This window comes from Elgaria multicarinata, chromosome 10 (assembly GCF_023053635.1).
Source record: "Elgaria multicarinata webbii isolate HBS135686 ecotype San Diego chromosome 10, rElgMul1.1.pri, whole genome shotgun sequence".
Classification (NCBI taxonomy): domain Eukaryota; kingdom Metazoa; phylum Chordata; class Lepidosauria; order Squamata; family Anguidae; genus Elgaria; species Elgaria multicarinata.
Genome location: NC_086180.1, coordinates 35,407,523 through 35,479,611, shown reverse-complemented (window position 1 = coordinate 35,479,611; position 72,089 = coordinate 35,407,523). Strand labels below are relative to the sequence as shown.

The 72,089-nt window shown below is 40.8% G+C and overlaps 3 protein-coding genes across 4 annotated transcripts in view; 1 reads left to right on the top strand and 2 right to left on the bottom strand.

Moving 5' to 3' along the window:
- The window catches only part of REC114 (REC114 meiotic recombination protein), an 8,069-nt gene extending 1,600 nt beyond the window's left edge, over positions 1–6,469 (bottom strand). The window contains exons 1-4 of the mRNA XM_063135711.1: positions 6,246–6,469; positions 4,090–4,179; positions 2,226–2,309; positions 316–528 (exon numbers count right to left, since the gene is read on the bottom strand). Of these exons, the coding sequence (XP_062991781.1) occupies positions 316–528; positions 2,226–2,309; positions 4,090–4,179; positions 6,246–6,452 (594 nt within the window). The 5' untranslated portion in view covers positions 6,453–6,469. The remainder of the gene's footprint in view (positions 1–315; positions 529–2,225; positions 2,310–4,089; positions 4,180–6,245) is intronic.
- Positions 6,470–30,161: 23,692 nt separating this feature from the next.
- Positions 30,162–39,470, top strand: MAD2L1 (mitotic arrest deficient 2 like 1). The gene is made up of 5 exons (XM_063135363.1): positions 30,162–30,238; positions 31,850–31,996; positions 33,898–34,018; positions 38,069–38,172; positions 38,715–39,470. The coding sequence occupies exons 1-5, from the start codon at positions 30,166–30,168 to the stop codon at positions 38,885–38,887; spliced, it is 618 nt and encodes a 205-aa protein (XP_062991433.1). The 5' UTR covers positions 30,162–30,165; the 3' UTR covers positions 38,888–39,470.
- A 2,251-nt stretch (positions 39,471–41,721) lies between these two features.
- Positions 41,722–49,198, bottom strand: RPL7L1 (ribosomal protein L7 like 1). Of its 2 annotated transcripts, none has more exons than XM_063135708.1 (7): positions 49,135–49,198; positions 48,521–48,629; positions 46,889–47,052; positions 46,267–46,404; positions 44,188–44,297; positions 43,811–44,029; positions 41,722–42,451 (listed from the first exon to the last, which is right to left on the bottom strand). In XM_063135708.1, the coding sequence occupies exons 1-6, from the start codon at positions 49,146–49,148 to the stop codon at positions 43,821–43,823; spliced, it is 744 nt and encodes a 247-aa protein (XP_062991778.1). In that variant the 5' UTR covers positions 49,149–49,198; the 3' UTR covers positions 41,722–42,451; positions 43,811–43,820. The 2 variants fall into 2 exon arrangements, with proteins under 2 accessions (XP_062991778.1, XP_062991779.1); XM_063135709.1 differs by having other exon boundaries at positions 43,815–44,029.
- Between the last annotated feature and the right edge of the window lie 22,891 nt (positions 49,199–72,089).

The window sequence follows — 72,089 nt, the reverse complement described above, 5'->3', positions numbered from 1 at the left end:
ATTGCTGTTTTTATGCTTTTACATTTTTGTATATTTGTTTTTAACGTTCACTGTTTTTAACTTTTGTAAACCGCCCAGAGAGCTTCGGCTATAGGGCGGTATATAAATGTAATAAATAAATAAAGCAACACCTGTTGCTCCATAGCCTAGAGGGTGTGTGTGTGTGTGTGTGTGTGTGTGTGTGTGTGTGACACAGCACCTTTGGAATTCCCACCCTTTTTGCCTTTTTCTCCTGCCTCTCACTGGAATGAGGTCCCTCAGAGCTTCTCTAAAACTGAATTCATCCCTTGCGCTACAGACACTCCTTCAGCTTACAGCGGGTTGCATTGGAACATTTTGCTCAGCATCTTTCAGCTGAGTTTCTTCACCAAGCAGCAGGCTGTGATCTTGTTGCAGCTCCTGTCTTGCTCCATCCATTACTTGGACTGGAACATAGTCAGCAAGCTTCTGCACACAGTTACAGCAGTGCTCCTCGGCCTCTGTTTTGGAATCTCCCATAAATTGAACACGAAACATACGGTGTTTATTCTATTTGAAAACCGTAAAGAGAAAATTACAGTTAACATTCATATTAGATATTCAATTGTACATTCCAGTTGTTTGCAGGTGCATTTTTAAAACCAGTGTCCCATTCCTATTTCAACAGCTGTGCTATTACACAACCAGCTTTTTCTAACAGATTTTAAAGGGAAGCTAGCAATAGCTAGCGTATCTAATACTTGTTTTCTTTTTCTTCTAATCAATGGTTCACTTTTTTGTGAAGTTATCCTTTTAATTTTTTATTTGGTATCCTGACAAACTTTCCTATAATGCAAGATTTTTACTAAATTTTATCTAAACTTTGACTGTTCTAGGAGCTTTCACCAAAGTCCCAAATTTCATTGTTTATCAGTTCCAGTTTCATGAGATGTTCTCAACTTATTCATAGATAATGTCACTTTATATTGTCCATTCCGAGTCATGGTGATGGGGTACAGATCAGAGATCATAATAAAGAATGCTGGATTGGATTCAGAGCAATTTAACTGCCTGTAGGTTTCACTGAATTCAGCGATAGCCTTAAGCGATAGCCTTTCACAAGGGATTTATTATAAGCTCCTGAGTCTTCATTCATGTTAGTTTGCATCTTCCAGGGCTTTTCCCATTCTTTGCAACCATTATAGCATTTTTTCCGCTAATGAGGGAACTCTTTTGTATTTCTTTGGAAGGTGACATGAAAACCAGTGTATTGGCACAATTCCACTATATCAACAGTGCCACCTAGTGGTTATGTAAGGGAACATATAGAAAGGCCATTTTGGGCTATACCATTTTGGCTACTTAAGGACTAGCAGAGAACTGAGATCACTATTAGTATAGAGGGAGTTGTCATTAACTTTTCACATGGGTTTCAGTGGGACTTCCTTCCTTCAATTCCAACCTAGATCATCATCATATAAGAGGAAATCTTGTTTTCTTACTGTCACTTCTCCGCCCCCACTTTTGTCCCTTTGTTTACTTCGTCTTTCCCCTCTTTCTGCCCAGAGGGAAAAGAGGAAGTAAACAAAGACCACATGACCCATTCAGACACCATTTTCATCTCACCACTTTTCCTGCACACAGCATTATTTTTTAAAAAAATTGTATTAAAAAGAGTCCTGCCACGTATATAACTATACAAACAAAAATATCATGTGAACTAGTTATTGTTGCAGAAGTCTTTAAAGCTGACACAATTGCTTATTGAGGTCTTCAAATCTGTAGAAATGAGGGTCTGAGAAATGAGGGTCATTTAAAAAAAATACTCTAAAATGAAAAATAAAGGTGTGGTTCTATTCTAAAATAGTCACTTGAATAAATCAAAAAAATACTAAATTGATTTTCACAAATTCAACTAGTCATGCACACACACAGAGAGAGTTTGGCAGATTGAGAAACAGTATTTCATGTGTCATCAGTATCTTTCATGAAATACAATATAAAATGTTCAAAAATCTTTTTATAAATCTTTTCTCAAGCACCTAATCATGATTATTCCCATGTTTCTTTGAATTCATTATTTCAGCAAGGTAGATTTGTAGAATAAGTAGAAGTAAGCAAATGAAAAGAGCCGAAAACCAGTGAAATGATGAGATAAATAAGAAGTTTTGAAAATGAGGAAAGAAAACAAAGTTCAAGAGGCTTCCAATGAGAAATAAAAACAAAAACAGTCTTGGAGAAAAATGTTAGTGTCTGAAACAGGATACCTTTGACTTTGAACCAAACAACATGCAATCTGCACTTCTTACTATCTTCAGCCATTGAGAAGCATCAATTAATGAAAAACCTTCCTGAAATAAAGCCAAAACACTTGTCAGCTTATCCAGAGAAAAATCTCTGAAGCAGGAATACAATTTATGGGGACGACTGAAATAATGGATGCAAAACATAAGATCTTTGAAACTCTCATTTAAATTATAAGAACAGTTTTAGAAAATTCAATGAGGAGCATCTGAAAAACCAATGAGAAATGCATGATCAAATACATTTAACAGCAATCCTATACATGTTTAGACAGAAAAATATGCTTTTCTGTCTAAACATGCATTCTGGGAGTTGCAGGCCTTTTTCTGTCTAAACATGCATAGGATTGAACCCTACGTGTATTATATTACGTACTTATTTTCTTTTTTCAGATGTTCCTTACTGAATTTCCTATACATTTAAAGGAATGTTTTCTATGATCTGACATCCACAAGACAGCATAGGAAATCTGATTGTGGACATGAGAGCTACAGACAAATAATCACATATTTGATAAAGTATATGTAGGCCAAGTGACAGCATCACTGTGGGAAAAGTACACAGGAGTCAATAATAAAAGCCCTACGATCAGAGTGCACCGATGATATATGACAGTAACACTACATACATGGTTATTAATCATGGAACCCTGAATTTTAGGCTGGCTGCTGACAGGTTGTAGAATGCTGCAGAAGTCCTTTGCTGGTGGAATGGCTTTTATGTCCCCAGGGTAGCCCCCAATATGCTGGTAGTAGGGATCGAAGGGCATGTAGGAGGCATTTCAAGGAAGGTGTTGGAACCACAGCAAAGGCCCCTCATTCCCCCAACATAAGGGGAAACTGTAACAGCCCTGGAGCTGACATAGTAACTTTCCCATTCATAAATGTCAACTGAAGGTGCAGAAAAGGTCAACTAAAATGATCAAGAGGCTGGAGCAACCCCACTATGAAGAAAGGTCACAACAGTGGGGACCGTATAGCTTAAGAAAAAAAGACAAGTACGGGGAGATATGATAGAGGTGAACAACATTATGGATGGTGTGGATAAAGTGGATAGAGAGATATTTTTCTCCCTCTCTCATCATACTAGAACCCGAGTTCATTCTGTGAAGCTAACTGGTGGGAGATTCAGGGCAGATAAAAGAAAGTTCTTCTTCATACCATGCATAGTTAAACCATGGAATTTGCTACCAGAAGACGTAGTGATGGCCATCAATTAGGCCTTAAAGTGGATTAGACAAATTCCTAGAGAAGTCTGTTAATGGCTACTAGTCACGATAGTTATATTCTACCTCCACTACCAGAGGCAATATGCCTCTGTATGCTAGATGTTGTGGATCCAAGGCATCCCCTGATCAGTCCCCAAAATATCCCTTTCTATCCCTACTGCTGGCAAAATGCCACTGGGGTGGTACATTTACACTAGCAGAGGTTTCTACGGGCTTACCACTGTCACCTCTGGGAGAGTGTCACCCTGCCAGGTGAGTGGCACTTTCACAACTTCTTACGGCCTGTCAATCCTTACAGCCGGTCCCAGCTGTTGTGACCTTTCTTCATAGTGCGGTTGCTCCAGCCTCTTGATCATTTTAGTTGACCTTTTCTGCACCTTCAGCTGACATGTATGCTTTTTTAAATAAATTGTCAGCTGACAGGCTGTAGGATTACAGCCTAACTGTATAAACTTGGAAGTGTTAGCATAGTGCTTGTGAACACTGTTAATTTAAACAGTGCCTAGAAGACTGCTTTAACATGCCTTTAATGAAGAATATCAAACAGATACAGAGGACATTTTCAAGAGACACAAATACCTATGAAAGCAAATACTTACCATTACTTCCTTTCCTCTGGAAATGAAGAAATGGCCTGAAATAACTATGGTGAGAACAAGACGTCCAGATTCTTTGTTGGACTCCAAAACCTTTTTTTTTTTTTGGTAATTAAAGAACAAGAAAAACTGTAATAATAATAATAATAATAATAATAATAATAATTTATTTCTTACCCGCCTCTCCCTCTGGATCAAGGCGGGGAACAAGATAGAATACAAAAATATTATATAATACATAAAACCGATTTAAACATATAAAACGAATACATTAAAATAACAGCCAGACATTTTAAAATTCAACTGGGTAGGCTAGCCGAAAGAGATCAGTCTTTATTGCATTTTTATATTCAGAAAGACTGTTGAGTTGGTTGGATCTCTCTCGGCAGGCGTTTCCACAGTCTGGGAGCAGCAAAAGAGAAGGTCCTCTGGGTAATAGATGTCAGCCTTGTTTTTGTTGACTGGAGTAAATTCTTCCCAGAGGACCTGAGTGTGTGGGGCAGATTGTACGGGAGAGGGCAATCCACAGGTAGTCTGGACCCAAACCATGTAGGGCTTTAAAGGTGATAACCAACACTTTATACTTTGCTCGGAAACTAACTGGTGCACACAACCCTCAAGGCTAATAGCCTTTGATAGCCTTCTCCTCCAGGAATGTATCCAACCCCCTTTTAAAGCCATCCAAATTGGTGGCCATCACTACATCCTGTGGTAGTGAGTTCCATAATTTAACTATGTGCTGTGTGAAGAAGTATTTCTTTTTATTTGTCCTGAATCTCCCACCAATCAGCTTCATGGGATGACCCTGGGTTCTAGTATTTTGAGAGATGGAGAAAAATGTCTCCCTATCCACATTCTCCGCACCATGCATAATTTTGTACACTCCATCATGTCTCCCCTTAGCCTCCTTTTTTCCAAACTAAATAATCCCAGTTTTTGTAACCTTCCCTAATAGGGGTGATGCTCCAGCCCCTTAATCATTTTAGTTGCCCTTTTCTGCACTTTTTCCAGCTCTATGATATCCTTTTTAAAGTGTGGTGACCAGAACTGGACACAGTATTCTAAGTGTGGCCGCACCATAGATTTGTATAAAGGCAGTATGATACTAGCAGTTTTATTCTCAGTTCCTTTTCTTATAATGCCTAACATGGAGTTTGCCTTCTTTACAGCAGTCACACACTGGGTGGACATTTTCATTGAGCTGCCCACCACAACCCCAAGATCTCTTTCTTGTTCAGTTTGCCCAAAACTCATGCTAGAAGCCTGTAGACAAAGAAGCTCCCCAATGCAGTGCCCATAAGGCCAGGCCAAGGCGCCCACCAAGCTATTTCCCCGGTGCAAGTGAATGGAGCAATTCCTCCATTCACATGTACGATGCGGGCAGGGGGGAGTCCTCCTTGCTGAGAAATAGCTGGAAGCAGGGCAGAGAGAGAGAGAGATTGAAAGAGAGAGAGAGAGAGAGAGAGAGAAACAGAAAAAGGAGCATGAGAGAAATAAGAAGATCCAGAGAGAGAGAGAGAGAGGAGCAAGGGAGAAAAAAGGAAGGAAGGGAAACAAGAGAAGAGAAAGAGAGAAAGAAAGAAAGAGTCAGAAAGAGAAAGGGGAAAGAGAGAAAAGAGCTGAAAATGGCCTAGATGCTTTTGAAAGCCCTGTAGTTGCTGCGCAGTGGCACGGTGTCAATTATATGGCACAGCCATCACCTCGCAGCCATTGCGGGGCTTTCCCGCAAAGCTGTGATCTTAAAAAGTTGGGGTCTTTTTTACTGAAGTGAGGTGAGTATGGCGCATCCAGCGTCTAACCTCGCTCCGGTGTCGTGGCAGAGGCATTCCTGGGCGGATGGCAACCCCTCAATGGTCACTGTCTGCCCAGGCAGAGTGTGTGTCCCCAGTGGGCTGAATGGCTGCCGGAAAGCCCGCCCTCTGCATCAGGATTAGCCACGGCTATCCTGCAGCAGAGAAAACGTGGGGGCTTCCCTAAACACAGCAGCAACCCTGGAGATCAAGAGTGAGAAGTCAGAGTGGGGGGCACACACACCGTGTGCCCATGCGTGCATCCATACACACAGATAAAGGGGCACGCATAACTATTTTGTAACTGCCTCCCACCCCGCCTACAGTTAATTTGTGGTGGTGCCCAGGGTACTGGCTCAAAATGCTTACCTCCCAGGAGCCTGAGCCAGTGCCCAAGGCCCCCGGCATGAATCGGCCATAACGTCTCAGCGACCATTCTGCAGCACTGAGGCAGGAGGAAGAATCCCGTGATGGTTCTGTCGCTGGAACTTGGCTTGGCAGTGGCTGCTCCTCTTCAGAACATGAAGCTGGATTGCAAGTGATCCACAAACGGCTATTATCACCGCCTGTTGCCATTTCCTAGGTAATTTTTACTTGAAAGAAAAGCACATAGGATGGTGGAAGGGTGATGGGTAGGCAGTTCCTACAAAAATCAACAAGACACTGAGATTTAGACAATGGCCCGATTCACACATAAGCCACTGTGGATTAATTTCTTCGTATGGCACGAGAGATGCACATCCACACTTCTTGTTACTCATGATCTCAGTGAGAGTTGATTGTTGGGGTCTTTGACAATCCACCCGCAACCTTAAAACAGACCATGGGTTCTGGGTGGCTTGTCAACCACCCCATGTACCCATCTTCACCAGGTTGGCAGGTAACAAGAAGCTCCAGTGGCGGGGGCTTGGATTGCCGACATGGCATTCCTGGGAGCCACAACCATAAGCCATGGTGGGCTACGATGATCATGCAGACCAGGTCACTGGTTCATTGAAGTCTATTCCTACCAACTCAAAGTGCTACAAGCTCATTCTCAAGTGACAAGGTCACTTGAGGTTCATTCACAGTTCTTGCAATGAAGTCCAGCTGAGGACTTGGACTAACTAGTGATTTACATCTCACACTAAATTTACTTAAAAGCTATGCAAATCTCTTTGGCTACCTTCCTTGTTTCCTATGCAAAGCATTCTAAGGTTCCTCACTTGGCCTCATTCATTCCAGTCCTACCCCATAAACACACATTAACCCTTCTTGCATATGTTTTTGCTCAGTTTACCTAGCAGTTACACCAAAACATCACAAGGAAATTATTTCCCCCCCTCAGAACTAGAGAACGAGAAAATCCAGTACTACCTTGCTCAGGTCTTTCAGAACAGCTTCTCATGTTATAACTATAGACAAATGCCTGTATTTCCACTGTGACAGCACTTCCAGATGAGGCTTTTATGGCATCATAGCCCTAATTCATGGAATGTTACTGGGGGAGGTGTTCCAGGTGACATTTATTTATTATTATTATTATTTATTTATATAGCACCATCAATGTACATGGTGCTGTACAGATAACACAGTAAATAGCAAGACCCTGCCGCATAGGCTTACAATCTAATAAGTTGTAGTAAACAATAAAGAGGGAAGGAGAATGCAAACAGGCACAGGGAAGTGTAAACAGGCACAGGGTAGGGCAAAACCAACAGTGTAAAGTCAGAACAAACTCAATATTTGAAGGCTATAGGGAAAAGAAAAGTTTTGAGCTGAGTCTTAAAAGCAGTGATTGAGTTTGTAGTTCTCAAGTGTTCTGGAAGAGCGTTCCAGGCGTAAGGGGCAGCAGAAGAAAAAGGACGAAGCCGAGTAAGGGAAGTGGAGGTGCTTGGGCAGGCGAGAAGCATGGCATCAGAGGAGCGGAGAGCCCGAGCGGGGCGATAGTGTGAGATGAGAGAGGAGAGATAGGCAGGAGCTAGGCAGTGAAGAGCTTTGAAGGTCAGTAGGAGAAGTTTATATTGGATTCTGAAGTGAATTGGAAGCCAATGAAGAGATTTCAGAAGTGGAGTGACACGGTCAGAGCGGCGGGCCAGTTACCCTCCCATGTTTTCCACCACTTTTTCTGCAGTTCCTCTTACCACAGAAAATTCATTAAGACACATGTTAATATCCAGCTTGTCTCGAGGATACCTCGCCTCAAAACTTAAAAAATATTTTAATTGTAAACCAAGGACCAAATTCAGTTTGGACATATAAACCCAACTCTTGGATTTCATTAGTCCTGACCCAGGCTTCCATTAGTTAACCTTCAGTTTAGCTGTATACTGAAATGATTTTCTACACCTTCAGAAAATGACTAGTGTTTGGGGATCATTTATGCACTATAATTTAAAAAAACAAACACCACCATAATTATATTACTTCATTATTAACAGTAATTGTTGTATGCTGCCATTTTAGTAGCATTCCCAAAGCAGCTTAGAAAACATTACAGTAAAATAGAAAACATTTAAAATGCAAAACAGCATCAGAGTAAGAGAATTTTAACAGAAGCTGATGCAATACCTATTTTCCCCAAAGGTAAAAGGAGCAGGATATGAACTTAGCAGGCCTTCTGATACAACTCTGGGGGGAAAGCAGGGGGAGGGAGGCATCCAAAGCAAATCCACACTCCAACAGTTTGGAGATTTTTTTCCCCTCAGGGCAGTTTCCCCAAGTTTCCCAAGCCTGGATATACATGTAATTTCCTCAGTTGAGGAGGCCCATGAGAAAATGGCCTGCAGTCAGTCAAAACGATTGCTATGTATATGACCCTGAAGATTGCTAGACTTGGAGCCAAGTCCAGAGAGGAGTTGCCTTCTAAAAAGAAACCCCTTCATCCTGTCAGAGGTATTCTGTGAGAACAACTAGAGAATCACCATTGAATATTTTGTTTTTGACATCTGCCTTAAGGCTGAGGCCATTATGACTATACTAGCCTGAGAAATCACCCTAATGAGGCCTAGACTGAACGAGTGAGGCCCAGACACCATGTTCCCTCCAGGGTGGAGTTCCAGTTGTCTTATTGCCTCCACCACCACTCCATTGCCCCCTTTCCTTTAAACTATAAATATCCTTTTAAAATTTACCGCCAGATAGAGCACAGCTGGGCTGGAACTGCTGCTGCTGCTCTCTAGTGTGTCTCTGGCACTTCTCTGTTATCCAATTTGCTGCCTCTGACTGGATTGCAGTTTCAGGCCTTAATGCATGTTTCTGCCTGTTTTCATTTCTCCTCTTTAAAAGGTTCAGGTCCCTTTAAAATATGGCATCCAGTGGGGCTATGGAATGGTCAAACATGCTGGCTGCCATATTTAGGTTGAAATTAAATCCCTTACTTCAACACACACAAGAAGAAATAGCAGGGCAGACTGGAGTCTGGGTGACTGATCAGACAGCTCTGGATCCAATCAATGTTAGAAATTAGTGTTTAAACTAGAGCTGTGCGCAAGTGGCCTCTCAAAATTCTCCACCTTATTTGTGGGTAAAGAAATTTGGGGGACAATATATTATTTCGTTAGTAAGCGTGTAGCATTTGGTGGTAAATATTATAAATGGATTGTTTGTATTCTGCTGGATTACTTACACATTGAAGGTATGTGAGGAAGGTGGCTACTAGGAGGAGGGCTTTCTCTGCTGTGGCACCCCGGCTGTGGAACGAGCTCCCCAGAGAGGTTCGCTTGGCGCCTACATTGTTTTCCTTTCATCGCCAGCTGAAGACTTTATTTTATCAGTATTTTAACACCTAATTTAACTTAAATTTAAACTCTGCTGTTTTAATTTCATATTTTAACCTATATCAATTTTTGCTGTGTAGTTTTATCCTGGTCGTGCTTTTTATATAGTATTTTGTATTTGTGTTTTTTAAATTGTTGGTTGTTTTATTATGCTCTTCATGGTTTTAATTTTTGTGAACCACCCAGAGAGCTTCGGCTATTGGGCGGTATAGAAATGAAATAAATAAAATAAATAAATGTTCTGCATGTATGTCTACATGAACTTTGCTTTCTTGAAGTTGAGAAATTTTGTTGATACTTTTTCTTTTCTGCTGCTAAACTGTATATTGCTCAAAACATCTGGATATATCACTCATTGCTTATCTTTCTTTGTGGGCTTTCTTCACTTTGTCCTCACTCATGTCTTAGACATGTCCACATCTTTGCGCACGTACAGTATGTTGTTACTTTGTTTTTGCTATACCTAGAGCTATTTCAGTAGGTGTATAGTAGGAGACATAGCTTGTATGGCTGGCTGGCTTTTCTCCTTTGGGTCCTGTTGATTAGAAGCCACTTATCAAAGCTTCAAGCCAAAGAGCTAGCAACTCTCTAACAGCTATCAGGTGAAAGCCAATATGGGGCCACTGACAAAACCACCAGGTTTCTACATATCTATGAGAATCCCTGAGATATATAGAAGGATATAGTGTTTCGAATCATAGTAGAATTGGAAGGGGCCAATAAGTTCATCGACTCCAAGCATCCAACCCCAGGTGAAATCTCTCAAATCTGAGATGTGGACTGCACAGGGGACATCACATCTCACTGTTCTCTGTGACACTTTGCCATTTTTCGAATCATGAAGAGGAGTGTGGAATCAGTTTGTTGTTTCTGCCCTCAAACAACTAGATGACATGGACACCCTCCCAATGAAGGAAGGGGTCATTGCCCCCCACCCAAACTCTTTGGGTTTGGAAAGCAATATATATCCGCCATGTCTGCTCAAATTTCCTATCAGCAAACACTGGGAACGGTTTGTTGTGTAGTGAGGATGCATAAGTACTTAGAGCACTTACTACTGTATTTCTTCGATTCTAAGACGCCATCGATTGTAAGATGCACACTAATTTCAGTACCACCTACAGAAAAAAAGCTTTGATTCTAAGAAATAATAAACGCACCCGCGATTCTAAGATGCGCCCCATTTTTAGAGATGTTTATATGGGAAAAAAGTGTGTCTTAGAATCGAAGAAATATGGTAATTGCCATTGGATCCTGCACACATTCTGTAAGAGGCACCTGTCATACAGACTGTATGTGTGCAGTACAATGGAAGTAACATCCTTTCAAATATACTAAAAGTCAGAATATGCCTTTTGTGTAAACCCTGATTGCACCCTATAGGTCTTCAGATGTGATGTCCCAGAGATAAAAGACAGGGCCAGAAGGAAGAGGAGGTGGCGGAAGAGGAATTAATGGCGGAGGTGCTGCTACAGCTCTGGCCTTGAATCTATTTCCCTGAGCCCTGGATATTCCACAGAGCTCTTTGTATCTGTTAGGGCCAATGGAAGGTTTTCCCTTCAGCTTAATGTCATGCAGAGATAATTTTAATGGGATTGCAGCTGGGGATGGAAGGGTTAACTCTCCCCTTCCCACATGTCCCCCCCCCCCACACACACACCAATCTTCCCTTGCATGGCAATTAAGTTTAGACAAAAACTTTTCTGATTGGTTTGGGATGATCTGAGTCCAGGAACAAGTTATGTGAATTTAGTTGAGATTATTTGGATGAGAAATTAACTGGCTAGTCTTGCCTCCTGTGAAATTTAAATAAATCTGAGCAATTCTTTCTAAATTAGATATAGAAATAAATTAGCATATACAGATTTGAGTCCCATGCCCTTGACCTATATTGCTGAAATGAAAGCAGGGAGGGGAAAGAGTACACAGAGGGGTTTTGTGTGTGGAAATACTGTTAGGTCAGTTCAGTTCTAGTGCTCAAAACATTACTTAAGCTTAAAATGTCTTAATTCGAAGTGTATAACTTTTGCACCTGACTCTGGTTGGTAGATCTCAAGATTCTAGTAAAAAGTAAAGTAAATGCCTCAAACCTTGTGCCTGCCCACCTCGGTATAGAGATCCACCTGCCCCCTTCTCTTCTTCAAAAGTCTCTGTTATTCACAAATCAAGTTATTCTGAGCACTCACTGTTGTAAATGATGGCAGTAACAAAGGAGCATGGAACATGCCTAAAATGTTTTAGGTAGTTTTTACTATTATGATGATAATGATTATTATAACTACAAGATATATTTGTTTTATACAGGAAAGGCTACCTTGTATGCCATTTGTAATAGCAAAGTGTATTTGAGGAACCAATAACCAAAACTACTTAAATGGGCATGGAGGACAGAGCACCTATTTTGCATGTAAAAAATTCCAGGCTCAATCAATGGCATCTCCAGGTAAGAACAGGGATTGGTTTCATCTCAAACTGGAGAGCCACTGCTAATCAGATGATACTCCATACTTAGGTAGATGGACTAAACAGTCTAAGGTAACTTCCTATCCTAAAGACTAACACTTCAAACTTTACTTCCTTTCAACAGTCATTATTACTAAAACAAAGCTGATGAGGAAAAATACAGAGAGATCACTGGGAATAATTATAAGTAGATGGAGATGAGCCAGAAGCATTGAATGGAAACGGTTCTGTGCCAATCACTGAACAGATGTCTTTTTGCTAATCATTCTAAATACCCTTGTGATGAGAAACTCCTCAGTCTGGATGAGGTAAATAAGTGAAAAAGAAGCATAAGACTCTAGACACGCTCCCCTCCATTAGGGAAAACAAGATTCTTCAGCCAAAATCTAGTAAAGAACATTTAAGTAAGATTAAAGGACACAGAAAAAAGGGAAAGTTTACTCTTGGGAATGGGAAGGTTGAATCTCCATAAATCAAAAGGGAAGGACTGGCAAAGGTCAACATTACACTAATTTATTAGTAAAGTACAATATTGGAAGCAAACACATGAAAGGAATCCAAGAATAAGTATTTTATGAGAAAACAGACTTGGAGGCCTAAGCCACTGGAGGTTACGTTATTAAAAAAAAAAAAAAGCAACTGGAAGCTAGATGTGACAGAAAGACATAAATTATAATGTGCAACTGCAAAAAGAAATGGCACCTCTACTGAATACCAGGAAGCAAGTACACAATCAGAACAACACACCTGATAGAAGAGGCTATGTGGAATAGAGGGGATGCTTGAAAATCTCTCACTGAATGAGGTAATCTTCAAATTAGTGGTCTCTGCATGAATAAAAGGCAGTATGGGACACAATCTAGAATTCATACAGGCATGATACATATAAACCCTGATCAAGATTCCCAACTCTGCACAAGGAACAGGGGAATAAATACTTCCACCGTACAGTTCCTTTGCCAATTCTCAGGTCTGAGAGAGCCTCTTCAGGATGATCTCAACCAACATGACACTTCCTCTTGGCTTTTTAATATCATCCCATTAAATAGGGCAATTATTTCAGTGAACACCTGTAAGTCTCACAGTGACATGACATCACCTACTGATGATCAACGGTATCTTATAGCCTAAAATGAGTAGTCTAGTATGATATACAGTGCCTTTACCTGCCAATTTCCAAGAAAAGATCATTGCCCAGGACTATGAATAAAGTCTCAATCTCATGCACTGGTTGAAAATTCAACTGGCATTGGCCAAGGAATCCAATGTTGCCCAGGTGTATTCTGAAAGACTCAAAATACGGAACTATACACCATAAGAGTAGATTGGGCAGCTAGCTGATGAATCTTTATCACATTTTTTTTTAAATCAAGAAGTAGGTAAGTAAAATCCAGCTAGCCCTCATTATACAAACTTTTAAAGTTGAAAAATATGCTTCACCCTAACATGTATATCATACTAGACTACTCATTTTAGGCTATAAGATACCGTTGATCATCAGTAGGTGATGGTGCTATATAAATAAATAAATAATAATAATAATAATAATAATAATAACATGTCTCACAAACTCTACCAAATCTTTCTTAAAATTCCTGCTACTGGGAGAACTAGCAAAAGAGCACTGAACACTAGATCAGGTCTGTGATATATTACTTCAACATCCCTCTCAAAAAGTACTGAGTTTGGAGATCCATGATAAAACTATACACTGTGATCAGAGGCTAGAGCTTGTCACAAACCTACAAACCCTACTCTAACTTCCCCCTCCTTAGCATTCTCCATACATGGATAGCTACAGGAGAAGTATCAATATCTGAAGATATACTGTCCGTTTTTCTACGTGTCTCCAAACCCCAAATCTTCACAAGTGTTCAGATTCTATTTCGTTCCACTCCAGAGTAGCTCACTTCAATTCAGACATTTCCCAAATCTGCCTGAATCAGCACGATTCAGTTTAGTATTTTGGATTCATCTGAATTCGAAGCACATCCCTACTATTTATCTATCGATATATACGATTTAGAGTTTTTCTACACAATGCTGTAATCTGCTTTATCTTTTCAATTTTGTCGCAGAGTTGAAATCCAAGCACTACACAAAGAGCATTTCCTTTCCTGCCTTTCCAGTACATAATCTCTAGGTGGCACTGTGATATAGTTGAATAGCACAAATACACAAGTAAATAACATGTTTTCTTTCACCGCACTTTTCCTGCTCTAAAAAATTCACCAAAAGTGCTACTTAGACACAGAAGAGGGTCACAACGTCATCTAAAGAGCCCAAAAACAATCATGAGTCCAGAATGACGATCACACAACAAATGCCTCATGTAGAAAAGCCCTTACAGGCATGTAGAATACTATGTGATAAGGATCCCTTCACAACTGGGAATCCTGATTGCATAGAGGCCTACACACAAGCAACTGTTTGACATAGGCTTTCTCCACCAATATGCAGATACCCCGCGGACACATAGCTCCACTCCTGTCATCATGTGAAGCCCTCTTCACACAATTAACACAGGAAAGAGGGTATTTTAACATGTGGTTTTAATACGTTTTCCCCATGTATGTATATAATCTATGAGCCCAGAAGCTTTAGCGGATTGGGTGGCTTTTTAGAAATGATAATAATGTTGTTAATCATAAAAACAATTTGTTCCATTCACAAGAGTCTGCAAAGCATGACCATGATGTCTAAGGGGAGTTTGGCATGTTAGTGCAGCTGCAAGTAAAAGAAAATTTTGCTCAAGTAGTTTTAATAGTATTCCTCCCAACATTCACATTCATATTTATTTTTAGTTCTTAAAAATAGCATCCTTCTTCCTGTACCCTATTTCCACCAAAATCAATCATTTTCTGCTTACAAATTCTGTTTGTTTAATATTGGCCAACGTTTGCATCTATACCCCCTCTGCATCAAATCATTGAAATGCAATAATTCTGGCACAACCTTTCTCCAATATGGTCTGAAAACAATAAGGGACTTTTGCCAAGATTTCACTCTCACTCTCAGTGTTACTGACTATCAAGAAGTGCATAAACGGTTCATAAACTGTAAGGATTCACTTGTTAGGTTGCTGTAAGAGCAGAGTTGTCTGTTTATTTTCCTTAAAAGGTTCTCTTTCCTTAATGCAATATGCACCTTTGATCACAGACCATCAAGAAACAGCATGGAACAAAAAATCCTTTTGAAAGCCCACTTTAAGTAAACAAACAGATTGTATCTGAAGAAGATGTGGGTGCTAGATTACCTAAGAGGTCCCTTCCATCTATATAATTCTTAGGTAGTCTAAGATTTATTGCGGTTCCAATTCTAATTAATTAAAAAAATAGGCTGCTTTTCAGGGCAGAAACCCTCCCAAGATGGTATACAATAAAATGAAAATAACAAAATTCTTAATTTAAAAATGCTGTGATAATAAAAGAAGCCAAAGTTCCACAAACATCAGCATAAAATGGAACCTACAAATTGCAACTATAACCCAAACTGATAAAATATAATCAGGGCAAAACCTGAGTAAAGTAGTAAGTCTTCAGGACCTTCTTAAAAGCCTGCAATGATGGGGCCTGGTGGATCCCTGATGGCAATGGCAACTTGTTCCAGTGGTGTGAGGCCACTGCAGAAAAGGCCCTCTCTTCTGTACTTGCCCACCTGACTGTCCTCACAGGTGGGTAAGCGAGAAGGGCTTCTCTTGCTGCTCTTAAAATGCAGACAGGTTGATAAGAGTGAAGGTGTTCCTTCAAGAAATTTGGTCCTAAACTATTTAAGCCTTTAAAGGTCACCACCACCACTTTAAATTGGGCTTGGAAACACACTGGCAACCAGTATAGGTGTTATATGATCTGATTGCCTCACCCCACCAGCACTATCTTCAACTATTGTGGATAGTTGTACCCAAGGTGAGGAGCGAAGAGAGACATACACTATCATAGCTGGGATTAATAAAGGCCATATTTATTGCAATTGTGCAAGCAGCAGGAGGGCTTGAAATCACAATAGCGGTAAGAAATTGAGCCCAAGTGCTAATTAACTTGCATGGGAGAGAGATGATATCAGGAAGCGTCCCACATGTCTTAACTGTCTTTTGGGAGTATCACTTCAGCTCTCCTCCTGAGTGACTTGGAGGTGCTTTTAGCCTTTAAAGTCCCTTTCTGTGGATGATGGATGTCTTTTTTGTCCTTTTAAAATACAGATACATGCCTAATCCAAAGTATCACTCTAGAATTTCTTATGCCAGTAAATAGAAGCACCTCACAAAGCTTCCCCAATCCAACATCTTTTTAGATCACTTTGGGGAATGCAAAACCACCTACACTTACATGGGGTGAATCCAGAATTTCTTGACAATGTTATCTTCCATTCATTTAGGTTGTTAGACATATGTAATTTTGAACTGTTAAATAAATTAATGTTGGCAAATAAAACAATAATCATGTTAATTCCTGATGAATATTGGCAATTTTCATGAATTCTCATTCGATAAATGAAAGGAGGGACATTAGAATAATTCTATCAAATCATAATTGCATTCCAAAATCTTACACTTAAAAGCCTTATTTTTAATCAGTGTTAACAGCAACTGACAAATATTTCAAACAGACCCTTACATATTTTTGTTTTCCAAGTACCATCTCCCTGGTTCAGCTTCCTATATACGCAAAATATTATTTGCTTTCTCACTAACTTTTTGCCCACCTCATGACTTCGCATTTTGAACTTTACACCCCAATCTGCTTTCGATTTCAAAAGAGTGTGGCAATTATTAATCACAAAGCAAGGCTTCTGTGACTCAACCATTTTGCATCTAAAGATTCTGGATGCTGTCCAGAGCTAAAGTCTAAACCTTATTTAATTTGAGCAACACATAGTTGGTTAAAATACCATCAAACGAGTGACTGGAATCCCTCTGTCAGCTGGAAAAGTCACTTTGAAGAAGGTGTTTATTGGCAACATTCTCCATGGTCACAACAGGTGGCCCAAACAGGTCTGGTGAAATCAGCTGCTACTTATTATAGTCGAGATCAGGTATGCCCAACAGCGGAAAATGGCAATAAATAGTGGTGATGCCAAGATTAGGGGTTGATTTTAGAGGGAGCATGAATTAAACAAAATAAGCCGATTTCTTCTTGTAAAACGTTCTACAATTAGAAAGGTGACCCTTATGTCAGTCGTTATAAAAATATTTAGGTGTTACTGGTAGACTTCCCTGAACAAACGGACTACAAGGTGTAACACAGTTCAATACCCCAATTATTAAAGTGTGGAAATAAAAGTTCCAAATAGCCAGGTATTACCATATTCTAGTAGTTTAAAGAGGGGGAGATCTTGACTTTGAATATCTATCTTCCCTTCATTTTTAATTTGTAGGTTGCTCAGGAGCATGATAAAATAGATTGTAGTAAAATTAATTTGTGTGTGACTTACACATTTCTTACTTTTCCTACCAATGAAAAAACATTTTATTTCAATTTAATACATGATCTATAAGAGGAGTGCTAGTCATAATATAATTATTCTTATTTCGGGATGGTGGAGAAATTTGTCTGGGTTGTATTTTAATGGAAACTTACCTAGTTTTGCACTTTTTACCAATATGTGAAGCAGAACTTGAGTATCCCTTGAAACTTGCACTTCTCAGAATTTTGTAACAGAGTTCTCCAAATACAAAATGTATACAAAAGTGTATATATTAAGGGGAAATCCATGCAAAGCAGCACGTTAAAATATGTGAAAATACTCATTTTAATGTGATTTTTTTTAAAAAAAAAGAATTCTCAAAGTTCAAAACGAAATAAATTTAAGTTTAGGAAAATGAGAAAGTGAGAAAAAAACAAAACAGATTTGTCCCTACTTTCTCTCTCACGCATGTGCCACCCCTTGCCCTCTTCCTGGCTTCTGGCAACCAATCGCTGGTCACCTTCTGCCAGGGCTGCCCCTCCGGAACAACCAGAGTGAGGTCAGAAAGCAGAAGAGCTGGGGTGACCTTGCTCCCACTGAAAAAGTTGGGGTAAGTCCCCAACTTTTTTTTACTGCATAGCTTTGCAGAAAAGCCCCTCTGTGGCTGGAATCTGCAGGTGTGTCATATAACTGATACAGCGCAGATTTCACCGCATATAGACAGCCCCATGGTGCAGCTGTAACTTTGCCGCCAAGTGAATAGCAGGTTCATACTCCTTCTTGGTTTCTCTCTTAGATACTTGCAGTGATATGGGACTGTAGAGAGAAAGGAGCTACTGGAGGGAAAGGAAGACACCCTTTTCCTTCACTGTTTCCTCTCCATTCCTGAAGCCAACACACAGGAGGTCAATAGTAAGCAGTACAGCTGGAAATGCTCTTGACCTGCCATATGTTAATCACCTGGAGTAAGAATGACTATATATTCAATAAACAACAGATGGAATAAAAAGCCTCATATGTGCCCCAAAGAGAGCAAACTCCTGAGCCAGAGCCAATGCATTGTTTCCCTTGAGAACACAGTCCATAGGAAATAAGGAGTTAATTCCAAAGTAGGAGCCACTTGGCTCTGATGACAGATTCAGAGGCAGGATGGACAGATAAAAGAGAAATGGCTTCTCATTGCTACCCCTTAGGTGTCTCTCTCAGAAAAAAAAATCCTTTCATCAGGTAAGGGCCCCTGGAAATTTTCAGCCAGCTGAGACACTCCCTTCTTTGGAGGAATGCGATATTCTCCAAAGAAGTTGAAAAGAGCCTGGCCACTTCCTGATTCACTTCCAGGATAGCAATCCCAAGATGGCAAAAGAAAGCAGTTTAGTACTACTTCAAACATCCAATATACCTGTTTCTTTTCTTTTAACAATAGAAAATTGGGGCAGTGGGGTGAGTAGGATCAGAGGGACCAGGATAGCAGTAAGTGAGAATTAACCTGCCCCCTCCATAAATCCTCTCCACCAATTTTTCACGGGAGGGAAACTGCATTTGCACCCACAAAAACACCCTTATGGCAGAAACGGTTAAACCTCCCTTCCCCGCATGGTGCTTGATTCCTTTCATAGCTGCATTATTAAACGCACATTGTTAAAAGCACTATTTAATGTCTCATCTGTTTTTGGTCCATAAAATTGCTGCTTTTTGGTGCTTCTAGTACTCTTTGGAAAGACAGATAGGGGTAAAAGCTTCTACACTTGATCACACAGATCCAGCAAATCCAAAGAAGGGGTGTGTTTGGCTGGTGGGGGGGAAAGAAGACCGGAGACTGCTGGGGCTTGCCTCTGCAGTCTCTCCCCTCACCTGTTGGGCGTCAGCTGACCAAGTGCTCCACCTCTCCCTAACAGGTACATCTACAGCCTGCCAGAGGCAGCGCCTCGGCGACGCGCAGAGTGCAGCGCCGAGTGCACACAGAGGAGCTGCTGTACCTGATGAAGATCTCCAACCAGCCAACCAGCAGCAATTTGTAAAAAACGTTTTAATTACTTTTTAATATGTGCCTGGGGAGCTCTGGGGGATATGGGGATGCCCACATAACTGTGGTCACGGGTAGGGGTAGGTATGGTGCTAGGGGAGGAACAGGCCAGATAAGGAGAAGAGGGGATAGATTCCTTACAGCTATTCCCTCTTCTGGTTCCTACCCCAACCGGATAGTTCCTGGCGGCCTTATCAGCTTGCTCCTGGGTCTGGTGCTGCTGCTGCTGAACGCCAGGTCAGTCCAGAATAAAATCTCCCTCATGCATGATCTGATTGTGGATGAGGGGGCTGACCTGGTATGCATCACTGAGACCTGGGTGGGTGAACTGGGTGGGGTTGCTCTCACCCAGCTCTGCCCTCCTGGGTACTCGGTGCAGCACCAGCACAGACTCGAGGGCCGGGGAGGGGGGATTGCCGTGGTCTATAGGAATACAATCTCCCTCTCTAGGCTTCCTGTTCAGTCGAGTGCTGGTCTGGAGTGTTTGTACTGTGTGTTGGGTACTCGAAACAGATTAGGGATTCTGCTGGTGTACCGTCCACCCCGCTGCCCCACAGTCTCCCTGCCTGAGCTGACGGAGGTTGTCTCAGACCTGGTGTTGAGGACCCCCAGGATGGTGGTTCTGGGGGATCTCAACTTCCATGCCGAGGCTGCTGTATCTGGAGCGGCTCAGGACTTCATGGCTGCCATGACAACCATGGGGCTGTCTCAACATGTCATCGGCCCAACACATGCAAAGGGACACACGCTTGATCTGGTTTTCTTGACTGGACAGGAGGATGGTGATCTGGAAGTGGGGGAACTAACATCTACCCCCTTGTCATGGTCAGATCACTTCCTACTGAGGTTTAGACTCTCAGCGGCCTTTCCCCTCTGCAAGGGTGGGGGGCCTATTAAAATGGTCCGCCCCCGGAGGCTAATGGACTCCAATGGATTCCAGAGGGCTCTGGGGGATTTTCCTGCTGATATGGCCAGTGCTCCTGTCGAAGCCCAGGTCGCTCTGTGGAATGCAGAGATGACTCGGGCGGTTGACACGATCGCGCCCAAGCGTCCTCTCCCTCTGAGCAGAGCCTTGGTATACACCTGAGCTGAGGGCAATGAAGCAAGAGAGGAGATGGCTAGAACGCAGGTGGAGGAAGACTCGTGCTGGGTCTGATCGAACACGGGTTAGAGCTCACTATCGAGCCTACTCTGTGGCGGTGAGGGTGGCAAAGAGGCAGTTCTTTTCCACCAGCATTGCGTCTTCTCAGTGTCGTCCGGCGGAGCTTTTCTGAGTGGTTCGTGGCCTGTTACACTCTGGGCCAGGGCGAGAGATGGTGGAACCCTCGGTAGCATGCTGTGACGAGTTTGCACGGCACTTTGAAGATAAAGTCGCTCAGATTCGTCATGAATTGGACACCACACTTAATGCAGCACCATTAGTAGAGGCGTTGAGAGCGCCGTCCGGCTCAGTTTTATTGGATGAGTTTCAGTTATTGAGGCCCGAGGATGTGGACAAGGTGCTTGGCCAAGTCCGGTCGACCACCTGTGTGCTTGACCCTTGACCCTTGTGGCTCATTACATCAAATAAGGAGGGGATCGCCGGCTGCGTCCAGGAGGTTGTAAATGCCTCCATGAGAGAGGGAGTGGTGCCGGCCTCTTTAAAAGAGGCGGTAATTAGACCACTCCTGAAGAAGCCTAATCTGGACCCGGAGGATGTTAACTACAGGCCGGTGGCTAATATCCCTTTCCTGGGCAAGGTGCTTGAGCGGGTGGTTGCAGGACAACTCCAGGCACTCTTGAATGAAACGGATTATCTAGATCCATTTCAATCGGGCTTCAGGCCTGGTTTTGGAACGGAAACTGCCTTGGTCGCCCTGTGGGATGACCTCTGTCGGGAGAGTGCGACCCTGTTGGTTCTCCTATCGAACCAAGCGGCCTTCGATACCATCGACCATGGTATCCTTCTGGATAGGTTGTCTGAGCTGGGAGTTGGAGGTACTGCGTTGCAGTGGTCCCGCTCCTACTTGGATGGCCAATTCCAGAAGGTTGTGCTGGGGGATTATTGCTCTGTGCCGTGGCTCCTAAGCCATGGGGTTCCGCAGGGCTCTGTTTTATCCCCTATGCTGTTTAACATATACATGAAGCCGCTGGGGGAGGTTATGCGGAGATGTGGACTGAGGTGTCATCAATATGCGGATGATACCCAGCTCTACCTTTCCTTTTCATCAAACCCAGGTGAGGCAGTGGCTATTCTGAACCAGTGCCTGGGCATGGTAATGGACTTGATGAGGGCTAACAAACTGAGACTCAATCCAGACAAGACGGAGGTACTGTTAGCGGGTGGTTCATTTGTCCGGCGAGGTGATGTTTGCCCTGTCCTGGATGGGGTTGCACTCTCCCTAAAGGATCGGGTCCGTAGTTTGGGGGTGCTCTTCGATCCAGAACTGTCACTTGAGGCACAGGTGAAATCAGTGGCAAAGAGCACCTTTTATCAGCTTAGGCTGATATACCAGCTGCGCCCTTATCTAGACAGTGATAGCCTAGCTACAGTTATCCATGCTCTGATAACCTCTCGTTTGGATTACTGCAATGCGTTTTACGTGGGGCTGCCTTTGAAAACGGTTCGGAAGCTTCAGCTGGTACAAAACAGGGCAGCCCGTTTACTAACAGGGACTGGCTGGCGAGATCACATTATCCCAGTCCTTTTACAACTTCATTGGCTGCCAGTCCAGGTCCGGGCCCGATTCAAAGTGCTGGTATTGACATTTAAAGCCCTAAACGGTTTGGGGCGAGGTTATTTGAAGGAACGCCTCCTCCCATATGTACCTGCCCGGACCTTAAAATCATCTACAGGGGCCCTTCTCCGTGAGCCCCTGCCAAAGGAAGTGAAGCAGGTGGCTACTAGGAGGAGGGCTTTCTCTGCTGTGGCACCCCGGTTGTGGAATGAGCTCCCCAGAGAGGTCCGCCTGGCACCTACACTGTACTCCTTTCGTCGCCAGCTGAAGACCTTTTTATTCACTCAATATTTTAACACTTAATTTTAATTTAACTGTTTTAACTCTGTATTTTAATCTTATATCAATTTTGCTGTGTGGTTTTATCCTGGTTGTGCTTTTTATACTGTATTTTGTATTTGTGCTTTTAACCTGTTGTTGTTTTATTATGATTTTAATTTTTGTGAACCACCCAGAGAGCTTCAGCTATTGGGCAGTATAAAAATGTAATAAATAAATAAATGTCCTGGGAGACCACAGGAAGAGAGGGTGGTGGCTGAGTGGCTTGGGTAGATACGCGTTTGGACTGTGTCCGAGTAATTTTAAGACTGCCTGCCACGCGTTTGAGGCGCACCGTGGTATCCCCATGAAGAATATTATGTAATTTATCATAGTACGGGCACGTGGTGGCATTGTTGCCTGACCTCTCATTATGGTTTCTCACACGCCGGTACTCTGTCCACATGCCCTTGGATTTAGTGCGACACTCTTTTGCGGTTCGGTCATGGCCTCTCTTGCCAATCTCCCGTGCCACTTCTTGGAAGACATTAAAGTTGCGGTGGCTAGCCCTCAGCTGCTCTTGAATCCTCTGTTCTCCCCAAATGTCCAGCAGATCTAGAATCTCCTGGTGCCGCCAAGTTGTTCCCCTCCCTTTCGGACCCATGCCTGATACCTACACAGGGGCCAAGCAGAGAGAAGGGGGCTTGTCAGTTTCTGCACCACCAGAGGTGCGAAACTGGCGTCAGCAGCCTGCTCGTCACTCCCCCCCCCCAAGCAAATGCAGTTGGAAGGAGAGGGGACGTAAGGGGCATGGAGGAGAGCACACTGCAATTCTATTCATTTATTTTTGGGAATGAGCCCCATTGAAGTCAACAGGACTTGCTTTTGAAAGAGGCCACGCTTCCCAAACTTCCTGCCCCACTTTCTCAGCAGCCGGCTGCCAGGACACACAAGAAAAAGGGGATGGGGAGGGAAGAGGGAGAAAATAAAAAGAAATTAAGGAGACTGTTCAGGTTGGTGGGAAGGCCCTGCTCCGTCCTCTCACCTCCCAATGGAGGGGCAAACCAACAGCACCTTCTTCTTCCCCACAGAGTGAAGATGTTAGCCCTGGGGGTGCGGGGTCCAACTGAAGCAGGCTCCGATGGTCTCTGCGTGCTCCAGTCTCCCTCGCATCTTCTTCCCCACAGGGTGAAGATGGCAGTTCTGCTGCGGTGTCACCAATCAATGGAGATGATACTGAGAAAGAAAAAATGATTCCTGGATGTGGTATTGAACCAAGGGAGGCACCACCTTGTATTGTTAGTATTCTAGCGCCCACAGTAATTCAATCCACTGTTCCAGTGGTACTTGAACTCAAGAGTAACAGCCAGGCAAACAAATCAAAACTTGTTAAAAGTAACATATCTGAAAAGGCTGAAAATAAAAAAAAAATGCTAGGCAAAAATCCATTAATGCTAATAAACAAGTGTCTGGACCAGTCCCAGCATAAGATGCTCTCATGCACATTTCCGAAATAGCAAAAAGTGAGAAGTGGGGTGGTTTGTCTGAAGAAAAAGAAAAAGGGAAACATTCATCTTACCTAGAACCAAACTCAGAATGGCTTCACATTGACCTCAGCAAGGCCAAACATACAATCTCTATTGGTCTTTTAAAAAATGTCAGTAGGGATCATATGAAACCAATTAAAGTGAATGATAAATTGATATTTGCGAACACATGTGCTTTTGATGCACTTGTAAAAATATTCTGTGTGGCATACAGTGGCATTCAAATTTTTAAGAACTTTGTCGACAGCACTGATGGGTTTATTGTAGGAAATCTTGCAGCAGATATGGTGAAGAACATGTCATCACAAACATATTTAAAAATGGGCATTTGCTTTGGCTTCAGTGCCCTTATTCAACCAAAAACTGCTGCCAAACAGAATTGTAAAAATAAGCTGTGAGATATGTGGCCAATCTTCTGCCAATATTTTTAGGAAAGTATCCAAGTGCCATTGGAAAAAGCAATTGCATGGAAGTTGAATGTCCTCAGCGACAACAGGAGCACAATCAGGCCATTCTTAGTGCACTTGGCCAGACTGGAGATAGAACAGGAGGAATGTAGCCCCTGCTTCTGTAAGAAACAGATTTGTGGAAGAAGACCATCATACTGTAATGGTGAGAACATGAACTACCACTCTGTGTTGAAGTTGTCCAACCTATTGAAAGAAATCTGCTTTAATGTATTGTGAAGATCGGGAACATACCAACCCAAGTCAATGTAGGTGAGGTGAATTATACACTTCGAGGAGCTGTTAAGTTCTTGAATGGTACATCTCTCAGCATGAATGCCACAGGGCATTATGTGGCACATTGCCATAGGAACGGTGACTCATGGGAAGAGTACAATGATCTTACAAATAAGAAATTGTTATCTAATAAAAGCAAAGGAATAATTTGTCACCCACTGATTTACAGCACATTAAAATAACATCATCATACAATTAACATACCTGCACCCTTCTGAAGTTGATCGTTGTAAAGTTTCAGTTTACTGAGCAGTTAATATTTTCAATTAGTTGTCAAATGTAAAACATGATAGTTTCTAGACTTGTCTTTACTCCATTTTGTATATTACTAGAGATTTGATAGTTTTATTCAATGTTTACATAAATATTTATTTTCTACAGTCATCATTTCTTATGTTATTCATTTTCATGTTTGATAATCATTTTCATGTTATTCATTTTCATGTTTGACATTTTTGCCCTAAATATGGCAAAACATTTGTCAGGGTTCCCCTGAGGGTATGCAAGAATGTCCCTTACATGGTTGGACTGGCAGCACCAAAACGGCACAAAACTATGGCACTGGTTTGGAATTGATCTGAGAATGAAAATGTTCGCGTTCAACAGACTACACCTGAAGGTATATCGTTTTCATGCTTCGCCATATTGACGTCTTTAGTTGCTGCTCTTTGTTTTCCTGAGATGGCGGCCAGCCGTTCTCTACGCCTGCCTAGGGGGAGGAGGATAACAACTGGAGACCGGAGCAGACAGAGACCATCAGAGCCTGCTTCAGTTGGAAACCCACCCACCCCGCCCCCAGGGCTGCCATCTTCACCCTGTGGGGTAGCAGCAGCGAGGGAGACCAGAGCAGGCAGAGACCATCGGAGCCTGCTTCAGTTGGAAACCCCACCCCCCAGGGCTAACTGTCATCTTCACCCTGTGGGGAAGAAGAAGGAGCTGTTGATCTGTCCCTCCATTGGGAGATGAGAGGCCGGAGCAGGGCCTTCCCGCCAACCTGAACAGTCTCCTTAACTTCTTTTTATTTTCTCCCTCTTCCCTCCCCATCCCTTGTCTTGTGTGTCATGTCTTTTTTTAGAATGTAAGCCTGAAGGCAGGGACTGTCTTCTTTACTGATCAATTGTAAGCCGCTCCAAGAGCCTTTTTGGCTGAGGCGCAGGATAAAAATATTCTAAATAAATAAATAAACTTGTATTTCCTTATTAATGATCAGTGGTTTCTCAGCAATATGATCGATCAACTTGTGGAGATGGTATAGTACTGTATCTTTAAGAGAGCAAGGATTAGATCCAGCTGAAGGCTGGGCAATCTATAAGGGGAAATTGGGGATAACATTTGAGAGGGCTTAGTCAGGCATACGGCTATGCTGCCGGCCTTGCAAGGCATACTTTACATAAAGGATTTATATTTGTACTTTTACCTTGCCTCTTTTTGGATACAACACAACTGCAACATCACAAACTTAAAAAAGATCACCCCCAAATTTCACTGTGGGATGAATCTGCAGCTACCAAAACAGCTGTTAAAAGGCCTGCAGGTGTGAATGCTCCTATTCCTAACAAGATAGGCAAGGTAGCCTCTAACTTAACTATACTTAAAGCAACCAGCTGCAGTAATATAGCAAACAACATAGTTGCTGCTGGCAAACTACAATCCTATCTAGACAGACATACACTAGCTACAGTTATCCAAACTATGGTAACCTCTCAGTTGGATTACAGTAATGTGTTATACATGGGACTGCCTTTGAGAACAGAAACTAAAACAGTGCAGAAAGATTGTTAACAGGACTGGCTATTCCTAGTGGAGTTTTTATCGGTTAAATTATATTGTTTCTGTTATAATTGTTCCGTGTTCTAACTAGTTTAGAAGAGCTCATCTTATTATTATTATTATATTTATTTGTATACTGCCTTTTGCCCAATGCTGGGCCTCAAGGCGGCCTTACAAAGTTTAAAATATACATGGGGGCGGGGAAACAAAACCATAAACAATTAAAAAAAATACACAACAAAATTATAAGACATTAGGCTGGATTATTCTCCAAAGGCCTGCTTGAACAAAAAAGTTTTAGCCTGCTTCCGAAAGCCCATCAAGGAGGGAGCCAGCCTAGCTTCCCCAGGAAGAGAGTTCCAGAGCACCGGAGCAGCCACCGAGAAGGCCCTCTCCCATGTTCCTACCAAGCGTGCCTGTGAAGAAGGTGGAACTGAAAGAAGGGCTTCTCCAGAAGATCTCAAAGCACGGGCAGGCTCATAAGGGAGAATACGTTCTTTCAAATAACCTGGACCCGAACCATATAGAGCTTTATAGGTCATAACCAGCACTTTGAATTGTGCCCGGAAACAGACTGGAAGCCAGTGGAGCTGTTTTAACAGGGGAGTTGTATGCTCCCTGTAACCAGCCCCGGTCAACAATCTGGCTGCAGCTCTTTGAACCAGCTGGAGTTTCCGAACACTCTTCAAAGGCAGCCCCACGTAGAGCGCGTTACAGTAATCCAATTGGGATGTAACTAAGGCATGTGTCACCGTGGCCAGGTCTGACATCTCTAGGAACGGGCGCAGCTGGCGCACTAGCTTTAACTGTGCAAATGAACTCCTGGCCACCGCCGAAACCTGGGCATCCAGGCTCAGGGCTAAATCCAGAAGTACACCCAAGCTGCGGACCTGCGTCTTCAGGGGGAGTGTAACCCCATCCAACACAAGCTGAATCCCTATTCCCTGATCTGCCTTTCGACTGACCAGGAGCACCTCTGTCTTATCTGGATTAAGCTTCAATTTGTTTGCCCTCATCCAATCCATTACTGCCAACAAACACCGGTTTAGCACAGAAACTGCTTCCTTGGAATTGGGTGTAAAGGAGTAGTAGAGTTGGGTGTCATCAGCGTACTGGTGGCACCACACCCCACAACTCCGGATAACCTCTCCCAACGGTTTCATGTATATGTTAAATAGCATGGGGGACAAAACAGAGCCCTGAGGGACTCCACAGGCCAAGGAGTCGAACAGGAGTCGCCCAGTACCACCCTCTGGGTCCGTCCATCCAGGAAGGAATGGAGCCACTGTAAAACAGTGCCTCCAAGACCCATCCCAGCAAGGCGGCCCAGAAGGATACCATGGTCTTAGTCCTGCTTATCATGAAAAAATCTTATTTTTCAATTCAAGTTCTTATTATGAGTTTTTTTAACTTTAAGGCTGTTGATAAAATTAGCTACATAAATTTATTTTGAATTCATTTATTAAGTGTATTGTGATTTTAAACTACCTTATAATTTAAGTTCTTTGTAGATATATGTGGAGAGTATAAATCTCAAACTTTAACACTGAAAAATTACCTTATAATTTGAATATGGTTTAGGTACCTATATCAAGTTCCATCACACCGGGAGTTAACACGCTCCCTACCTCGCTTCTCCGCCTGTGTTTTCATTCCTCAGTTACTTCCTCTTTTAAAAGAGGAAGTACATAACAAGCACAAGGCCCATTGTGTCTGCTGTTCTAATGGCGCTGCTTCTCCTGCAGACAGTACGAGAGAGGAGCAATTCAGAGTTTAAAAAATCATTGGACGTAATGAGGGTTTTTCTTGTCGCACAAGGAAGGCCAGAAGGGGACCTGAGCAAACTCCTTGAGTACCCAATAACAAGCATGCACTAAAACGCTTGTCGGATGGAGCTTATCATTATCGTGTAGCTTTTGTTCCGTATTGTAAATAATATTGGAAAGGAAAGGAACCTCTCATGCAAGCACTGAGTCATTACTGACTCTTGGAGGGATGCCAGCTTTCGCTGACGTTTTCTTGGCACGCCTTATAGCGGGGTGGTTTGCCGTTGCCTTTCCCGGCCATGATTACCTTTCCCCCAGCTAGCTGGGTACTCAGTTTACCGACCTCGGAAGGATGGAAGGCTGAGTCGACCCGAGCCGGCTGCCTGAAACCAGCTTCCGCTGGGATCGAACTCGGGCCGTGGGGAGAGTTTCGGCTGCAGAAACTGCTGCTTTATTTTTTATTCTAATTTTAATATATATCATATCTAGTCCTAGCTTTTATTTTATATAAACTTATATAGTAATGATTTAATTTGTTGTGATCTTTGAAGCAGATATAGATAGTATAAAAAAGCCTTCCAAGGAATGCTATAGTCTCATAACATTTTTGACTATATCAGAACTAAGGGTTCCATCTCCTGCTAATTACAAGTTCTCCCTGGAACAATGTTATTTTGGAATTGTTATATGTACTAGTTATACATTTGGAACTGAAACAGTTCCACAAATACAACATTTTGGCACATCTCTAAAAAAAAAAAAAGCACCCTCAACCCAGGCAGAAACAATTGCTGGTGTAACCTTTGTTTGAAATGTATTAATCAGCTATATGTAATTCGGTGGAAGCTGTTTCCTAAATACTGCAACTATAGACGGATAGTGCTCAATGACATAAAATTTGTAATTTTAAGTGTTGCTAAATACCTAGCTTTATTGTAAAATAGTTAGAAAGCCTGATAATCTTTTTTTCCAAGTTGTCATAATGCCCGTAAGTACTTTGGCAGCCCACATTTGTGATAAAATCCTGCAATTAATGCTCATTTAAAAAAATTAGCCATCATGTTTATGATATAGGTTTGAAACTGTGGCCACACCTAAAACGAAGGCTAATTAACGATAAAGGATCTTTTAAAAATATGAAAATCCTTTGGTGTCAAGCTACAGGGGAGGGGAGAAAATCTTCATCTGCTTCTTAATGCGTGCATAAGCCACATTAATTAGAATAAACTGCTAACTCTGCAGACTTTGTAGACACCTCCTAGGGAATGTATTTAGATTTATCTTAAATTCAGTATTTGGTAAATAATGTTCGAACACACAAGCCCCTTTCCCTCTAGAAATAAAACACTCGAGCCGTTCAACTAGTGGACTATAGTCAACAAAAACGTATGACGTAATAAATGCGCTCGTGTTTAAAGTACACAAGACTCGCTGTTATTCTTAATGAGGGAAAGGGAAAACGCTGCCGCCTCACACCTGGCGTACAAGTCTCCCTAACCCGTCGTTACTAACGAAAAACCACCGAACACCCCAATCGACCGCCCATCCGCAACCGTGGCGTACGACAACAAAAGCTTACAGCCTTTGCGCGTGCGCATTGATATAGGGTAGAGAACGCGCAGCGACTTCTAAGCCGCTTGCGCAACGGGAACAAACCCGGCCTCACGTCGTAGCTTGACCCTCCCACGTGACGCGAGTGGGGGGGGCGGAGCTAGATTTTAAACCAGGTGGCGGGAAAGGCCTCCCATCATTTCTATTTTATAATCTTGTGCAAGAAAGGCCCGGGGGTTCCGCCGCCTTCTTAAAGCCGAGCCCCGCGGCGCTCGCTTTCTGCGTCCCCGATGGCGAAGCAGCAGAGCCGGGAGCAGGGCATCACTCTGCGGGGCAGCGCCGAGATCGTGGCCGAGTTTTTTTGTGAGTAGCCGGGAGGGTGAAGGGAGGATGGGAATCGCCACTGTCGGAAGGGTTAGCGCGTCTCCTCGGAAGTAAGTCTCCCTGCGCTCAGTGGGGGAGTAAATAAATCCCATTGGGAATAAATCCCATTGAACTCAGTGAAACTTGCTTTCGAGTAGCCATGGCCAAGGCGGTTCCCCCTGAGAGCCGAGGGGGGAAGGGCGCCTGAGCTGAGGGGGCCGTTGCCCTGGCTTATTACCCCATCCGTGTAAGAACAGCGCGGATTACAGTGTCCATTTACCGAGTAGGAGCGGGATGGCAGGACCCCGCGGTGGGGAGCTTGCGCTGTAATACAAAAGAAATGGGCCCTTGGCATACGGAGAGTAGCTTTGTACCATAAAGTGTTTTAAAGATGCAATTCTGTACCGACTTACCCAGCAGTAAGACTTGTTGAAAACAGTGGGGCTTTCTTCTGAGTAGGCATGTATAAGATTACACTGTAACTTATTAGTTCTGTCCTGGATCTGCGTGGATCGAGTAATTCCTCACAAAATGGACGCTCCCATTTTAGCACCAGGCCTTGTGTTATAACGTGCATTTCTTTCCTTTCAGCATATGTAGATACTAGGGGTAATAATGGATCTCCATGCTGAGAGGCAGTATATCTTTGATTATTCAGTGCTAGCAGCCGTTTTGAGTTTTTCCAGGGACATTTGTCTGGACACTGTTGGGGGGAGGGGAGGAGAGGGAGAAGTGGTGGAAAACTACTTTTTCTCCTTCGGAAGGCTAATTGCATATTATTGGTGCTGATATATGTGATGTACCTATAATTTAAAAGCTTTATAGACACTGATTTAAAAGTGATATATTGCCTCACCTAATTGAGCTGATGTGAGAGAAAAACGTTACCTATTTCGGGTAAGCCATCCTGATAATTAATTGCTCTGTATGGATTTCATAGGCTGTGGATTTTTACTACTAGATCTGGGTGAAATTATGATGGGAGTAAATACTGAGTTTGAAGAGTACAATAACCTGCTCCATACCCTAAATAACATAGTTTTGGGTGGTGGTGGTTTTGAGAAACAACCAATAGCTAACTGGACCAACATATCAAAATGTTAGAGACAATGTCAAGTTTTGATGTTTGGAAAGAATAGTTAAATAGGAAATAAGGTGTTGATAGTAGCTTTAAACTTACCCAGCAGTGTATCACTAGTGTAGAAGCTGTACTAACACTTACAAAAAAATCTGTGCAGTTATGAAAAACATTGGAACCCTGGTCTGCATTTGCTTTAAAACTATAGCAGTAGATATCATGACCCTTTAAAAATAAGAATCATAATGCAGTGTTACACACCATGTCTTTTAACTGGTTAGTGGCCACAAGAAAATAAAAATAGACTGCTTTTTCCAGCTCTACTATGGGATAGTTCTGGTAGCTAGCTTGGACTCTGCTTCTTGAGCCACTATCTCTCTATCCTGCAGAGTAATTTGCCACAAATTTACATTGCCACTAATGAAAACATGAACCTTGTGAATGCAACCAAAAAGAAATGGTGGAATAGAAAAGGCAGGTGTGAAGGGCTGTTGGTCCTTATTTTGTAACATGTGAATATTTTTCTCTTTCAGCATATGGCATCAACAGTATCTTATACCAACGTGGGATTTATCCTGCTGAAACTTTTACACATGTTCAGAAATATGGACTTACTATGCTTGTAACTGCAGACACTGAACTTAAAAACTATTTGAACAATGTGGTGGGACAGCTGAAAGGTATTATTATGGAAGCACCTATTGTTTTCTAGCTGCTGTACAAAAATTAAGAAAATGTCAAGTTTACAACCTAACTGAGGGAAAACAAAAAGAATAGAGGGACCAGGAAAACAAGCAAATGCAGGCACTAATTCTTCTTAACTGGGATCAAACTATAATAATCAATTGTGAGAGGGACTTGGTTCAACTACCACATTTCATTTATTGAATGATAGATCTTTTTCTTATGAAATGGGAATGGCCAACTATGATTGATGAACTTGATACAACCCCAGCCAGAAATAATTGTATTGCCCCTGGAGACCTAACAAATTTGCCAATGTGTAGTCAGTGGCCATCAGACCAGGTGGCTATATGCTATCACAAGTGTTAGAAGCAGTGTGCCTACAAATACCAGTTTCTGGTGCATAGTGCTCCTATTTGAGGGTTTCCCACAGGCTAGCTGAAAGACCGTATTCTCCCTTATGAGCCTGCCCGTGCTTTGAGATCTTCTAGGGAAGCCCTTTTCAGTCCCACCATCATCACAGGCGCGCCTGGTGGGAACATGGGAGAGGGCCTTCTCAGTGGCTGCTCCAGTGCTCTGGAACTCTCTTCTGAGAGAAGCTAGACTGGCTCCCTCCTTGATGTATTTTCAGAAGCAGGCAAAAACTTTTTTGTTCCGGCAGGCCTTTGGCAAATAATCTGGGCCTCTGTCTATGCTAAGGACTTTAAAATTGTCATGTATTTTAAATGTTTAATATTGTAATATATTTAATATATTTTAACTTTTGTATATTTCTTTTCATAGGTTTTAAAATGTATGTTTTAAATTTTGTAAGGCTGCCTTGAGGCCCAGTATTGGGCAAAAGTTGGGATAATGATGATGATGATGATGATGGTTGGCCACTATAAGAACAGAATGTTGGATGAGATAGACTTCATCTGAATTGGTGGCAGCTATAGTAATGGGTTTAGCAAATAAGCCAAGACAAAATATGTGGATACTTGCACATATTTTGGCTTCCAATTCACTCCAGAATCCAATATAAACTTCTCCTGTTGACCTTCAAAGCTTTTCACGGTCTAGCTCCTGCCTATCTCTCTTCTCTCATCTCACACTATTACCCCGCTCGTGCCCTCCGCTCCTCTGATGCCATGCTTCTCGCCTGCCCAAGGACCTCCACTTCCCTTACTCGGCTTCGTCCTTTTTCTTCTGCTGCCCCTTACGCCTGGAATGCTCTTCCAGAACACTTGAGAACTACAAACTCAATCACAGCTTTTAAAACTCAGCTAAAAACTTTTCTTTTCCCTATAGCTTTTAAATATTGAGTTTGTTCTGACTCTATACTGTTAGCTTCACCCCACCTGGTGCCTATTTACACTTCCCTGTGCCTGTTTGCATTTTCTTTCCCTCCTCATTGTTTACTACAACTTTATTAGATTGTAAGCCTATGCGGCAGGGTCTTGCTTTTTACTGTGTTATCTGTACAGCACCATGTACATTGATGGTGCTATATAAATAAATAATAATAATAATAACATATGTGCCAGAACTGTGAGATCCTTAATGGTAGGCAAGAGCAACTGATTTAGAGCTTAAACATGAAGAGGTCAGTTTGTATGGCAAAATACACCTTGGGCTCCCTAACTCTAGTTTGGAAAAATAGATTCTCCCACCCATCCCCTAGAATATTGAAGTTGACCATTCCTGGCCTATAAAATTAAGCCACCTCATTTATATATATTCTTGCTATTTGAATTTCCTCTTCATTTACCATTCTGAGTTGTTACAGGAGTAACTATATTTGATTGCAGCATATACATTATGTAAACTGGACAACAATTTGTGGGAAGTGTGCTTTGGATGAATGAATTTTAAGTTTCTAGTCTTTAAATATATATTCTTTTTTTGCTTTTCTCAGAATGGCTCTGTGAATGTTTAGTTCAGAGGCTAGTGGTAGTGATCTCTAGCAAGGAAACCAGTGAAATTCTTGAAAGGTGGCAATTTGACATTGAATGCGATAAAACAGCAAAGGATGAAAGGTAAGTGTAATCAAGCCTTGTTTCAAATAATGGAGAACGTGGATTTTTCAAATGCAAAATTGCACTATATCAATTTCTTTGCAGTTGCTCCATTCAGTGGAGCATGCATAGCCTATCCCATCTGACTAATATCAATCATTATCAGGAAGGGTCACATTGGGCCTTTCCAAATGCTCTGTCAATGACCTCCGTTGATGATAACTGAAACTCATCCAAGCAAAGGTGACAGACATCTTTTTTAAAAATCTTATTTGCAATGATGGGATAAGAACAAATAAACCAAAAAAGAGAAAATTCATATCATGAAACATCTTAACGTCTTTCTTGATGCATAGGGAAAAGAAAAGAGAACACAGAGAGGAAAGGGAATTTCACATTTCAAAGATATGTATGTTCTTACTTGAAAATCAATAAAAATAGTATTAAAAAAAAGAAATATATGTTAATACTAGCTGTACCCTGCCACGCGTTGCTGTGGCTCAGTCTGGTTAAATTGAAAAGAAAGAAAAGACAAAGCGGATGTTTCTAATATGTTTAATTTCACAATGCTTGTGGATATACAATATTTTTAGTTGTTCCATTGTCTGTGTAGATATAGAGATTGTCTGGTTTGCCGACTCTAGAACACGCAACATATAATTGTCCATGTGAGAAGCAATCTGTGTCTAGATCTAAACCGCACAATTCTAAAGATTGGCCCTGAGCTTTGTTGATGGTGATTGCAAACGCCAATCGAATTGGGAATTGCAATCTCTTAAATTGAAATGGCATATCTGTTGGAATCATAGGAATGCGAGGAATGAGGACATCTTCACCTTTGAAAGGTCCTGTCAAGATTGATCTCCGACTATAACAATTGCCACTTCGTCTATAGTTGGAGCATTGAATCTTCGCACATGTTCTCCAGCAGGCGTTTTGTCAGCATGAATAACAATCTTGTGTATAGCAGATGGCATCATGTCAATTGCTGTTTTGAACAAATGTACTAAATTGTTTTTTTCGTGAAGTAGCTGTTGCAGTTTTGAAACGATGGACCTTTTTATGCCGGTATAAATTCCGCAGCGTGCATTCAATTCATCATTGCCATCACCAATGAAATACATTTGTAGGAATTTATGTTGACTATCTTGAAACGGAAGGAAGGAGCCGGCTTTATGATAAATTTGTCCTTTGACTTTGAAAGTTGGCATAAATGGAGCTGTGATGATTTTTGCGCCGAACGACGTCATTTGGAAGCATGAGTTGTATTTCCTGATGTTAGATAGGAAATGCTTTGATTCTGCGGTATATCCGGCAAGCAAAGTTTGTAATGGCTCTGGTGGTTCTCCAAGTTGAAGCAGTTTAATTTTTCCAGCAGCGCAACACATTCCTTTTGTTTCTCCATTAAATTTAAGAGCCTTGCAATAAGGACACACTTCAGTCATAGTGCTGATGAGAACATGCCACCTCAAACTATAATCATCAGCTGGGTTGTACCGGAATGCAAGGCGATTGTAATCGTGTGATTGTTTACCACGGAGTCGTGTTTGATGTGCTGTTTCTCGTTGACGTCTTTCAGCCACTCTCAGCCTGTCGTGTTCATTCTGTTGAGAACAAAGCAGATCTGAAGCTGTAGAATGCGATTGCTGTGCTCGCAACCGTGCATCCTCAAGTCTGGCTGAACGTTGCTTGGCTGGTTCCTTGGCACGTATTTGAGGCATTCTTTTTCTTTTTTTCTCATTTGCTGATGCCCGTTCTTCCTCAGTCTGATTTGCAATTTCTCGTCGCAGTGCTTCCGCTCTGCGAGTACGACAACCTAAGTGTGATCTTCTGTGAGGCATTATTTGGATGAAGTAAAGCAGATTGTTTGGTTTTTAAAAAAGGATGTTTTTACGGTGAGGAGGTTAGTGGAAACTCCTGGCAGTTACCTTTCTTCAGAACGTGTAACTGTCACAGGTGTGACATCTATATTCACTCAGCCAATTGTGAGAGAATATGCAAATAGGAGAGGAGGCAGAGGCAGTGGATTGGCCTACTGGTTGACGATATCACAATGACTTATAAGAGCAAATAGGAGAGAACATGCAAATAGGAGAGGAGGCAGAGGCAGTGGATTGGCCTACTGGTTGGTGATGTCACAATGATCAGCAGGACTGGTTTTGAGGAGGCCTATTTCTTCGATTTTAAGACAAACCTTTGACCCCATAGAGAACATAGTTACATAACAACGCTCGCGTATTCGAACGCAACGCTGTGTCAAAATTTCAAAGCAATCGGTGAAGAACTTTCGGAGATATAAAAGCATGTTTTTACGGTGAGGAGGTTACTGTAAACTCCTGGCAGTTACCTTTCTTCTGAACGTGTAACTGACACAGGTGTGACATCTATATTCACTCAGCCAATTGCGAGAGAATATGCAAATAGGAGAGGAGGCAGAGGCAGTGGATTGGCCTACTGGTTGGTGATGTCACAATGATCAGCAGGACTGGTTTTGAGGAGGCCTATTTCTTCGATTTTAAGACAAACCTTTGACCCCATAGAGAACATAGTTACATAACAACACTCGCGTATTCGAACGCAACGCTGTGTCAAAATTTCAAAGCAATCGGTGAAGAACTTTCGGAGATATAACGACAGTAACGAACGGTCTTTTTCATTTTTATTTATATAGATAAGCAGTCCATATATCTAAATAAGTATTCATACCATTTTGACAGTTGTAGAAGGTATACAAATGTAGCAAAAACAGTAAGGTCTTCAACCCATTGATACGTGGTGACCAACTATGCTTTCCTGTCAAGTTTGGAGTATAAGGGCTCAATTCTACAAGATCCACCCTGGGTACTCGGAAGCCTCCAAAGTTGGAGGCTTACGAGGAGCCAGTGCAGTGTGTGAGGCCTTCGCACTCCACCTGTCCTGTGTTTCTGCTAGACAGGTAGACTGTGGACCCATGAACACCTGCATAGTGAGGGAGGAAGCAGCAGCCAGGCACCTCTCCACCGTGCCTGGCTCCAGCTCCAGCTGAGCGCCCCCTCCCTCCTGCTACTAACTGTCTCTGCAGAGGCCACCAGTGAGGGAGGAAGCAGCAGCCAGGCACCTCCCCACCGTGCCTGGGTCCAGCTCCAGCTGAGAGCCCCCTCCCTCCTGCTGTCAACTGTAAATGCTGAACTTTGCAACTAAGATTGTAGTGCCTGAATTTGCTTTCCTTTCCCCCCCTCCTCCTCCTCCCTCCCAATCCCCTTTCCTTTTGTGTCATGTCTTTTAGATTGTAAGCCTGTGGGCAGGGACTGTCAAGAAATACTTTTGTAAGCTGCCGTGAGAGCCTTTTTTGGCTGAATGGCGGCATAAAAATCCTTAAATAAATAATTATCAGAGTATGAGGAAAGTGGGCTTTTTGTAGGGAGGGGTGTGGAGAATAGCTAGGCAAGATAAAAGTTATCCTCTTTCCCTCTGACCAACCCCAGCTAGATGGTCAAAAACACCCGTCTAGCAAAAAATGCAGAGCAGGGATGCAAATATTGTTTCTGCCACTTCTCCCACTCTGTATTGGATGACCATAAACCTCAGAATTCAGAGGCTTAGGATCATCACAATAGGACTGTCCCTTAACACTGTGTGTGTGTGTATATACTGAAAATACATAATTGTTTGGGGCTATACATTTGACACTGGTTGCCCAATGAGGGACCAAGAGGGCTCAGATTGACCTGAAAAACATGCAACCACAAGGAAATCTATACTTTAAGAATCATTGAAGTGGTTTATATCCTCTCTTCCCCCGGGAACTGAACAGCAAATTAAAAATGTTTGTCTCTGTGGGATCAACAGGTGTATGTGTACTCATATGCATATACGCACACACCCTTCTGGTGCAGGTTTTTAAAAAGTTTTAACTTTTTGTGTTTTTACGTATTAGAATATTCTTATTGTATATTGCTTCGAACACTCATTGAGTGGAGGGGGAATCCAAAAATATTCTAAATAAATATGCAAACTTTCCAGTCTATAATTAATATATATATATTCAATTTATGTTGACAAACTTCTTGTGTACTTTTTATTGCTATTTAGTACACCAAGACAGAAATCTCAGAAAGCTATACAGGATGAAATTAAATCTGTCATCAGACAAATAACAGCCACGGTGACGTTTCTTCCTTTACTAGAAACTACATGTAAGTACCATTATTGATAGAACACAACAATTAGTTTTGTGGACTTGTTTGCAGAATAAGTGAAGAAGCAACAGACTGTTGTAAATAATTGCATGTACAAGAATACAAAATCACAATTTCTATAAAGAAGTACCTCAACAAAGACCTTGAAGGGAAATGAACAATTTATCAGTATCAGAACAAGTGCTATTTAACGTAGTCATTGTTTACGTGGAGTCACAGGTGAACAAGAAAGCCAGGTTTTCAAAGGGCACCATACCATTCTGCTATTATAAAATCCAGACTGTACAGGTGTAAAAGTAGACAAGACAGTGGCCAACTATGGATTACTGCCAAACTTCTATAAAGGAAGTGGTTGGAGCATGATTTAAAGCACAAGACAGGTGGGAAAGGGTGTAGTATTCTTTACTTTCCCATGCCTTGCCCAACAACACACTCTCACCCATGACTTATCAGCAATGAGTGATGTTTCCCACTGTAGAAATAAAGAGGGTTAATTTTAAAGTCATGCAATAACATAATTGTGTGTGTTTTTCTTGCAGGTGCATTTGACTTGCTCATTTTCACAGACAAAGACTTGGAAGTTCCAGAGAAATGGGAAGAGTCAGGCCCACAATTTATTGCTAACTCTGAAGAAGTCCGTCTTCGTTCCTTCACAACTACAATACACAAAGTCAACAGTATGGTGGCCTACAAAAAGGACAGCTTGGCTTAACAGGGCAAATAATATTGTACAGAAATGTCCCCTTTAAACTGCTTTAGCCAATAGTATTTAAGTTCTGAATAGATCTTTCTACAATTCTGTTCCAGTTTGAATGAAAATAGCAGCAAAAATGCACTTTGTACATATCCCACACTTTACGATCAGGATGTTAATCCTTAAATGTTGTAGAAACATAAGCTGTCTTCCAAGCATATGCCAAAGTCCTCCAGCCCCTTACCATCTCAACCTGGATTAGATAAGAAACTTGATGACAGAATATAGCTTAGCTTTCAAATTACCAGGCCAGTTACCTAACTTGAAGCATAATCTTGAAAGTGTACTGTGGCTGTATTGCTAAGAATCCTGAAATACTTTTCTTTTAATATGCAACTGAATTCTCTCATTTTGGTCTTTATATAATGAAAGCTGTAATGTAAATGTGTTTTTAAATATTTGTATTTTGTAGAATAAAAGTCTAAACTGCATAATGTACAAGCACATGATAGGTATAGTTTTCAACTGGTTTCTATATTTTAAGTGACATGCCAACCTGTATAACTGGCTGTTTTTACTTTGAGGTGGAGGTGTACTGCAAATAAACATATCTACTTCATTTTGTCTACCTAAATCATCATTGCATACACAAACACACCGCAAGTTAGTAAAGCTGTTATAGGGAAATAAACATTCAGGCTTGTATCCAAAGGAACCTGATTTTGCCCCACCATTCTACCCTTGAGTATTAACCGTTGATAATCAGAACAATACGAACTTACTATGCTTATTGGAAACTGTCGTTTACTTGTAAGAACATTGAAGTTACAATTTTCAACATTACTTTTATAACTGGCAAAGACTAAGGATTAGGTAAGAACTTCAAATGTAGTGCCTTGCAGCTCCCTTACACTGGCTAGCTCTACAAGTGTTATTAAAATCAAGGGCTTGAGCACATAGAATTGGGCTGGCAGAAGTGGGTTTCTCCCCACTGCAGTCCCTCTAGTCCCCCAAGCTGTGGGTCAGGAACACTTGAAAATTGGGTAGAGGAACTTTCTGTGTGCTGAGCCCTTTCATTCACAGACCAAAGGTATTTATACTTTAAAATTAGTAAATAGTCAATAGTACAACTTTGTGCTGAGTATATACAGAATACATTCTTAAAATGTTAGGCTAAGTATTGTGCATATTTTCTCTTTCAGGGTTAGGAAATATCAGCTCCAACATTACTGGCAATTTTACATCTCTTGCCATTGCAGTTCTTCACTCTTGTGAGAAGTACTATGCTTTTGAGGGGAACCTGCAGCCTTGCAAGATTCTAAACTATCATCCCCAGCTAGCAGTCAATGGTCAGCGCTGATGGGAAATGGATCAGGTCCCTCACCCCTGTTTAACCATTTTGCTCATTTAATGTCCCAAAATTACTGAGCAGGATATAAATACCATTTTTTCTGAAGCTGCTCTAGTACAATTCTTGATTTTTCCACTAGATGCCACCCACTCAACAAAAAGCATATATTTTGAACTTTATAGCTTTTCAAAATGTATAATCTTGGGAATCACTGTTGAGCCAGGACAAACATTTCTGAATACATCTGAGAAGGCAATGGAGCAGGCTCATGCTGCCACCCACACTCCAATATGTCCATGTACAAAATGTCCAAGTTGGCAAATAACTACATCCATCTCTACCCCAGGATCTGCCTGAAGCCATTCTGTCAGATACTTGGCATCATCTCCATACAGGTATGACATAACTCTTTAGGAAATGTATCTCAACCCAACATAATCTATATACTGGGTTATTAAAAAAAGTTACCACTAGTGAGCTACATTTTACTAAGCTCTCCTTCGTAAAATAAATGTACACACGTGATCAGATGCAACACACACAATCATTAAGCAGAGAACAAGGATATTTCACAACAGGTTAATCAGAATGAAAAATTCAAGGAAGCAAACCAGTCGTTATGAATTCAATACCCAACAAAGTATAATCTTAACTGTATTGTTACTTAAATGCATTTAGTATCCTCTTGTGCCTACATTTGCAGGAGACAGAGCTTGTGCAACAGGGCTTGGGCACTTCGAAAATAACCTGACATGAGCAGAAGTGCTTGCTCCCCGACAAGGGCAGGTTAACAGAGTTTGCAGAAGGGAACTGCAGTGAACTGTCCTGATCCAGAAACTACTGCTTGTATTGCTATTTTTAGAGAGCTTCAGCTTTTGGGCAGTATAAAAATGTAATAAATAAAAATAAGTAAGTGACAAAGCCCTATTGCACAAGCAGTGGGTCCCATGAATGCAACAGAACCAGCTGAGGCAGAACTGCCCCATTGGATACTCCCCATTGTATTACACACGCAGAGTAATCTTGGAATGATTCCGATTTTTAGAAATTGTAGGGGTTTCTTTTAGTTCTACATCAGGTTGCATTGTTTATCAACCACCACCACTAATTTGAGGCTAATGGAATACTATTTATATCCCGCCTATTTACTCCAAAGAACCCAAGGCAGCGTATATAATCCTCCTCTCCATTTTATCCTCACAAGCCTGTGAGGTAGGTTGGGCTGAGAGCCTGTGACTGGCCCAATGTCACCCAGTGGGTTTCCATGGCCGAGTGGGGACTAGAACCCAGATCTCCCGACTCCCTGTCCAACACTTTAGCCACTGCACCAAAGGTTTCCTCTCAAGAATAACTGTAATAACAGGAGTGAGTGCCTCAGTTCTTCAACCAAGTTTACAAGTGTTAAAAGCAACACATTTATTCCAAGCAAAACTTTATATTACATTCTTCTCAAATCCATTTCTTGAGTTTGTTAAACAAAAACAAGCCGTACAATAAGAAAAACGAGTAGATCTTTTTATTCCAGAATCTCTACTTACAAAACTACATAAGTCATATTTTATTTATTATTCCCACCTTTTTTTTTCCTCTTGGAAGGAAGCCAAAGTGGCTGAAAGGTCCTCCTTCAAAAGAGCTATTTCAGAGAAGTGGGCTAGCCGTCAAGGAGTTTGATAGACGTTAAAGCATCAGTGGGCCAAACATTAACTTGGGGAGGGAGATCTGTTGCATTGAAGCCACACTGACCCAACCACTCCACCCCGTTTAGGTTATATTAGGTTCCTTTCTCCTGATAACATGTTAACAGTATGCATCTTTACTCTAAGCATGTATACCAAGAAACCATCATGCCAGGTTTTTCCACTTTAGTAAACAAGGTGTATATAACGCAACTCAACACAAAAAACAGCATTAAGGTTTCAATGTCTTTGCAAGTATATACTAATTTGAGAGGAAAGAAGCAGAAAGGCCTCACAACTGAAATTTTAAGAGTTCTTTTCTTAGGTCTTAACATTCCACTCAATCCATAAATCATAATTTGATTGTAGCATATTGGGTGTCTTCCAATGCATGTGACATCCAGTCGTTTCATCAACTGTTGTCATCTCAAAGCATGTGAGAGAGAGAACAGATATGATGTCATGCTGCAGTCTTGGGTGTTTCCAAAGAACAGACGTACATCATAGAGTACAAATAAATACCTTCCAGAACATCGCCAGACTGTAAAGACCTTTCTGGAAAAAAGGGAATACAATGAATATTAGAGGAGTTGCTAGAATTAACTCTGAAAAGATTGATGACAAATATATATATATCAAGAACAAGTGATCTTGTTTTATGACTTGAGTTGGAAACCATTATGGAAGGAAGCTGCAGGTGAGATTTTAAGTTCATGACTGCATAGTAACCAATTGTCATTCAGAGGGAACCCTGGAGATTTCTTCTGAACAACACTGTAATTCTTAATTCACTGATTAAACTAAATTGGTAACTATTGGTTACTAAATTGGTAACCTTTTTGGCCCAGACACCCACCTGTAGTGCCAGGGAGTGGGTTTAGGGCTGCACACAGAAATACATAACTACTGAATACATAACTAGTACATACATACCTAAGCACACAGGTATGTTGAGATAAGGGGACAGGATTGCTGGCGAATGTTTAAAGTGCCCCTTCTTCCCAAGCAATACGGAACTAAAACACCATTATCTCACTGCTAATAGTATCTGGGAAACAGCAGTTATGGCTCAGGATCAGTGGGAGAAGAGGCTTTAACCTCACCACACCAAGCAGATCAGATTCCCTGCTGCTATTAGCCATGATCCGTTCCCCACCCCACCGCTGATGGCTGATCAGCTGGGGAAATCCAGCAGGGATCTCCAGGAGCCCAGAGTGGCCAAGGGCCACATTCAGTGTGTGTGTTGCGCATAAGTGATTTAAATTAATGGGAATTACACATTGCATACCATTGGGGCACAACTCTCTGGAAAAGACCTAAATTGATGAGCAAGTTTGAGATCAGAAAAGTACCTAACTTCCAAAGTAAAAAGGACAGGTTCACCACATCTCCCTCTGAATCATGCTCACAAGTAATTTGAATTTATACAAAGTATGTTCCACTGCAAAAGACATTTTGATCCCTACTCTGCATTTTGCATATGGCTTATCTACCCAAAGCTGCCAAACTTGAATATAAAGTTATATGAATATGACTTATATTGTCTCTGAGCATTGGTCCATCCAGCCATGTCTTCATTGGTTGGCAGCAGCACACTCCAGAATTTCAGAAAGAGGTATTTCCTACCCCACTTTCTTATCCTTTGGGGGATTAGCCCTGGGTCCTTCTCCATACTAAAGAGCTATAGCTCCTATCCTCATGTTTATACCCTGACACCTAACTACTTGATTTTGCTTCCTCATAATCCTATAATTCCACAGCCCTGTAGCAGAATCAACATTCCCCGAGAGTGCTCCATGTTTCTTAATGATGTCAATCCTTCAAAAGGGATCCATCAGCAAAACTGATGCAGGACCTATTTTAATATATAAAGGCAAATAATGTTCAAAATCCACAAAAGCTGGACCACAGTACCCACCATGTTCTAGTTCAAATGACGTATCAGCTGGTTGATCCCATTGCCTCGAAATCCAGTATCACCTATCTCTTTGTGGAACCCCATTTTATTACGGGCAGCATGTCGAGCCACAGACAGGTGGAACGGCCACAAAAAGTTATTGATTTCATGGAAGTGCTTCCCAGCTGAGTAAATTTCATGAATAAGGTCTTCCAGACAAATAATACCATAGTTTCCTAAAGAGAGAAAGAGAAAAGGATTTTAGAAACATAGTAGCGTTCAATTGTTGTTCAATCACATTTCATTAGTTTTGCTAGGCGACGATGATGCACAGGCTGCCCCAAAGTTACAATATCCTCTAGCACTCAATTCCCAATTCCATTTAATCTCTTACCCAGATGCTCCTCTATCAGAACATTGTCTGTCAAAGCAAGTTTTTTGTTGTTGATCTTTGCATGGCCTCGTTTCAGGATCAACTCTCGGATAGATTTCAGATTGGGATATCTGTGTAAATACAAAATCGGTAGCGTTATCGCTGAAGAAATTTAAGACAGAAATAACCTACAAAAATTGCAATTCACTTCTGAAACTAATGGCAAACTGCCAACTACAGAATATTTATCTCCAAGAGATGGGTCACAACACTGGAATCATTTTACAGCACAGTCTGTAACTCTCTTACCTGCAAAAGGTTTCTGAGTTCTGATTCTCCCATCCCAAGCACAGCCCTCTCCCCATTTGAATGCAAGGTTCAACTAATAATGATTTGTACAAACTGCTGGTTCAAGACAGAAGGTATTGTTGCATGTTTTCTTACAACTCAACTTTCATTAATTAACTTGTCACCCTATTTTATATTTCATTTGGAAAATTAAAGATTATGCCAGATTCATGGCTAGATTGTTTCAAAAGGCTAGTATGATGCATCAGGATCTTCTAAGAAACTGATTGCAGATCCCAGATGTACACTGAGGCCAAATGTCAGCCCAATTTCATACAAGCTACATAGATGTCAGCAGACAAAAAACACTCTATTATGATGCAATATCACAAGTAATTCATATACACAATGGTTAGTGAAAGGCGTCAGTTAACAAAAGTTAATGGGCAGATGATGATGATGATGATGATTATAGAAATTCCCTCAACCTGAAGAAAATAAAAAGCAACTAATTGAATATGTTTCCCTTTATAACAGCCAATGTCCTGAGGTGCATATTGGGCACATTTTATACTTCATATCTAATTAGTACAATGTTTATAAACTTTAGAACTGTACTCTCATATTTCAACAGGTGATTAAGTATATACTTACACTGGTTTAGAAATTCCGCAATCCTTACCCACATGTAAACTGATTTTCAAAACTAATTTGGGCTCAAAGAAGGTAGCCTCCACTTAAACCTATAATGCTCTTCGCTCCTCTGATGCCATGTTTCTCGCCTGCCCAAGGGTCTCTACTTCCCTTGCTCGGCTTCATCCATTTTCTTCTGCTGCCCCTTATGCCTGGAAAGCTCTTCCAGAACATTGGAGAACTACAAGTTCAACCGCAGCTTTTAAAGCTCAGCTAAAAACTTTTCTTTTTCCTAAAGCTTTTAAAACTTGATTTTGTTCTGACTTTATACTGTTAGTTTTACCCTACCCAGTGCCTGTTTACCCTACCCTGTGCCTGTTTGCTTTCTCTTCCCCTCCTTATTGTTTTATTATGGTTTTATTAGAATGTAAGCCTATGCGACAGGGTCTTGCTATTTACTGTTTTACTCTGTACAGCACCATGTACATTGATGGTGCTATATAAATAAATAAATAAATAAATAAATAAATAAATAATAATAATAATATAAGCCTCTCTTGCTCCATCTTTGATTAGCTTTCCCAGCACAGACTTAAATTTCATAGATTACAACAGCAGGCACAAACACCTTGAGTGGAAGACTAGAATCTGGGCAGTTGGCAAGTGAACCAGACTCATCCAAGCTGCTCAGATGAATCTAATGCGAGTTATTTACAAAGTATATATTGGACTATTAATTCAACAGACAGCAGCATAGTTCAGACTATTCACAATATTTCAACGTGTCGTGTTCCAGTTTATAATTGTCACTCTCAGACACTGCTGTTGAATCCGTACCTTGCTAAGCCAGGTCCAAAATTTTGTCTAGATTTTAAGTCAAACAACCTCTGGATGGCTATAACACTTACAAAGGCAGCAATGATGGAGATGTTAGTTATTTAAAATATTAACAGATTGCCCTTCATTATCATATCACTGGGCAGTGATATGAACTGATCTAAAAACACACACAAGATAAAATAGAATTGTACTCTGTCTGTTATTTTCCTTGGCATCCCAATGCGAAGATGCAAAAAAATTAAAAGAAATCTAGTTAACTCTCTCGACGTTACGATGCTTTTTAGGTACATTACTTTTATTACCTTTCCAATATACAATAAAACCCAAAAGCATACTGACCCCCATGCCACATAAGGCTCCACAGTTCGCAGCATTTTTAGCGATTCTGGTGACAGTTTAACAAACGTCCCACTGTAAATCTTTCTCAACTGTAGCCTCTGTATGACATGTCGCACCTGCAGACTCACCCCTTTAATTCTAAATCAAAAAAAAAAAAAAATTTTATTAGTAGCAAAATTCTCACCTTAGAGAGAACACTCTCAGACAACAATCCAGTCTTTGCATCTTTTTGGAAGTCGTATCACAATGCTATATACTAAGTTCAGTCAAGTGGCTCACTTCAGGTTTGGTCTTCCTATTTATTACCTTTCACCTTTACGTCAGATGAATAATGATGTGACTGACAGGACTTTAGTAGAATAAGGAACTCAAAAGAACATACGGTATATTTTACAGTGGTATATCATAAAATATAAATTCTTAAAAGGGCAGAATTCAATTTTTATTCAGTGCGCAGTTCAATAGTATTTAGTGCTACCACAAAACGCCCCTATTACTGAACATGTGCTTGGTTATTTCAATTTTTATTTTCCATGAAATCAACATACATCAATGCAGATATGAACAAAAGTAGGGATAACCAGTAGATTGCGGGGAGACAAAACAATGAATAGCTTCTTACTCTGCAATCCGTACAGCAAATGCCAGCTTGTGTCCCTCAGGCATTAGCAGCAGTCCAGGTTTCTGTTCCATACGTCGTAGACGTACATCATCTCTGTGCTTCCGATGAGAGTCACGCAAAAATGTCTCCAGACGTTTGAATTTAATCTGTTTTCCTTTCTGGTGCTAAGATAAGGAAGTTAAAAAAACATAACTCTATTTTAGTCATTGCATCACTATATTGTACCCAGTTTTGTGTGTAATGATTTATCATGCTGCTTAAGTAAAAAGCATTTGTACACTATCGATAGTTGCTGTACAAAACTCAAAAATAGTAAGAAGCATACAGTCTACATTTGATTGGTGGGTGGGAAGACGGATCAGAGATTGGCTAAGAACAGGGCAGGAGAGTTAAGAGTGGGAAAGAATTGGGATGAGATGGAACTGTTCTCTTTTTTGATGAAGACATATAAACAATTTAATTCAAGAAACAAATTCAAAATTTAAAATGCTTTTCATCATATCTTCCTTCAGTCAGATGTGGTCAGTGATACATTCTCAAAATTCAAAGGAGTAGCCATGTCAGTCTGTTGCAGCAAAACCAACAAAGAGTCTTGTTGTAGCACTTTAAAGACTTAATTTATTATGGCATAAACTTTCATGGACACACTTCATCAGATGTATAAAGTGCTATGCCAAGTTCAAAATACATACACTATGTGTGTAGGGGACTGTAAACAGTAAAGTCAAAAGGAACTGAAATGCAGAAAATACAATGATAATTATAAAAAATAAAATCACGATCACTGTCTGCACTTATTGCATTTCAATTTCCTGAGATCATTTTCTACAAATGCTCCCCTTTGAGTTGAGTACATTCAACTCAAGATAACACTTCCTGCAGCTGATGAAGTGGATTGCAGTCCACAAAAACTTATGTCATAATGATATTGTTAGTCTTTAAACTGCCACAAGACTTTGGAAACTGAATACTCAGGAAGTGCAACAAAGTATCAAGAGTTCCTTTGTGCTGCCCAAAACAAACAACACTGGAAAATATAGTATCAATGTCTGATCTCTCTATAGGGTAGCCATATGCCAAATAAAAAACATTCAGACAAAGGGGCATAAAGGCTGAGTTAGGATGACACGCTAATCAACAGTTGTTTCCTATTCTGTTCCTATTACACCCCCAGTTGATTAGTGTGTCATCCGAACTCAGCCAAAGAGGGGCTCAAAGGAAAAAAAATGGATGAATAAAAACGAAAAAGGTGTTCCAAGTGAAAGACAAGAGTAGGAGGAGTATTTAGCTTCAGAGTAATCACACAGGGCCAGGGAACCTACCAGCCATAACAACATTTTCCATAAGTCCAAGTAAGAAACAGAGCATGAGAATATGTTAAGCATTAAGCCTCATGACTTAATTTCTAAGAACTACTTTTTTAAAAAAGTCTAACTCTTGTTTTTATTCTCTAGCATCCAAGTGTTTATTTCTCACACGTATTTGCTTTTAAGCAAGTAGTTTAATCCAGTAAATGTCCTTGAGTGGCATACTCAAAGAGTCTCTTACCTGAGCTGACTAGAGTGCCTTCACATTTCATAATCCTGAGGAATGTCCTACCCCGCCTTATGTCCCCCACCCCTGCCCCCATACCTTTCTCTTGTCCAGCAACGCCTGCTTGGCCTGGGTGGCTTTGATGGCCTGATATGCCTTTCTTTTCTTCAGTAAGTTTTCCGGCACCAAGGGTATCTTCTTTGGTGGTCTAAACACACAGTGAGTACAGGTGAGGCAACAGATAACATCCAAGGACATATTAAAATAGAAATCAGGTTTGTCATTTGCCTTTCTATGATTTGCACAACAGGATAATCCTGAAGTTTTCTTTTTTTAAAAAAAGAGTTTATTTTTGCAATGGTGGAATGAGGATTTCTTTTCTTCTCCCACCCCCGGTTTTCTAAACTCGGAGACCAATTCCAGATATCTGACCCCCTGTCTCTCTCTCTGAATCCCCCTTCATTCAATTTTGCAAGGCCTCCCCGGTTTTCGACCACGCAAGGCCCAAACGCTCTGATAAACATACGCACAGCCTCCTCGAAGCAGCAGCTCCCCATATGCTACAGCAATCTTCTTTAGTATACATTCTGACACATCCATCCTTGTCACAAGTCTCTGGCCGCGAGTCTTTACCCAAAACATATCAAAACCCCTTCCTGCCCGAGGATGGACGCAGATTCACCCCCGATATACTTATTTCCCACCAAACTCACTCAGGCTCCGCCATGTTCCCTCTCCACCTGGATCCGGTACGGCACTACTGCGCATGCGTACCCAGGAAGCCAACCCCCGCCCCGCCGCTAAACGGAAGGAAACGCGTCGGGCCTCAGGCGCATGCGCCGCGTAGCCCTTATTCCACGTTTGTTTCGTTCTATTTGTATCTCTATGGTTTTTGTTCTCCCCAAAGAGATAAGGTTTCGAGCAGCATAGACATAGGAAAATAGAAGAACGTATCTCATTGCCTGGACAGGAAACTTCCTGCTTCGCTTTGAACGTTTGGGGTGCGGGGAGGGAACGAAGAGAAGTGAGTGTTTGCCCATAAAAAAAACCCTGAAAAATACGGGATTTTTACCCTACCTGTGATAGAGCAGCAGCGTGTTCACTAAAAAAAAAAAAAGTAGTAGGACTCCCTCTTTCTTATTCATTGATTAGGGAAGGGGGGCTGTGGCTGAGAGAAAGGGCGTTTTAGGGTTCAATCCTACCCATGTTTAAACAAAGAAAAATTCGTCCTTAGCCACGCCTCAGAAATGAGGTTTAGGGCGCAATCCTATGCATGTTTAGACTAGAAAAAGTCTCTCCTCCTCATTATTATTATTATTATTATTATTATTATTATTATTATTATTATTATTATTATTATTATTATTATTATTATTATTGCATTTCTATAGCGCCCAATAGCCGAAGCTTTTCCGGCAGTTCACAAAACAATGGGAGTTGTAGGACTTTTCCCTGTCTAAACATGTATAGGATTGCGCCCTTACAATGGTTTATTTCTAGACAAAATCCTTCACAGGATTGGGTTACAGCAGAACCCAATCTACTTAAATTGCCTTCTCAGACCACCCACTCCGAATTTCGTTGCATACTTCCGGTTATCGTAAGTAGATGCGCTGCGTTTTTTAAACTAAAACAGGCTGAGTTCGGACGGCACGCTTATCAACGGGGAGGGGAAGCGGGAATAGGTACAGAATGGGAAACAAGCGTTGATAAGCGTGTAGCCCGAACTCAGTCAGAGAGGGGGGGGGCTTTGTTTTAAGAAGGACAAATAGTTGCCCAATCACACCTACGGTGTAAAACCTGGCTTTTCCCATTGACGTAAATAAGTAGTTCTCACTTCTGCCCAGAGAAGAAGAGGAAAAAAACTCCCTATACATCAGGATCTGATGGTTAGTCTAAGGATTAGGTCTATGGGTTGCAGCATAGTCTGCCCCGCCCCGCATTAGATTCTTGTTTCTTAAGTTAAAAAAACCCCCAAAACTAATTAACAAACTATTAAAACACGTCAATTTGCAGCTTGATACTATTCATGTTAACTCGGAAACGAGTCCCACAGAGTCCATTGAACTTATCCCCAGGTAAGCGTGCTAGGATCGCGGAGGCTAACAGAGCTCTTCCGTGCATGCTTACTCATTAACTTTGATGAGATTTGTTCCCAGGTAAGTGTGTCTACAAGTTCAGCCTAAACATAACAGGAAGCAAACTTTATTGAGCACAATGGGACTTCTTTACTTCATAAAGATAGCTTTTCCTTCTAGTTTGTATCCAAAGTTCTGAGGTATTTTGAATTTTGGGATAAAACCACAATGGCTTTCCTTCAAAAAGTAAGAATCACTGCAAACTATCACTAGTGCTCACTTGAAATGAGTTTTGATAGTGTCTTTTAAACCTAGATCCCATCTTCATCTGGTTCCTATATAGTAAGATCCAATGCTCCCCAAAAAATTTTTTGGAGTCTATACCAAACTCTGTCAGCTTTTGGCAAAATATGACACATGTTCAGCCCTAATCAGGAAGCTTTTAGTGGTGCTATGTATAAAATATGATGTATTCTTCTGATAATTATATTATCATATTTTGACACTTCCATACTGAGCCAAGCACGTTCTCATGTCGTCAATTCAGGCAATACTTGAAAGGACTGATCTGTCCCATTGTATGGAGTCAGCTCACCATCTACAGCAGAATAACCCATCCAAATGCAGTCTAAACATGTAAGATTGTATGCATGTAGTCCATATTTGGATGGGCTGTCCCCACATGAATGGACAGTGATGGTGAAGACTGGTACAGCATGCCAACTTCCCACGATGGAGTAGATTGGTGTTTTCAGGTATTATCTAACCTGGCTCATAGGATCTTCAGGTCTTTCCAGAATCGGAAAGCATTGTGCAGTTGTTCCATCTTTTTTTCCTTAAGGGATTTTCTTCATTAAAAAAGACTGAAAAAGCGATAAAACATAGGAGGGTCATTAGTAGAAGATGGTGTTGTCTCGTCCCCCTGTAAATGTCCATAAATGAGGCAGAGTGATGGTGCTGTAAAAGCTTTGTCTGGAAGCACTCTGTATCCTGTTATGCTAAACCACATCCTATAATCTCACCAAATCCCATAATATTTCTTTTTGTACCACTGCCAAATAAAAAAAGCATGACAATGTGAACTAATAGCTCAGAGCATATGTAACTTTAATGCTAGCAATCCTGTGATGCAGTGCAACATCATTGAACTTGCATTCACCAGAGCATTTAAACTGAACTTTAAAATGACAAAACAGGGTAAATGCAAAATCATAGACATGGCAATGTTATCCAGGGCTTAAATTATGTCAAATAAATATGAACACAGTGAATTATGCATACATAACTGGGAAAATGTTAATATTATACAGCATTTCTTAAACAGTGGGCTGAGGACTAACAGCAGACCTCAGCTCACTTTCAGGACAGCCTGCCCAGTGCCTCCTTGCTTTCGTGACCTTTAAATTGAACTGATCAAAGCAGCAGTGCCCTGCATGCACAATGCCTAGTCACGCAGGGATGTGGGAGTTCATTAGAGAGCAAGGCTTTAGCATGTGAAGTTTGAGGGGAGGAAAGGAAAGAAAGAGAGGAAATGGACAACAGGCTAACAGAGTGGGCAGCCAAATGTGAAGAACGGCGAATCACAAATGGGGGTGGTGGTGAAAAAAGGAGAAGCATCGCAGCTGCTGTACCTTCTGGCTTTGGTGATGACCATCACCTCAGAAGAACAACCTGGTATTGAGCTGCATGTGATCAGACTTCAAAGAGATGAAAGGGGATAAGGAAGCTGTTATAGAAAAAAGGGAATGTAAACACAGCAGGAGGAAGGGATGCAAGAAGCCAGCAATTTAGAGTGGAATAGGTAAATGTGGAAGGAGAAGGTGAGAAGAAATGTCAAAATATGAGTAAAAATAATGTGTGAGGCATGTAGCCGGAGGAAAAGGCTTTGAGCCTCTGGATGAGCAAAGGCTGCCTAAAATGGGAAGACTGAGGCATGTACCTCCAGAGCTTTAATATCAGGAAAGTTGAACTATGGAACTAGCTGTCACAAGGAAATCACTGTGGCAAAAGATTTAGCAATTTCCACAGAAGGAGCAATAGAAAATGATATCACTCAGTCAGCTGATTATGCCAAACTCTGCCGCCATTTTGTGACTGGCTCTGCCCCTGGCACTGCCATTTTGTGATTGGTGGGCCTCAGTTCTCTCTCAAGTAAACCTGGAGGGGGGGGTTAAGAAAGGTTGAGGATCGCTAATATCTAAGAGGTTTTCTATGGAAATCATTGGCCTAAAACTAGAAAAATATCATTCTTCCTAGGAAGTTAACATATGACGAATGTTTGTGTTCCCTCTCATGATGATGATGATTGCATTCAGCAATGCTGCAAACACCAGTCACAACACATTCAATGGTATTATCTGTTTTGCTTTGCTGTTATGTTCTTCCTGGGCATTTATTTTAATCATTGCAACACTTTTTAAATTAGTTTTTTGCAGCAAAAAAAAGTTAGGAGGTGTTTTTTCCCCCGCCTTTATTTTCTTAACACATAGGAGATGTGTTAGATGAGCATTTGCTTCTATTCCAAAATGTTCACGAAGTTCAATATCTCACTCTGCAGGCTATAAATTAAAGCCAGTTTCTATTCTTAACTTACTCCCTGTGATGCCTCCTCCTCCAGTATAATTAAGTAAAATTTGGAACTTAATAATTGCAACCATGTTACTCTCATACTGTGGGATTAAATGCTTATGCTCAAACACACTAAACCTTATGGGCCATAATCAAATGTAGGATTAAACATGCTTAGGTCCATTAAAATAAATGAGCTTTAATGTCTCTCTTTGCTGGAGTATAACTAGTCACTGCTGCCAAAATTATGCCCACAGAACACATATCCCAACTGCCATCTTGGGATCATGTAGATATAGCGGGGCTATCACTTTGCAAACCACTGTGGACTTTTCTTGGTTGCCCATTTTGTTAGGAGCTGAGAAGATTTCTCTCCATCTTACAATTTTGCTTCAAGTAGCACTTGACTACTTGATTACGTTGTCCATCTTGTCAATTAATTAATTCCAATTTGTATCAACACATCTGATATAAGGGATGTACCATAAATCTGCTTTATCCTAAGAAACAAGTCTTATAATACAGTGTAAATATTGACACCCTGACCTATGTATGAACCAAGATATTTTAAACAGCTGTGTATATATTTGTAGTCCTTCCAATCTGTGGTATTATTCTTTCAGCAAAAATCTTGGCCAGGAATAAATGTGCCATATTAGGAAGAATGATGTTTTCCATCTGAAAAGCATTTTTTAATTTTAATTCTTTCACCGTGTAGTGTCCAAATGATCCCTTCTCCTTGGTTTTGTAGGGCAAGCATTTAGGTAGGGATCCTCACAGGGCAGAGTCAATAGTACCTGGCCAATGCTCATAAATGTATGCTGTTTACATCAGTGCCAGCTCCAGCAAGACCTTCCTCAATGGACCCCCTTCCTCAGTGATTCTACCTCCTCACTGCCATTGTCACCTGCTGCTATTGCTCCTCATCGCCTTTCTCATTATTGGTAGCACTTCCTTGCTTGACAGGCAGAGAAGCCATCAAGCAAGTAGGCAGTGGCATCTGCTACTCCTCTTTCTCACTACCACCACTGTCCTGGCCAGAGTGAAAAGCAGGCAGGTCACAATGGTGAAGAAGAGGAGCAACTCCAGGGGGCTCCTGACAGTGGGCCCATGCTCAGGTGTGGGCCCTTGGCAGGTGTCCCACCATGCCTACCCTTAACACAGGCCTAGGCTTACATGAAATAGTATGTTGTTTTGAACATATTCCACTGATGCATGGGGAAAGCATATCAAAACTTCCCATTGGTTTCAAGAGCATCAGGATTTGTTGTAGATAACAAGGCACAAAAATTACAAATGCAACAACTTAATCATAAGTATTAAAAATAACATCATATGAGTAGGGGGGTGGAAGAGAATCCTGGATCAATGCATTTTTATAACCACCAGCTATGAGGTGCTTCTACTTAGTAACCATTATGTAAAATTAGAGACTTCAGTTCCAAGTGACCCCAATTGCAAATTGCTGTCAGTGAGTGGGCCACAATCATGTTCACCAAATGCTTTGTCTTATTCACCTGAATGGGCTACAGACTTCCTGTTTGCATTTGTATCAGGCGGATGTAATACAATCAGAACTAGAGTCACCACTGAAATTTCTCCACATAAATCCAAGTAAATCTGAGAGTACCTCCTGAGTCAAACATCAGAAGAAGGTTCACTGAAGGCAGAATAATGTCAACAAGCCAGCAACATTTCTCTACATCACAAGATTGTCTTCTGATTTCACCTTTCAGTGGGACTTGTGCAAGACATCTAAATGCTACATTGGCACAAATGAGGTGAACAGCAATGCCTGGTACGCTCACTTGCTGAACATCTTACTCCAATAAGGAAAATCAAAGTAATTAATTTTTGATGCTTTGCCTATTTTCAAATCCAGTTTGGTCCACATGCTTCTGTAAAGTAGGACAGCTTATCTGAAACTCATTAAGGAAGTCCTCCATTAAAGAATACCCATGATCGCTTTCTGACATGCTGGTTTTCTATGCTCAAGTATGTGCATTATCCAGACTACAGTCAGGCAATCACATATTTGAAGGGAAAAAGGTGTAGTGGTAAATTTTGAAGAGCAGTTTATCATGACAGTCCCCATAGCAGAGTTGAAAAGAGCAGGTAGCTCTGTTGATCCATATCAAGAAACTAGTTCTAGCAGTTTTCATCTCTGCCAAGAGCAGATCTGGTGTAAAGCTAACAGTTTATCATGACAGTCCCCATAGCAGAGTTGAAAAGAGCAGGTAGCTCTGTTGATCCATATCAAGAAACTAGTTCTAGCAGTTTTCATCTCTGCCAAGAGCAGATCTGGTGTAAAGCTAACGGGTCTTACTTGCCCATTCAAGACCAAGCCATTCCAATACTTTGCAGAATCAGGGAACAATAAGTTGTTGTTGGGAAAATTCATTTCCCCCCAGCTACTGTGGGAATTCCAGGGAAGCTCAGAGAAAGAGGTAACTCCAAGGAAGGTGGCAGATAATGAGCTTTTCTACATGAGCAATTTATTGCACGCTTGTGATTGGCTTGTGACATAAGTTTCAGGGTTCTTTATAGGATGTTGTCAACCTCCTCCCATAATGTCCTTTTTTATAAGATCGGAGATAATGTAATTAAAATTATTGTGGGATATCTGCTGTGTGTAACACTGGTGTTATGTTAGATGGCACTGTTTCATTGAATATATAGAACATTGCTGAGAGGGAACGTTTTCAATTCCAAATCACATGGCCGCTGTCTAAAGGAGCCCATTGTAAACCCAAAAAGACTCTGGAAGAAGAAAACCTGGTAAGAGTGCAGTTTTTTTCTTTAACGTAGAGAAGCTCCATGTCAGCGTCCCTGCTAATAAAAAGAAAAGTGCCAGTGCTGCATTCCTGTGAGTCCTGGCTCCACTACAGTACTGGAAGGAAAAACTGGAACAGATATCTTGCATACAGACATTCCTTGATGTATTTCTTAATATCTCCATTTTAGGAGAATTTCAGGCAACAAAGATGAGAAATACCTGTGCCCTAAAACACAGGAGAGTTGATGCCAGGGTTGGAACTGAATTTACAGCCATTTTACCCACTTGAAAGCCCTGTTCTAAGGTACCTTTTGGATTTTAGGAAATTCAAAATAGCTGCCACCATAAAAACTGGCTGCTTCCTTTAGCATTCACTAGGGGTCGCTATTATAGTGGAAAGCAGTTGAATGTACTGAAATCGCACACTTTTACAGGGTTGGCTGATCATTCCTCAGGCGGTTGTCTACTGAGAAGTAAGTCCCATGGAGTTTACTGCCAGGTATATGACTATAACATTGCAACCTTCTAGTGTAGTCCTACAGGTATTTACCCAGAATTAAGTCCCAGTGTGTTTAATGAGGCTTGCTCCCAGGGAAGTGTGTACTGGATTGCAGTATTTGCATATATTTAATGAAAATGTAACCCATACATTTTCTTTTGTCTTTCTCCAAAAATGGTCATACTTTCTAGTTTCTTTTGATTAATATAAAGAACAATTCTTTGGATAGCTTAAAGGGCTTTTTCCCCCTCTCTTGCCAGAAAGTACTCTGAAGCTACAGACGGCTAAACTGTTCATCCTGCAGCTGCAGAGTTATGTAAGCTCAACACTATAAATTCAACACTGCTTTAATAAACAAAGACTTGGACCCGTCATTCAGCAGAGAATATTGATGGTGATTGCATTTTGGGAGTAGGAAAGAGGAATTAATTCTTTACATTTGATATATTTATAGGAATTGTATTCTTCATTAGATCTGTTCAAATCTAGTAAAGTTGGATTAGAGCGCAATTTTATTCATATTTAGACATTTAAAAAAACACCTCCAACTCCCAGCATTTCCCAGCCAGCATATCTGGCTGGGGAATGCTGGGAGTTCTGGACGTCTGTCTAAACATGCAAGGCTCGAACACTTAATAACCCTGGTTGCATCTCCTTCCCCCTTTTCCTTCCTAGGAATATAAGCAGTAGTTAATACACTAGCAGAATACTTCTTGCAGTATTTACATGACTCTATTCCAGTTGGGATTTTTGTTTGTTTTTGGTACTCAGGTCACTGCCAGGACCCCACCAAGGCTTACTGCTAAAGCTTGTCTTAGGCCTTAGCTAGACCTAAGGTTTATCCCGGGATCGTCCCGGGGTCATCCCTGCCTGTTCCCGGAATATCCTGTGTGTCATTTACATGAACAGGGATGACCCCGGGATGATCCCAGGATAAACCTTAGGTCTAGCTAAGGCCTTAAACTCCCCCCCTTAAAATGTTTTTTCCCCAGCCCAAACTTCTGAACAGCACTAGATAAGTAGGACCTAGCTGCCATTTTAGTTTCCCACAATTCCCCTGACATAGCATCACCCAGGGCAATGTGGAAAATGCAAATGGTGGCTAAATCCAGTTATGGTTCATCACTGCTGCTGCCTTGTGAGCCCACCGCGTCCCACTAATAGAGGAGAGGCCTCATAGGAACATAGGAGCCGTACCACTGTTCTATGAAACCTTATATTGCCTTATATTGAATCAGACCATTGGTCCTTCAAGTCCAGCACTATTGACTGACAGTGGCTTTCCAGGATTTCAGGCAGGAGCTTTTCCAGCACTACCTGGCGATGCCAGGGATTGAATTGGGGGCCATCCTCATGCAAAGCAAATGCTCTAATACTGAGTTATGGCCCCACCAGAGGACATTTTTGCCAAGCATGCCTTCAAACATATTGAACAAGTGTCTACATCTCAGTTGTGTGTGTGAAAATATCAGTGAGAAGAGATAAGAGGGTTGTAACCAAGAGGTGACATCCTGAGGCAAAACATTGGGAGCTCCTTAGTAATATAACTTAAAATATTTTATTATTGCTTAAAATAACCTTCCCCATGGCTGGCTGGGAGATGCTAGAAGTTGTAGTATAACATACCTGGAAGGTACCAGGATGGGGAAAGCTAGCTTAGAAAATGTATATTCTACTTTTCCCTAAATAGCACTCAAGGCAGCTTACAAAAATTAAAATCAGCCATAAAAATATAAGAAGAGCAATGATGGATCAGACCATAAGTCCATCTAGTCCAGCACTCTTTTCACACAGTGGCCACCTAGCTGTCGACCAGGGACCCACAAGCAGGGCACATTGCAAAACCACACACACACACACACACACACACACACACACACACACGTTCCCCAGCAACTGCCTCTGATACTGTACAAACACAATAGATAAACCATCTAATAAACATAAGAAAGAGGAGCCAAAATCAATTCAATAGTTATAGCAGGAGTACAATAACAGTGTTAAAAGCATAGGTGAATAGTTTAGGTTTTGCCAGGCACTTAAAATGACAGATCCAGATCAATTTGCCTGGGGAGGGAATTCCACATCAGAGAAAATGTCCCTCTCCAGTAACCTAACCTCTGAAGGTGGAAGAACACAAGGAACACCTCATTTGAAGATCTTAAATGTGACATAGATTTGTAAAATAGCATTGCTGGTACTCAGTATTCCCATTGGTAACATTTTGTCATGTATGTAAGGACTGAGGTACTGAATGTCATACAGAGAATCTTGTGGACAAGCCATTAGTGCAATAGCTTTGCAGGCCATGCAGAAAGCACAATTTAAACAAGTCCAAGTCGTAGTGAAACAATATCAATTTAATGTTGGCTAAAACAATAAAATATAGAAAGCCATGGACAAAAAATATTGCTCCAAAACCTCACCATTATTCAGAAATAGACCGGCAAGGAATCAAAATGTCTTCCTTATTTAAGTGTGACTTTTGTACTGTGTGAAATAAATCATCATTAGCAGTTTGGTGCCAATTAACAAAGGAAATAAGTAGTGAGGACCTGCTGACACTTGGCATTTTAGGATATAGAATTAATTACAAGTGCATGGTACACCTCTCAACAGTAGTAACTAAAGGTCAGACTACATGTAGATAGTGTGTAGATGAACCCTTTCTTCTTTCTTTCTTTCTTTCTTTCTTTCTTTCTTTCTTTCTTTCCTCCACAATAAGTCCACATGGCCCCAATTCCAGTTGGGATCACCATGCACAAGGACGGAACAAATACCCACCTTCCTCAGTCGTTACTTCCCAAAATCCCCCCTCCCAAAATAGAGTTTAAATAAATAAATAAATAAATATTTCATTTAGGCTTCTGTTTACATTTTGTTAACAGCCTTTAGGTGGGGGAGGAGGAACGTTTTTACCCTGAAGATATTGACACATTATGCTTGCCTCAAGTAAATTATCTAGCCTCAGCTCCAGTTTAGCAACTCAGTTGCCTGCTATTAGCAGTAATATATAGGAGGCAAAAACAGGTAACCTGGGAATAACACAGGACATTCAGCAATATACATTGTCCACCATAAGGGAATGTATGTTAAGGGAACATTAGGCAAATAACTGAAATGTGAATTTGGATAATTTTCGCAGAACCTGACAAAAACTTGGTGGTGGAAGGGCATGTTTGTGAAATCAAGAGATGGGAAATTGCAGATTGTGTGTGTGGTGGTTGGAGTTCTTTCCTACCTAACAGCTGCCTTCCTTTAGGACTTGAGGCTTTTGAGGAAAAGCGAGCCTATACTCCGTTCTAACAACACTGTTTGATGAAAGAAAGAAAGAAATGTATGGGTCCATGACATTTTGCAGTAAGATTTATATTAGAGGATACTTCATCTCCTGATGATTGTTTTCTTCTGGTAAATGGAGACATGGACCACCCAGTCCACCTCTCAACTAATCCCCTGGTATGTGTTTGTGTACGTAGCTGTCAGTAGGTTTCCTTCCAATCATATAAACTTGCTTCTCATAAGCACCAAAAGTGGGTATTATTCAACTTCACAAGGTGTTTTTCCTCCCAGAATATTCCACATCAGAATTTGGTAAAGTAAATCAAATTAGATCTCTGAAGATGGGGAATTAGCTACTCAAGAATTTCACATATTGACATTGGAACATCTGTCAGAAAAAGGGGTTGAAAGCACTTACAGTAATACAATAAGACCAAAGTTACTGCATAAGAATACAATTATTAAGGGCTAGTCCTGATTGCTGTATCCTACTCCAGCAACAGAGGGTGAGAAGATGCTACTGCACTCATGTCCTACTTATGGGCTTCTCATCAGTATCTGAGAAGGGTGGCCACTGTGTGAACAGAATGCTGGACTAGATGGACCTACGGTCTGATCCATCACGGCTTTTCTGATATTCTTATAATTATACATGGAACATAAGTTTGTTTAATTGGAAATGCAGGCCCTATCCTATGGCATATATGAGGGCCACTAATTCAGGTAAAAAACCACAATATGTACCCAATATTAATGCAGATAAAATCTTCAAAAATACATTTATGAATATAGTTGGTTTTGCATGCACATCTACACACATGCCCATTTTATAGGCATTACCCCCCACTGTTACCTGACTGCCCTATATACTTATTCCCACCTTCCATGCTAAACTTACTTTCCACACAGTGAGGAAGTGTGGTGATTCTGGTGATTCCGGGGACAACAGAGACTGCTACAAATTAGAAGGCATTGTGCAGCTATCCTGTCTTTTTTCCATTAAGGAGAAAAAGGAAAGGAAGGGAATCCCAAAGGCAGCTGCAGTGGTGGGAAAGCACAGATGGGTTATGAGTGAAAGACACTGATGTCTGGACCCACAAAAATATTCAATGATGAAGCAGGCACACCCTGCAGTTGCACTTCAAATACATCTCCAAACTGAAGCATGTGATCAAACAGGCTAGTATCAGAAATAGGAGCTTGTAAATTTTGTCTGCTTATAGTTGATAGATCTGCTCATGTGAATGAATGTATATAATAGCATAACAATTTTCTCCATCTGCCCATCCATTTCCTCTTTCTTTCAGCATCTGAGGGCTAATTCCCATGACCATATTTGACATAGGGTCACCATTATGTCCATATTATATTATGTGATAAATAGCAAGGGGAAAGCATCCCCGCATGTTGTTGTTGTTTTTTAAATCACAAGCATTTTCCAGGATGTTGGAAAATTGAAATTATCTCATGGGACCGCTTTTCACAAGACTGTACTATTGCATGAGTATTCAGAGGACAAATACATTGATAATAAATAAAATATTAGAAGCAGGACTGAATATTATAAATGTCTAAAGGCATGGTCTTCTTAGAAATATGGCAGTAATATAATGTAGAATACCCTAACTGGATAAATGTCCCATGATGGGTGCACAGAACATTGGATCAGAGACATTATCTGTAAGTAATTATTTGGAATTTCTTTTCTTTACTATTACTGGGAAAGTTTGAAACGTTACTGAAAATTTGCAAGAAATAATCAGAAATATATTCATATATTCCATATGAGCAATATGAACATTCTGAGTAAAACTTCAACAAGAAACACATTAGTGATAGTAAAGCACTTCCAACTGGGATTTTGGCTAGTTGTTGAATAGACATTAATGGTTTCTATCCAAGGGTGGAATTCAGGGCTCCTCACCTGCCTAGCTATTTTAAAGCAGGGCTAAGCAGGCTTTTGGGGCCATTGGTACATTTGGCTACGTGAGAAACTATCCAGGACCCCACCACAAAATGGCCACCATGGGAGGCATGGCAAAAAAAAGAAACCTGCTAAAAAAAAGACTGAGTACCAACCAGAGGTGGGTCCTGATCCCCAACATGCTAAACAAGTCTTTTGAACTCGCTGTTTTCAATACCAACAGAAACCTATATCATCATAGAACTTCTAAAGAGAGGGCCTAGCCTAGGGTGACCATATGAAAAGGAGGACAGGGCTCCTGTATCTTTAACAGTTGCACAGAAAAGAAAATTTCAGCAGATATCATTTGTATATATGGAGAACCTGGTGAAATTTCCTCTTCATCACACCAGTTAAAGATGCAGGTGCCCTGCCAGCTTTTAAATCTGGTCACTCTAGTATAGGTCCTGCAGCTTTAACTGTTGTAATGAAGAGGGAATTTCACCAGGTTCTCCATATATACAAATGACACCTGCAGAAATTCCCTTTTCTATGTAACTGTTAAAGATACAGGAGCCCTGTCCTCCTTTTCATATGGTCACCCTAGCCTAGCCTACCTATATTTGATTTATATCCTGCCTTTCCTCACACAGAGCACAGGGCAACTAATAGCCCATATAAAACAGTATGACATAGAAACACCATTAAAATCATACTTTTGAAACTACAAAGCCTGTACATATTTATGACAACAGCTGAATTTCTACTGACAGAGAGATAAAACCTAAGTATTAATACATAATTATGATTACCTTGGGGTTACAATATTTTAACCTTATACTTGTGTTTACTAGATTGACAGAAAACAATAGAAATGCTGCCCATGACCTACCAATGACTCCATCCTGTTTCAGCCATTAATTTTTACCATGCCAGCTGAATGCTCAGACATGGTGGAGGACATAGTTGTGAAATATGCTGGAATAGTCATGGATAACCTGTGGAATTCTATGACACACACACACCCCTTACACATTCTTCCAATGTGTGCAAGCCAGGGGGACAGCAGTGTTCATCTGACCTTATTGTGATGGTGCTGATCCACACAGTAAGTTCTCCTAAGTGTTATCACAGACCTTTGGCAATCTAGAGCAGGCTATGCTTTTTTGGGAAGGTCTGCTTTTAAATTTTTGGGGTGTGAGGTATATTTGTTCAGAGCGAGACTAAAGGTACATAGTGTGGTTTTATTTTTTTAAAAAAAATCTCATATTTTGGGAGCTCCAATTTCCCCCCTGTACATAAGCCCTGCAATGTTAGACTGTACTTAGCTAATAAAATTAGGAAGGGAGATTTTTTTTGCTGTTATTGTTGTTTTAACTGACAACGTTAGAAGACTATCCCTGGCTAATATCATTAGAAAGGGAAATGGCTTCATTTATAATTGACGATGGCTGTAATTCATTGCACAGTTATGTGAGCATGGAACTTAAGCATGCATAATTGTACTCTGGACAGCAGCCAAACATATTATATTTCTATTCTAAGCATATTTGAGTATCTGTGCAAATGCTTTTTAAGGAGTCTAAGATTTTTGTTCTTTTCTTACAGCAATATCAGTTTTAGAAACATTCCCAAAGAACTGATTTTGTTTAAATTAGAAACAAAGATTTCATTAACTGGTATTAGCTCCAAAGTCTATAATTAAAATACAGATTTATTTAAACATCTGGCATTTGGTTTAAGAACCAAATGCTGTTCCCCACCTTAATTGCTACAGAAGCCAAGGCAGAACTGTACCCCTTGCTTTTGATAACATTAACTTTTTTTCCCCCTGTGCAAAAAGTGCATGAGGTCTAGGGAGATGAGGCCACCCTAACTGCGTTGGATGAGGCATAAGGTCTACCAAAACAATTTTTCTGATATTTTCAGTGAAATTAAATTTGTGAAAATCCAGGAATCCAAAGTTATCATATGGCCCTTCCAGTCACTGACTGGACGCCATAGGCTTGCTCCCTCCATGTAGTGGTTTGGCTTAAGAAAAACGAATAAATGAAATCTGGATCACACATGATGCAGAGGAGAAATCAGCGGGTTTGATCAGCTGTAATTAAAGTTCAATATGATAGTAACTGAGAAGCAGTTTGACGTGTGTGTGAGTGTTAGAATCAACATTTTTAATCACTACTCTTCTGCCTTTTTATTTTAACATATTCTTTGAATTTCTCAAAAATCAAATTAACCGTGAAAGGCAAAGGAGTAAATGCATTTTCCACACATAGTGCTAAAAGTGCTTTGACATTTTAACACTGCAAATTAGTGTCAACACTGCAGCCATGACACCATGCATCTACCGCATCATACTAACCAGAGGGCAATGCCATAATGATGTTGCACTTGAACTGTCTCAGAAGGGACTTCAGTCAGCTAGTGTAAGAACTGAGTGTAAGCAGATCATATCAAGTTTCATGTTGCAACCCAAGATTGTGTACAATAAACCAATAAATTGAGACTCAATCCAGACAAGACATAGAGGAACTATTAATGGTTGGTTTACCTGCTTAGCTCCATTGGGTTCAATCAGTTCTGGGGGGACTTTCTGGAAGGATCGCCTTTGTAATTTGGAGATGCTTTTCAATCCAGAAGTGGCACTGGAACTATAGGTGGCTTCTTTGGCACAGAGCACCTTTTATCAGCTTAGACTGAAGTACCAACTACAACCAGAGATAGTCTTGCTACAGTTTTAGACACGCTCTGGTAAACTTTCATTTGGAAGCAATACCTTATATGTGGAGATGCCTTGGAAAATGGTCCAGTAACTTCAGCTGGTCTAAATTAGGGCTGTGAGATCATTAACAGGGACTGCTCAATCTGATCAGTTTATGCCACTGCTTTGTGAACTTCACTGGCCTCCAGTCTATTTCCAGGCACAGTTCAAAGTTCAGGTATTAAGTTAAAGACCTAAATGGCTGATCCTACATTTGCTCTGGTCAAATACGATTTGAAGATCTTTGTAATGTTTCAAAACCTGTGTGATCAGATGCCATGATATGACAAAGCAGGAAAAGTGAACATGTATAATGCAGGTAATTAGTTCTTTACTGAAATAGTTCAGTAGAGATTATTCAGTCTGCAATGTGTGATTTGGGATGCAGTGTTAGCATATGCAAATACCCAAGTATGTTATAATTAACGCGTATGATACTGATTGAGCAAGAAATAGTTGCTCCCTATCATTTAAAATCTAATTAATAAGCAATTACTGTTAAAGTAATCTGTTCTCCCTGTTTCTGAGATAGATAGATAGATAGATAGATAGATAGATAGATAGATAGATAGATAAATAGATAGATATGAACATAAGAAGAGCTGTGTTTGACCCACATTCTGTTCCTACAGTGGCCAACCAGATGCCTATGGGGAGACCATGTTCTTCATCAACTGGTATTGATAGACAGACTACCTCTAACATAATATATAGCCATCACGACTAGTAACCATTTATAGCCTTATCCACCATATCCTCATATATGCAAACATGTCTCCTTTTTATTTATTTTTGTTCTAATTGGTTCAAGTGATGGTGTTTTATGAATTGGTAGCCACTCTGCACTCAGATCAAACAAATATGTACATTATTGCATTCATGCATTGGTCTATAGATTTCTATATACAGACATGCATTTTTGCATCAATAACACCATGGCAAACATCTGTTGACACTTAGTCATATCTGCATATTATCCTATTGAGGAATAAATAACTGTTGGTGTGAATATTTGTAGAAAACGTACCTAGTTGGAAGCTTCATCAAAACATCTATCTGTTTTTTTATCTGAACAAATATTTGTGAATATTTTCTGCGTCCTTCCATTTCTAATTGATATGAAACTGGGTAAGAGAAACCAAAGTAAAAGTATGGAAATTAACATTTAGAATCTTCTCGCCATGTTACTGTGACACTGTGGCACACATGTTGCGTACAATAACTTTATGTTCCTGATAAAGGACCATATGGGTTATAGCAATAGGAAGCCCAGCTACCAGAGCATTGCTTCTCAATTTCTTTTTCTAATTAAACAATATTCCAGTCAGTACGAGCTTTAATCAAAAATAGCTTCTTTATTTTAACTATCTCTTTTATTTCCAGAACTAATGTGTTATTCCTGCAATATCTATTATTGTGACTTTCTGCCTTGATGCTGGTACAACTTTCAATAGGAAATAGTTCACTATGTATGATTCTTACCATAGAAATAGCCACTTAAATATCTTCATATATATATAATTTAAACATTTTTTATTTGATGGTACTACTTAACATTTTTATAGCACTTCCTATCTCCTCGTACATTATCGTGTCAATCCTTACAGTATTATGGGAGTCCTATGCCCAGTTCAAACTTAATAAAATGCTCCTGTGGGTGAATATCCCTGTGGGGCTTCGTGTTGTGGTGGCTGCCATTTTGAATATTTGGAGTGTGGCAGGGAATGCTGTATCTTTTCATTACATGCTGGTGAGGGTGAGTTGCTTGGGTGGTTGCCAAGCCACCCCCAACCCTAAAACAGCCCATGAGTTCTTGCCTGTAACAAGAAACTGTGACAGCATGGACTGCCGCCCTGGCACCTGCTGCAGTGATCATCTCAGGATACTAGCTTTGCCTGAAAATTTAGCTACCTAGTGCATTTATGGCAGAGGCAATGTTCAATCCACCCTTATGGCCTGGATATAATAAAGAATATGGAGTTCCAAATTAGATGAAGAAACCTTTCAAACTTCTGGAACTACTATGAAATTGTATTTATATTAATTAAAGAGACCAGATTAATCAAACTACTCCATCATGTAGGAAAACAATTCAGCGTTGTTTCCCCCTACTTTCTCTAAGGATAAAGACGTACTTGTTTTTTCTAATTCTTCCGCTTTTTCCTTCAGAAAGCATTCTACTTCCACTTCATAAGCTCTACACCTTTTAGTGAGGTGTGACATCTTTCCCTTGGAGATTTCCTGCTCTTCTCTGCCAATGCATGAAAGATTTGAATGTGCAAATTTACCTTCTCATGAGCTTAATCTATTTTAGTACATTAAGGATAGCTTTTTTTGTTGCCCGAGCCTGCACAGTTATCTTCCTCAACTGTAGATATTTATCCCTTCACAACCCTGTTTTCTATGTTTTAAAATATCTTTGTACAGTCCTGGGGAGTGTCTTTTTATTTGCCTTCTTGTGGTATTTTTTTAAACTTCTTATCAGCATCCGTAAACAGTTCTCATAATTGAGACAAGCAAAATGCTGCCAATCTAGAACAGTTTTCCATATGTCAATGGTGAAGAAAAGTATTTGAAGAATCTTTGAGCCTTTCTACATGAGGCATTTACTGTGTGCTCATGATTGCTTATGCACTCACTTTGTTTGCAGGTCCTTTAACAAGTTGTCATCCTCCAGGGCTTCTCCCATGCTTTGAAACCATATTTGTTTTGTGGGGGGGGGGGTTTCTAATGAGGAAAGTCAGGTATTATTTGTGAATAGCAGATAAAGCCTAGTGTAATTGCACAACCACAGCACCACCTAGTGCTTGTGTGATGGAAGATAACGGAAGAAAGAAAAAGAAACTCCCAGGAAAAAAATGTGTACAAGAACCGATCTTAATCCTGCAAAGATTCCAGAAACAGAAGCTTTAGTAAAGTGGAGGATTAAAAGCCCTAAAGTCATTTAAAAGAAGGGAGAATTTCTTCAACGATAATTGTTGAGATAAAAGTAATAAAACAGCCTTCCTGTTTAGGAAAGCATTGGGTCAAGCAACAAATAATAACTCTGGGCTTGTAAAACTCACAACATAAAAGGAGTTCAAAGAACATTCCTTTGCTATGCAGAAGAAAGCAACCTTTCAAAATAAAAAAATCTCCTAGGATATAATCGGGTTTTTATCTTCCATCCTGGTTAAGGCAGGTTAGCAGCTACCCCATCAGTGATTTTGCCTAAATTGGCTTCAGTCATACTCATTTAAGAACCATGATGGATCAGACCAAGGGTCCATCTAGTCTAGCCCTCTGTTCACACAGTGGTCAACCAGGAACCCTCAAACCAGGACACAAGTGCACCCTCCCACCCATGTTTCCCAGGAACTTCAAGGAGTCCTTACCAACTGCCTGTTTCTGGAGTCATCTGCCTGGGTTCTATTTCTCCTTAAGCTTTAACTGCCAAACAAGTAGTAATTAAACTCCAAAGACGTGGAAGAGGCCAACTTAGGTTTATATATAAAAAAGTATGAATTATTACTAAAAGGATGATTAGTGAGTGAGCAGACATTGTCTTGTTAATAAATAAATCACATCCAGTCTGAAAAACCTAATCAGGATTGAGTTTTAGACCATTGAACGATTAAACAGTCACTCAGTTCCCAATTGCCTCAAATTACCCCCACTGCCTTGGAATCTTTGCCCTTTCTCATGGAAAGGTGGGTCCTTTTCAAATCCTGTTCAAATTCTAGCTCCAAGATTGGATTACAAGGATGGTGGCTCAGAATGCATGCTTTAGGCTAATGTGAATGTCCCAGGTTCGATTCCCAGCTTCTCCAGGTAGGGTGAGGAAAGGAATCCCACCTGAAACCCTGGAGAGTTGCTGCCAGTTGACAATACTGAACTAAGTGGACCGATAGTATGACTCAGCATCATCAAACAAGCGTTTTATTGCACGCTTATTACTGGCCGCTCACAGTTTTTTTGCAGCTCCCTTTGACGACACCATCTGCCTGCCATGAGTCCTTCTGCTCTATTTTCTGACAAAATAAGACCCGGTAAATCCAATTATATTTTTGAGGCGAAACTTGCCGCCATTTCCTGCTGTGCGCAGGAAAAACAGCGCAATAAAAATGCCCACTGAATGGGCCACGTGGTTGTTGCTGCTTCCTCTTTCTTCTCCGTGTGAAGAAAGAGGAAGCTGCTCAACCCTATTGTGGGACAGGAAAGCAACGGTACGAAATGGGATACACACACAGACACCCTGTTTGATGATGCTCTCAGTATAAGGCAGCTCTCTCTGTTCCTATGCCTGTAAACCTACGTAATAAATTGCCTGTTGAACCCCTTCTTTGCTGAAAACAAGAACGCACAGAAAGCAGGCCAAGTATAGGAAGTTCCTGGTGAGAGAAAAGGCCTCTGGTTGCAGAAACAAAACTTGCCTGCCTGTAGGGAAGAAGCCAAAGAGGTTCATCTGGCAGCGTACCAGGAACATTAAGCTCTCGGCAAAGACTGGGGGCGGGGGGGGGGGAGTGTTAAGAAATACAGACTGATTTGTTCATATATGATGGGAAATTGGAAAGAGAAGGCAGAAAAGACTGGAGAGGGAAGGAATACAAAGTTAAGACCATCATGCAGGGCTACCAACAAGTATTAGTAACATTCATATCCTACCTTTCCCCAAAGCAATCAGGGGGTGAGGTACATGTTCTTCCACCCCATTATCCCCACAACAATCTTGTGAGGTAGGTTAGATGGAATGATAATTATGAACATAAGTTTACCCAGTGACAAAACAGATATTACTTTAAGGGTACAATCCTATGCATGTTTAGATAGAAAAAAGTCATTAACTTCCAGCAGGGGAATGTTGAGAGCTGTAGGACTGTTTTCTGTTTAAACATACATAGAATTGCACATACATAGGACTGCACCCTAAATGTGTTTCTAGGAGCTATGTCTTCTACTGTAGGTGTAGGGGCCCCCAAATGAGATCTTAAAAGTTCCTCCCACACCAAGGTCCCAATCCAGAGAGGGGCCCTGTGTCTACACGAGAGTAAAAAATTAAAGAAGTTGTGTTTGTTTATTTTGTGTCTAAAATCGTTTCTATACCTAGGGTGACCATATGACCGGATTTGCCCAGGTTTTTTGATAACAAATCCGGGAGGGGGAGGGGAAATCCGGATTTTTCCAAAGAGCAGCTCTAATGGGAATTAACAAAAATGTTTATAACTCTGTCATTTTTTAAGATAAAGACATGAAACTTGGCATGATGGTAGCTCTTAGGAAGGGCTTTAGTTATACCAAATTTGAAATAGATCCGTTCATCCATTGATTTTTTAATTTTTTTAAAAAAAAATAGGTTTTAAAATTATTATTTTTAAAATAATCATTTTTAAAGATAAAGAGCTGAAAGTTGGCACCATGATGGCTTTTAGGTAGAGCTTTAGCCATATCAAATTTGAAACAGATCTGTTCATCCATTGATTTTTAGGAATTTTTTAAAATTTTAATTTTTTTTTTTAAAAATGTTATTTTTAAAGATAAAGAGATGAAACGGCACCATGATTGCTCTTAAGAAGGACTTTGCTATGCTAAGTTTGAAAAAGATCTGTCCATCCATTGAGTTTTAGGATTTTTAAAAAAAGTTTGTGGTTTTAAAATTATTTTTTAAAAATAATTTTAACATGGCGACCATGTTGTCCTCCTTTTTGGTTTCCAAAATATGGTCACCCTATCTATACCACCCCATAGCCGAAACTCTATAGGTAGTTCAAGTTGTAGCTGCTAAGCACACATTTAAAGTAATGTATGGATCCGCAGTAAGTTTTGTGTCTGAGTGGCAATTTGAACAAGGCTGAAATGAAGTGAGGGTCCTCTGAAAACTGGTAGCCTAGAGACAAGTCTACAGTGAGTCTACTCTCACTGGGGCTGTTCAGCCAACATGCTAAGCCATGGTTAGGCCCCTAACCCTTTTGCTGGAAATGGTTAGTGATCATGTTTAAACCATGGTTATGTAGCCACCATGGCTAGGAATGGTTAACAAGACATGCTAAGTCATGGTTCACACAGCACGCTAATCCATAATGTTTAGCTTAAAATGTTTAACCACCATGGCTTAGCATGTCAACTGAACAGGGTCACTGAGGTGCCTGACTAGAGTAAACATCAGTTAAATAGGAAAAAAGAAGTTAGCAGAGAAAAAACAAAACAAAAACAGGACAAAATGAGCATTTAGCAATCACACATGCATACAAGGCTAAAAAGGAGACCCCAACCTTCTTTAATGAAGAAAAGGAAACATAGGTTATTCAGAATAGCCATGCATAAAAATGCAGGTACAGTGCAGAGTTTCAGAAAAGTTTGTTCAGTCCATTTGTTCAGCCCATTTTTATAACATCGACAGGAGCAAGAGAGAGCAAACACAACTGCTCCCAGCAATGGAGGAAGTCAGAGAGAGAAGGAAGGGAGGGAGGAACAGAAATCATACTGTAGGCTATAGAAATCCTAACTATGCCCAAAAATTCCCATGCACTAATGGCAACACTGCCTCCTTCCTGTAACTTGCAGATCAGGGTAGGATCTACACTACTGCTTTATAAAGGTATTGAAGTGCATTGACAACTGTTGGGGCCCATGACACATTCCATATACCATTTTCAAACCACTTTCAAAGTGTTACATCCTGCTTGGTGTAGATTTGGCACAGGTTGCAATAATCCTAACACTTCCACTACAGCTGATCTGATGTCTATGGAATGAACCTAGAGTCTTTTACATGCAAATCATTATACCTCAAGCAGTTTCAGGCAGTCTGGATGGAGGGACTGACACATGTGGGACGTATGACTTAGAAGGAAATGTCAGGATCCTGTGTCTCCAAATCTCAGATAAAGCAGTCCCTGGCAAAATCCAGTTTCTAACCAAGGTAATGAAGTTCTGAAGACCACTGATCATAGGGATTTCACACCCCAAAGTAATGTGTGCACAGAAAAACCAAGAAAATCTCTAGAGACTAAAAGAATCAATATGCCAATTAGGAACATGTTCATTTCAGTAACATTCTCTATAAAAATACTATTTATAATTAAAACAGAACTGTTAAACAGATGTACTTTATGTGAGCAACAAAGGCAGCAATGCTATACATACTTACCTTGGAGTAATCTCCATTGAAAACTCTGGGGCCTACTTTCAAGTAAACATGCCAGGATCGTGCTGTGAATTAAGTATTATGTTTTTCAGGAAAGAAACAATCCACCCATGAAAAATATAAATATTCCAGCATGATCTTGTATTTTGACAAGCTAAATCTAAGCAGAAAGGATGGCATTGTACTAAAAAACTGCAATTACAGAAAATAGCAAAAATGACAGCTGAACTCCAGGGTGAATCTCCCCTGAAAATCCTAATGACTAAAATGGTATTTATGTGGGCAAAGACTGCTCAACTGCAAATTGAATTCATTACTCTGTTTTTACCTCATTTATTTTTTTCAAACTTGAAAGTGTACACAGTCATTCCAAAAGAAGTTGGTCCCATGTAAGATACCATCTCAACTTTCTTTCAACCTCTTATATAAGCATCCTTAGTAATAGCTTGGGATTGTTGTATAACCAATACCTTGGTTACTTAGTGTTGACATGGTCTGTTTATATATGTGGGCCGAATGAATCCTTCATCTTTCGCTTTCTTTACTCTATGTTGTCCAAAATAATCTGATTTTTAAAAAAGGGATTTTTGTTTCTTTTGGTGAAAATGTAAATGCCAAATTAGATTCTGTAGAGATCCATAATTGGATCTATAAAACTAGCTTTGTGGGAGGCTG

Excerpts from the sequence above, each read along its gene's own strand:
- RPL7L1 (XM_063135708.1), bottom strand. Across the intron at positions 47,053-48,520 it reads CGTTGCTGGACAAGAGAAAG|CACCAGAAAGGAAAACAGAT; the intron begins GTATGGGGGCAG and ends TCCTTATCTTAG. Across the intron at positions 44,030-44,187 it reads TCTGATAGAGGAGCATCTGG|GAAACTATGGTATTATTTGT; the intron begins GTAAGAGATTAA and ends TTCTCTCTTTAG.
- MAD2L1 (XM_063135363.1), top strand. The coding sequence starts at position 30,166 with ATGGCGAAGCAGCAGAGCCGGGAGCAGGGCATCACTCTGCGGGGCAGC. Across the intron at positions 30,239-31,849 it reads GATCGTGGCCGAGTTTTTTT|CATATGGCATCAACAGTATC; the intron begins GTGAGTAGCCGG and ends TTTCTCTTTCAG. Across the intron at positions 34,019-38,068 it reads AAAACAGCAAAGGATGAAAG|TACACCAAGACAGAAATCTC; the intron begins GTAAGTGTAATC and ends ATTGCTATTTAG.